The 72,089-nt window shown below is 42.1% G+C and overlaps 2 protein-coding genes and 1 pseudogene across 2 annotated transcripts; all 3 read right to left on the bottom strand.

Annotated features, from left to right (window-relative positions):
• Positions 1-37,239: 37,239 nt before the first annotated feature.
• Positions 37,240-53,210, bottom strand: LOC130849370 (pregnancy-associated glycoprotein 2-like). Its single transcript, XM_057728212.1, has 9 exons — positions 53,149-53,210; positions 51,924-52,074; positions 49,384-49,501; positions 49,171-49,289; positions 47,767-47,960; positions 46,735-46,851; positions 39,053-39,194; positions 38,869-38,961; positions 37,240-37,392 (listed from the first exon to the last, which is right to left on the bottom strand). The coding sequence occupies exons 1-9, from the start codon at positions 53,199-53,201 to the stop codon at positions 37,240-37,242; spliced, it is 1,140 nt and encodes a 379-aa protein (XP_057584195.1). The 5' UTR covers positions 53,202-53,210.
• LOC130849369 (glucose-induced degradation protein 8 homolog) lies at positions 50,195-51,263 on the bottom strand. The gene has a single exon (XM_057728211.1). It carries the CDS (start codon positions 51,110-51,112, stop codon positions 50,426-50,428), a length of 687 nt encoding a protein of 228 aa, XP_057584194.1. The 5' UTR covers positions 51,113-51,263; the 3' UTR covers positions 50,195-50,425.
• A 3,782-nt stretch (positions 53,211-56,992) lies between the features above and the next one.
• On the bottom strand, positions 56,993-57,438 carry LOC130849372 (HIG1 domain family member 1A, mitochondrial-like; annotated as a pseudogene).
• Positions 57,439-72,089: the final 14,651 nt, after the last annotated feature.

Genomic DNA, 72,089 nt, shown 5'->3' with positions numbered 1-72,089 from the left:
CGAAGCGTGGCAGCCTGGCCAGGCTCCAAACACTCACCCTTCTGAAGAGAGCCTGGTCCTCTCCAGCAATGAGAGTGCCCAGAGATACCTTCAGAAACACTGTGCTGGAGGGGTCTGGCCTCCCCATTGTGTAGCCTGCTGTTTTTCAGAAAAGCAGAGGCTGGAAGACACTGAGGGATTGGGTTCAGGCTAACTCAGGATTGGCTTCATGGGCCTGTGACCTGTGCCATCAGTGGGGCACCATTCTCAGGAGAGACCCACGCCTTTGCTCTCCCTGTCTTGAAATTCCTAATACTGTTTGAAGAGGAGGTCCTACATTTTCATTTTGCACTGGCTCCTGTCAATTGTGTAGTTGGTCCTAGGCAGCTGGCAAAATATTAATGCAGAAGTAAAAACTCCAGCCATGCCTCTTCTTCCTTCCATATCAAATAAATCAGCAAATCCTGTTGTCTTTTCCTCCAACATGTATCCTCACACCATCCATTGCTCTCCTTCTTGCCTTCCCACCCAGGACAAAGCTGCTGCCCTTGAGCCCATGAGCATGGTTGTGTCCCAATAAAACTTTATTTGGAGAAACCAGTGGCAAGGCTGGATGTGGCCCTAGGGCCACAGTTATGGTGGGTTAGACAGTCACTCAGGTAACTTCTGGATCAGATGATCTATTATCTTTCATGCAACTGAGAGGATCTCACAGCTGATTTAGAGACAGTGCTTGCTTGTCCAGCTCAGACTTACTTGCTCAAGTAGAAGGAAAAGACATGCTGAGAAATGATGCCTCATGTCTTCAAGTTGTTGAAGACAGCTTTGGTTCTTTTGCAGGCAAGGCTGTGGTAGCCCAACCACAGGATGCCATCAAAGGGTGCATGATCCAACTGTATTTCTTTCTCGATCAGGCCAAATTTCTGGCCCAGGATGACAAAGTTCCCGATCTGTGGGAGAGGAGAAGGTTCCCACATAAATGTCTGCAAAGTAGGGGTGGGACTGGTCTGGGCCAGAGATGCCATGATGACTTCAGAGAAAACCTGAGGCCTGGGTGTATCCTGGGTGGACCTCTGATGGAGAGACCAAGCTTGGGCAATAATTCAGGTTCCATTTGTGCAGGGCTGTGGATTTTAACCAATACCTGATCCTCCTGCACACACCCTCTGAAGGGAGTCAAACTGGCCTCATGCTGTTTGTAAAGGTGGGGAAATGGAGACTCAGGACAGGACAAAATGGTTCCCACTTGAGGACAAAATGAGTAGAGAGCAGGGTACGCTTGTCGTTGGCATCACTATGATCAGATGACAGAAATGGAATGAATTCATTACAATACATTGTAATGATTCTGCAGCTGCCCAGGAACACAGAAGCCCAATATACAATGTTTCTCCCAGAGTTCTTATGGAAAATCTACATGGAAAACATGTTTTTTTTGGGTCGCATGTGCCTGAGAGAGAGAGGGAGACAGAGAGACACAGAGAGACACAGAGAGATGGAGAGAGAGTGTACTCAGATCCTTTGGTGCAGGCAGGCCATAGATTTTATTGATTTCTCAAGAGCCCCCTAGAGTGAGAACCAATTTATCAGGCCCCTCCCCTGGCCCCTGCTTTCCCTGCGCAGATGCCTGAAGACCTTGGCTGCCCCCAGGAGCCCAAGATCAGTTTTATTCTGCCCTCCAAATACCCCAAACCTGCATGAATCTTAAGTGGCCAGCCCAGCTCCACCACTAACCACATACCTGACCTTGAGTAGGTCCTGGCTCTCTGCACCTCAGTTCCCTCCTCTATATAATGGAGCTAATCATAGTCTTGTTCTGTGGGGCTGTTGCAGGATTAAGCATGGTATTTCCATGAAAGCGCCCAGTAAAGTCTGAGAACAGAAATGTGGGTGCTTTTATCCCCTCTCTCACTGCTACTAGCAAAATGAATGTTGAGTTGCTCATGGGCAAAGGAGCTGCAATTTCCACCGCAAGCCAGTCTAGGGGTTAGGCATTCTGGGAGTCGGGGGTACTGTCTCCCTAGGGGCAAGTTTTGCAATACAGGGGCCAGCCTCTAGGGGACATTTGGAAAGACAGGGCCTCCAAGTTGGTCCTGCATGTGTTTTGTAAGGTGAGGTGGCTCCCAGGGTCAGTCCTGACTCAGCCTCTGGTTTCCAGTTACCTGAATTGTGTCATAGACAAGAGATCCAACAATCCTCCAAGTGTGGTATTTGAGGTGGAAGAGGCAGCTTGTAAACTGGAAGTTTCTGGATAAGTGAGGGTTATAGAGCTTGTTTGCACCTGCAGACACAAGAGATAAGTGTCCCTCCGTGCCAAGGATGTGTGGGTGGAAGAGTGAGTATAAGATATGTGGGGGTGGGGATTGGCTGCAGGTACTCACAGCAGGGGTGACTGGAGCAGATGATGGAGGGCCCCCACAAGTCAGATGAGCCAGTGGCAAAGACAACCCTGAACTGAGGGGGTGTTTCAATGGTGATATTTCCTAAGTAGACCAGCTATGGGGACCAGGGAGGGGTCGTTAGGACAGATCTGGCTGTCCAGGCCATGGTCAATTCTCAGAATTCTACCTCTGCCCAGGTATCCCATATTTCCTGAAATCAATTTCCAACCACCCCCCCCCCCCGCCCCTCACAGCCTCTGCTCATACCAGTGCCTTCATTTGATTTTTTTTTCCCATGTGTGATCTTACTTCCCCAACCTGTGATTGGACATGTGTCAGTGCAGTTTTAGCACAGAGTCTTAACCACTGAACAGCCAGGGAAGTCCAGGTGTCTTCATCTGAGAAGCTCTACAGTCTAATGTTCAAGGACCAGCCTCAGTGTTTCCTTCTCTAGGTGACCCTCCTTGGTCACCCAGGACACTTCCTCTAAATTTGGACCATGTCCTATAAACACCACGCAGTTGGCCCTTTTGTTGTACATGTGTTTACTCTTTGCCTATCAGTCAGGCTGGCCTATGCATTCTTGAAGAATAGAATAGACCCTTTTAAAAATCAATAAAAATAACCATAGTGTTAAGCTTTTATGGCATCACAGGTCATAGGGCTTAGTAATATTTTCTGTGTCCTTGGATCTGTGGAGACTGAGCTTCTTCTGCCTGGGGTTTCAAACTTGATGTGCAGTTGGCTTTATCTTTTGATCAGATCTGCCTCAGCTTTCACCTATAACTCTGGCCTCAGTTCAGAAAGAACAACCTCCCACAAACTAATGTCATATCTTTGACACAGAAATGGATATTTACCTGCCACCTGGTCATTATTGGGCCCAGTCACCACAGACCCAGAGCTCAAGATGAGAGTTCCTTCTCCTCTGAGTCCTTGTTCCAAAGTGGTTCTGCTTCTTGCAGGAACCCCATCCCAACATCCAGCCTGGCCCCTCCAGTTGAACCCCAGTGCTAGGTCTGAGCACCAGGGGGTGCTGGGGAGCAGCATCCTCCAAAGACACTCACATTCAGGTGGTTCCTAGGAGGTGAAGAGAAATTTTTGGGTCATCAGTGGCATTCTGGGACCTGTCATCAGTGTTTTTCTGCAGGAAATTTGTCAACAGTGTTTTCTGCCTGATGGTTTCTCACAAGAACTTGATCTTCATTAAGGGGATACTTTCACCAAGCATTGGGTAAAGGAAAGAAAGAAAGGGCAGCAATCAGCTGTCCTTGTTATTGCATGACTGTCATACTTTTCATCATAATGTATTTTCCCAGCATTTTTATGTGTGTCATGTTATTATCAGGCTGTACGGCAAAGAGCAGGGCAAAGACCTCGGTTTGAAAGACCAGGTTCTGTTGTGTAATCTTGGGTTAGACATATGACCATTTGGAGTCCCAGTTTCTCCATCAGTAAAAAGATGGAATGTAATAAACCTGAACTCCACATGGAATGTTGTGGGTATTAAGTGAGATGATGGATATAATGTACATGATATGTAGGAAGTCCCAATAATGACAGTCATTACCATTGGTATTGACATCCCACTGTATCTTTTTCAAAGAAGCTCTGGGAAGGAGGTATAAGGAGGTTCATTATCTTCTTTTTACAGGGGAGGAAATGGAAATGCAGGAATTTGTGACTTGGCTGTGGTCACCCTGCTTGTTAGAGGTAAAACAGTGTAGAAGCAGCCTTCCTGATCTTTCTCCAGGGCACAAGCAGAAGAGAGGGGTGAGAGAGGAAGCCAGGAGATGTGGTCTAAATAAGGAAATGAAGAGGTTAGAGAAGCAAGGAAGAGTCAAAAGAGGAAGAGAAAACTCAGCTTTCTGCATGCAGAGAGACGGCCAAAGAGATGGAGAGATAAAAGAGAGAGATACAGAGATGAAGACACAGACACATTCACACAGAAACAGAGAGAAAGCAGAGAGAAGACCTAGAAGCAAATACAGGAGAAGTGCTCTTCCATTGGACCACACTTACAGTTGCAGCAGCACTGACAACACCAGCAGCACTGACAACACAACAGCACTGACAATTCCAAGGAGTGCCATTTTCACATAGGTAGTGAAGTGATTGCAACCTCAGAGTGCTGCAACTGTGCAGGCCCACCCCAAGACCCTTTGGCCCTTCAGTGCCCATGGCAAGGTACTCATTAATAAGTGTGAGTTGAACTTGAAGACTGTCAGGGAATGATTACATTTCCTTCTAACTCTGATGGATAGAATAATAAGAGCACAAGAATAAATCACAGAAAGTGAGATGATGCCACGTACAGTCCCCATACTTACATGACTAGGCACTCTGAGAAGGCCACCAGCACAAGGATCCCAAGCCACTTCATATTTCTTTCCTGGCTGCAGTTATTTTGAAAAGAACATGCTGTGGTGACCAAGAGCTCCTAGATATATATGCTCTGACCTGCCCTAATTGCCCCCTTTTGGCCACCAATGGATCTGAAAAGAAATATGAACCTGTCGATAAAATCTTTACATCCATTTGTGTCCTAGGGGGGTGGAGGTAGAAAATTCTCAGAATACAGAGATTTCTACTGTAATCTCTCCCTTGGGGATTTGGTGCAAAACCAAACTGAACCACATGGATTAACTAAGAGTGGGAAGAATCTTGCTAATTTGAAGATAAGATGCAAGTAGTAAATAACTGGATAAAATTAAATGCTAGGGGCCATGCATGATATTTCTGATCTCATGTGGTCTTCCTAGCAAATTCATGAGGTGTGCATTGCTGTCCTCAGGTTGACAAGAGATGCTAGAAGGAAAAGAGGTCAAATGGCAAAGTGAAGTCTTGAGGTGCAGCCCAGTGACCTATGAGTGAGTGGCTTTAGGTATTGGGACAGATGGAACATATCGGGGGCACTTATGATATCAATCTGCATCAAATATCTAGGCTATAGAGTAGTGTTACAATTGCAGAATTACACTACGGGAAGAAATGTTATGCATGCACCCACAAGATACTTCATATCATCCACCAAACATTTGCAAAGCACCCTGTGTGCTGGGGTCTGCGTTAGATGCTGGAAAGTTAATGTCGAGTAAATCACAGGTGGTCCTTATCTTCAGGGAGATAACAGTCTAGGGCAGTTCTCACAAACTCGTGGCCCAAGAGGCAATATAAATGAATGGAAGGGATGGAAGGTAATCATGGACATGGGGCAGACAGCACTTGCCCTACCAGTGAGGCAGCCAATGCTTAGTTGCAACCAGTGACTGCCATGCTAGAAAGCAGTTTGGGTGGCCACATTTGCAAGATAAGTCAGAAGCCTGGATATTTATGTAAAATCCCCTGATTTTAAATGTTATTATGTATTTTTTTCTTTCTCACAAAATGTAGTGTGAGCCAAACCTGAAATAAGTGTGTGCTGGATTCAGCCTGCAGGCTGTGCAGGTTTTTACTCCTGCCCTAGAGGTAGGAGTAGAGAGGGGACAAAGAGGGTCCTATTCATGTTGGTCGAATTAATAAGAGACTGAATGCAACTTAAGCATGTGAATTTCCCTCCCATTTGAAAAGAAAAATCACCAGGGTCATATAAACCAATGAATTGAATAATGTTAACTTGCTGAACATCTGATATAATTCCCCAATAAGATCCATGCCTTGAAATATTTTGCCTACCAATCCAAATACAGAGAGAAATAATTATTCAGTGTCTTATCTCTCAAAAGAGATAGAGAAAAACCACTCAGAGATTCTGCTCACCCTGAGATGAACAAGCTACCTCTTAAAGTGTTATTCCAGCCAATGTAAAGACTATGGAGTTTTATGGCTCCTTCCAGGATTTCCATGTCTGGGGTGATCCTTGTTGTGGCCTATCCAGGCCTGTCCCTTGTGTACAACAACGGGAACATGACCTGGTCACCAGGTAGGTGATAGTTGGGGTGCTGCATCTTCCTACTCATTTTTGCACATTGTTACTGTTTGGTTTTGGTGGTTCAATACCTATGGGGGGGATATGACAGCACCTAGTAAATGACACACACAAAAAGCATTTAGCTCAGCCATTCTACTTCTAGGGATTTTTTCCAAAGATACACTAGCAAAAATACAAAAAGGCATATGCACAAGCTATTCACTGCAACATTGTTTGTAAAACCCAATGATTATAAGCATACCTGAAGTGCGCATCCACTGGGGAGCTTTGAATAAGGCATAGGACAACTGAAAAAATGGGTATAATGGGATAGAAGGAGGCATGGAATGGGTGAAATCTTCAGGGTACACTGTTTAGTTTTCAAAAAGAGGAACCGGAATGGTGCTTATAGTTTGTTGCTTTTCCATATACATATATGTTTATTTTCAATAAGAAAGAGTGGAAGAATAAGTCAAAAGCTAATAAAAAGTGTAATTTATGGGGTAGGGACAGGGACAGAGGTGAGATTCTCCTTGTTTTATAATATGATTTTGTAACAATGTAAACATGTTATAGAATCAAAAAATAGATAAATAAGCACATCTGTGGAACTTGAGAACTAAGACAAATGAACCTAATTCTATCAAGTTTGTGATGTAGCTGCACAAAACAAAACATTACTTAAGTGGCTTTAAATTGCAGAATTTTGACTCTACATTCTGAGTGGTATATCGTCTAAGGACAAAGACAAACAAAGAAACAAAACATCCTCCCTCAAAAACAAAACCAAAAGAAAAATCCAAAGAAATCTGAAACAGTATCTGACACTTTATTGTTATTGATATTGCTGCTGCTGTTTTGAAAATATCACAAATATGTGCATACAAGTTATAGAAAGTATTTAACCCTCATGTTGTTATGAAGCAAGACTTTCATTGGAAGAGACAAAAGAGATTTAAGCATACAACTGAAAAGCTTAAGTAAATCCCTGTGGTCTTAAAACCTGAACTGGAATTATAAGTTTGTACTTGAATTCTTTTTCTTTCCTTTTCTTTTTTTTTTTTTTTTTTTTTTTAAAGAAAATATGTAGTTGTTGGCTCCAATTAGTAAAAGCCTAGAAGCAATGGCAACTTGATAACAGTGAGTATTCTGAGGCCAGGCTTGTGGCCTCTGAATGCCATTTCCCACCAGATTATCCAGAGATTCTTAGTGATGTCTGAATTCAGGGCTGGGTCAAGAAATGCATAATAGAAGCCTGGGAATCTTGAAGGACCAGAAAGTCGAGGCCTTTCAAAGACCACTGGGGGCCAGACAAAAATTTAGGAATCCATATGAAGAGGCCAAAAGTAGGACCAGTTTGAAACAGGAGGAAAGAGGCCAGGGTACAACCTTAGAAAGAATGACATAGCCTGAGGACATTACAAAAATTGAGTAGAATGAAATGAGTTCAAGATGGTAGACAAGTTGACTTCCACTAGAACTTGGGCCTCAGTAATGCAAGCATAAGGATCAAAGAGTGGGCTGTGACCCTATCTTGGACATACCAGATCTGTACTGAAATAGCTGGAATGCTCCTCCCACTCATTAGCCTATGAAAGCAACTACCCCTGTAAAAACTGACAACTCCATACCGTGGTGCCTTTCTCACCTTCTGAGACGGCCCACTGTCTGTCTGTGGAGTGTGTTTTTGTCTAAATATATCCACTTCTTAACTATCAGTTTGTCTCTCACTGAATTCTTTCTGAGATGAGACATCAAGAATCTGAGCTTCCTTAGTGTTGAAACCAGGTGTGTGATCTCAGTTGGACCACTGGGTTTTGGCCGGGTTTAAGTCCTGGCCACATGGGTTCAAGTTCCAATCAGGGTTTTGGCTTAGCTTGTGTCCTGGCATGTGGGTTCAAGTTCCAATCTGATGAGTAGAGTTTTATTTGAGGTCCATGAGTGACAGTGATTAGATAAGAGAATGTTGAGAATCTGGTCTTGGTCTTAAAGAAGCTTGTGGTACTGATCTCAGAGAGGTAGCAGTGAGTGGTGTGTGAAGCAAAGTGTTAATTCCCTGCCCAGCATTTGAACCTGCATAGTCTGGATGTAAACCAGGAGTCCTGGCCACCACACAAGCAAGGCTAGAGGCTAGAAGCTACTTTTCCCTGTCTCTTGCCGATCAGTGAAAAATGTATTTCTCACAGAGGCTAAAATTATAAAAGCAGGTACAAAATTTATTTTTAGAGACATAGCATAAAAGCAGATGGGAGAGCACACAGAGAAACAATTTGTTGAGAGAGAAGCAAGACAGAGATGCACACCAGGAGAGAAAGTGTATGGGCATCATTCCTAATGAGAAGGAGTCCAGTAAAGAGGTGGTTAAGGCATTTATACAGGGCAGTTCTTCCAGGTTATTGTTTACTTTTGGCCGGTTATCTGCTTTCTTTTTTTCAATATATTTATATACTGGCAGCTTGGGGTCTTCATTGCTGCATGCAGGGCTTCTCTAGTTGCAGCACTGGGGCTACTCTTCATTGTGGTGTGTGGGCTCCTCATTGTGGTGACTTCTCTTACTTTGGTGCACAGTCTCTAGGCACATGGGCTTCAGTAATTGTGTCACACTGGCTCAATAGTTTTGGCTCACAGGCTCTAGAGTGCAGGGTCAATTAATGTGGCACACCAGCTTTGTTGGTCCTCAGTAGTGGGATCTTACTGGAGCAGGGATTGAATCTGTTTCCCCCACATTGGGAGGTAAATTCTTAAGCACTGTACCACGAGAGACATCCCCAATTATCTGGTTTCTTTCTTCGCACCTAACCTATCCCAGGTCCTTCCCTACCATGCGTGCACAATGTTTTTCCAAGATGGATTTCAACCCAGAGGCCTATGGGAAAACCTTTCCATGACATATTATGGGGTGGTGTCCCCTCCTTTTTGACCTCCAAGGAGCCTTTCTGTGCATGTGTGTTTCACTTGTCCCAAGGATGGGGAGTGTATGACCTCTTGATATCTTAACAGGATTTAGCCCATCCCTGTCCCTGCCATAAAAGTGTCACATGTTCAGTTATTTACCCTATTCCTGTTGCTTTTTTTTTATATTGAAGTGCAGATATTGAAATATAGACAGGAGTCCAGTCATCAGTATGTAGTCCTGGAGTCCATTTGTCTCTTGCCTCAGGGCATGTAAAGTAGGGACTGGTAATGAATGTCCAACCTGGAGCTCATCTTCTTCTCTGCCATATGAAATGTAAGTGGCAGGCCAGTTCTAAACACATTGCATGTAGCCCATCTATGTCTTACCTTAAATTCCCCCTGAGAGATGAGAACCCAAATAAATCTTTATTGAGACAATGAAGGGTGAATGTCTGTCTTCTGCAGCTTCTTCATGCTGGCATGGGGCTTGTAGACCCTACCTAATTGTAGTTACAGATCTGTCATCCTGTCTCATTATCAGGCCCAGGGTAACTTCTGTTGTTTTCTCAGAAGGATCTGTTCCAAGGAGTGGCTCGAATCTCTGCATCACCATCATCTTCTCTGGGAAATCGTTGTGTTCTTAGAAAGAACGAACTAGAGACTTGGATTAAGACGGCAGAGGCCAGAGATCAGTAAAAAAAAAAAAAAAAAAAAAATGTTGTAACCAGGGGTCCAAGCAGGAGTAGTAAAGGTTGGGTTACCTTATCCAAAATGAATGGAGCCATTTGGCATAGTCATATACATTTTTGATGTCCTCTTCTATTAGCCCAGAATAATTGATGTAGGTATAACAGACCCAGTTACAAGTAGTTGGAGGACTGACACCTGAACATTAATAGAAAAATAGATCTCATATTTTTAGGATAATAAGCCTGAAACCTAGTGTGGACCTGACACTTTGGGGAAACTTGTAGCAAGGTAGCCAGTTGTTTAGTTTCATCTAAGTATGTTTTAACCTTTAGTGTGGTATTAACACATAGATACAAAGTGCTATTGGTCTGAAAATTTTCTCATTAATAGCCAAAGCAGACATTACTGTTAACAATGCTAGTGTTTTTGTAGATATGAGAAAATGCAAGAATTTTAGCTCATAAAATCTTTTTCTGAACATATCTAACTATCCAGAGACCTGTTCTGCCAGTTTTTTCCAGAGCATAGTGTGCCTCCTTTGGATTTTTACACTGAACACCTATCAGCATGTGTAAAGGTCAGCATCTGCAGTGGGCATGATTTAGTCCTTGTAGATGTGGATGGCAAGTGTCAGTTTCCTGTTGGCAGGGCCCCTTCATGGTCACTAGTTTAATCATGGTTTGGGGGACATTTCATGACCATTTCATCCCATAGTGCTAGGAAGTCTCATTCCTAGGTTTGGTGAGATTTCGTTGAAGGCCACTCAATGTACTATTCCTGGACTAGGATCTGCTAACAGGAGCTGAAAACCTCTGGACCACCTGTCTAGTCTTTTATGGTCCAGGAAAATATTCCCTCTTGTTGCTTCTTTCCATATCTAGAGTTACACTCTTCCCATCGCTAATCTCACATGGAACTTTATATCATCACTTTATTAGAGGCTCAATCACACATTTGGTAATGCAAGAAACAACAATTCTTGAAACAAGTGGTATAGAAAATAATATAGCTAGCAGTATTATTGAGGTCATAAGTAAGAATTTAAGTCAAGATCTTCCATTTGGTGCAGCCTAGTATATACCCAGGTTATCTGACTTAGTATGGTCTGTACTAATCCTTATTTATCAGGGAAATTATATATTGGCAATGTTGATTATGTATTTAGCCCAATTTTCTAGTGTAACTAGACTGATGATCCTTAGTATGATTAAATTGGTCCCAGCACAGAGGAGCTCCTAATGCTGCTGAGAATTTAAGAGGTTTCAATCTCAGGAGGGAGCAGTTAGAGAGATAATTTAATATTTTAATTTTACCCACCAGTGTAAAATACCATCCTGTTGTAAACCACAAGTATCTTGAGGAGAAGAACATCTTTATATCTGAAAAAAAAAGATGAAAAGCCAGCAAAATGTCAAACAAAATTCATAAAAATTATCTCATATTTAGTGGTTCACTTAATGCCATGTAACTTTTGTTCTGCTTGAGTCCAGTGAAGTGGATACCTTGATCACTGGAGATTGTAAAAGGCCTACCCCAAGTGCAAAACACAATTTTAACCTTTTTTGTTTTCATTATGAGGGCATCAGCACTGCAGCCAGAAAAGTCTTTAACCCATGAAAATTTAAAAAAAATGAGGTTTGTCAGGGAGCTGGGAAAAGCCAACAGCCGTCTTGGGATTCCCATAGTCCTGACTATTTTACAGCCTTTGGTGACCCATTTTAAATTCCTTGATTTAGGAGTAGATCATTGTCATGCTTTAAGAACATCAGGAGGGTGAAATCTGACAACAGGGGGTTCATTTTTGTATAAGAATGAACTTTGTCTACAAGTGCCATAGTCTTCACAGTTCATTGTGAAATACTACTGATTCACTCAACGCAAGTAACAAAATGTCTCAAAAGCAAATATAAATCACTTAAAGCTAAGGTAATTCACACAGTCTATTATCAAAAGCAACATTTCAAGATAACCTTCTTTCTTAACAGAAAAAAGAAACCAAATTCCATCTGGTACCAGCTTACAGTTAATAACATATTTATTTACCTAATTTTAATTCAATCTTAGAAAGTCCTTTTAATGTCTTGAAGAGGCGGTATGAATGCAAAGGCTTCAGAGTGAAACCATGGCTGTCTATAATGACAAAAGTCTTAAGAAAGCATGTTTAAAATCTGATTATAATCCAATTGATAAAGTAACTTGGTTATGCTATGACATGCAACATTTTGGGATGATAACTAGAAATGTGACTGAAAATGTTTTACATCTCAGTTTGGCACCAAACACACTTATTAATTGTTTTAAATCTTTTGTTTATCTGTAAAAAGAAGCAAATGTTCAGTAATTAACAAATTATTTTCTTGTTTTATTCCTAAAATTTTACCCAAAGTTCTTTTCTCATTTACACATTTTCCCTAAAATTTCTTTACATTGAATTATTTTCATTGCTGACAAATTTGCAACAGATAGCTGATATTAAACCTAGGCACAATAAAAGTGTTATACTTAATGTCGATGACCTAAAAGGAATGTCTATATTAATTAGATCAACAAACATTAATACCAGGTATTAATTTAATATTCAATATTTCCCAGTTCATGTGAGCCTGAAATTTATTCAGCTTAATTTCCCTTGTTTTTAGAACTGTTTGATTTGTAAGTTGTTACCTTCTCTAAGCCATTTAAATAGAGCTCATTTGCAAATTAACCTCAGCAATATTATCCAAAGACAAAGAGTCATACTGAGACATACACATATACCCAGACAGACAGAGATCTCATAGTTTCTGCTAGAGATTTAAAATGCCTCTTAGGGGAAAAAGATGGCGGTGAAGTAGAGGGATGTGGAATGCATCCCTCTCCACAGACGTGTTGGGAATGCACCAAAAGAAGCAATAATTCCCACCGAGAACCAACTGAACACCAGCAGACAGCCTTGGACACCAGAAAGGACAGCAAGGATCCCGACATAACCAGTAGGGAGGCATCTATGATGGCTCAAAGAGGGTGAAACTGCGGAGCTGTGGCAGATGGGAGGGAGTGAGAAACATATGGAGGGTCCACACCACAGCTCAGTGTTCCTGGACAGAGACATCGATTCACAGCTGAACAGTGGGTCCAGGAGTGGGAGCGTGGGAATTGGAGAGCTGGTTCAGGGTGAGAAAAATTGTTGCCAGAAAGGTGATGGACTGAGAGGACAGGAGGGAAGAGGTCCGCAGTGAGGAGTGCGTTCCCATGAGAGCTGCCTGGCCATGATGGCAACTGGATGCTGCAGGCTCACTGGTGGGGTGAGGAGCTGCAGGCATAGCCTCTCTCTCTATTTTGGTGCCTGCAGCGGGCAGTGGAGTGATGCTCTGTGGGCCACCTAAGGTGCTCAGGGATAAAAAGTACCCTCAGGCCTTCAGGTGGGGCTAGATTAAAACCCCTTGGAATGCTGGCAGCAGGGAGGTTGACAGGACAAAAAAAAAAACAAAAAACAAACAAAAAAAAACCAAGAGAGGCCCAACTCTGAATCTCTCTGTTTACACTGGAGCCACCGGCATCCCTCTGCAAAAGGCACCTCCAAGCCCGACTGAAACAACAGTGTGCCACTGCTCACTCACTCCCAGGGGAAGGAACCTCTATTGTACTCTCTCCCTCCCCACACACCAACTCTTACAGATGAACAATAAAGGAAGCTCTGCTGGTAACAGAATAATATAAAAACCCCAAGGTGAGTAGAAGGACACTTACAGCTGAGACTCTAAGGAAACAGAAATATTAGAATCAATTCTATTGAACTGGTCCATTCTGGGATCAGTTCTGGATTCCCCCCCCCCCTTTTTTTTTTCCTTTCTTAATTATGATCTTAGTCCTAAGGGATCTACAAGTTTTATAACATATTTTTTAATTCTATTTTTTATTCTATTTTTATTTTTTTGCCTTTTTATATACTTCTATTTCTAGTTAAGTTTTTGGTAGTACAGACTATATATCACTCATACCTTCCTTTCATCCCTATCTTTTATACATTTCTATTCCTTTCTTTATATTTACATATTTCCAATCACAGTACGCTCTTCTGTTCCCCTGTCTTCCATCCATTTCTAGTTTATTTTATCTTAACATACTTATAAGCAACACTATCGATCTGCTCAGACTCCTTGCTCTATACTCCTGATGACACACTGCCTTGGTATTTAATATTAGGTTTTTGTCTTTATCTTAGTTCTTAGTGCAATTGTCTAATATCATTCTGAGAATCTCCATTCTGTCTGGTGGTACTCTAGTTCTTTTTTATATTTGATCCTAGCTTACAAAATCTCCCTGGATTAGTGTTTGTATGTGTAAGGTGTTATTTGTTTGTTTGTTGTTTTTGTTTTATTTCTGCTTTGTTCTGTTTTGGTTGTCAATTTCTGTAGGGTTTCTCTTTGAATATCTGATAGCATACTGGGGTTCTTATGTCAGGTCTTTCCAGAGCCTTATGTCCTAATGGATTCAGTAATTGAGTGTCTTATACATGTATATGTTTCCTAGACTTAGTATTTGTTTAACCCAACACTTGGACATTAGTCTGAGGCTTGGACAGTCTTCAATAAACACCTCTATCACTGGGACAAGCAACCCCAAAAGTTTGGACTATCATGAGGAAACAAAAAAACACCATGCAGGCAAAGGAGCAGGAAAAAAACCCACAAGACCAAATAAATGAAGAGGAAATAGAAAAAATGCCTGAAAAAAAATTCAGAGTAATGATAGTAAAAATGATACAAAATCTCAAAAACAAAATAGAGAAAGTAGAAGATACAGTTAATAAGGACACAGAAAAACAAACAGCAATGGATAACAAAATAACTGAAATTAAAAATACTCTAGATGCTATAACCAGCAGAATGACTGAGGCAGAAGAACAAATAGGTGAGTTGGAAGATAGAATGGGGGAAATAACTGCCACAGAGGAGGAAAAAGAAAAAAAGAATAAAAAGAATAGAAGACAGTCTCAGAGACCTCAGTGATAACATTTGAATTATAGGCATCCCAGAAGAAGAAGAAAACAAGAAAGGGTCTGAGAAAATATTTGAAGAGGTTATAGTGGAAAACTTCCCAACATGGCAAAGGAAATAATTAACCAAGTCCAAGAAGCACAGAGAGTCCCATACAGAATAAACCCAAGGAGAAATACACCAAGGTACATATTAATCAAACTAATGACAATTAAACACAGAGAAAAAATATTAAAAGCAGCAAGAGAAAAGCAACAAATAACATATAAGGGAAAACCCATAAGGATAATAGCTGACCTTTCTACAGAAACTCTGCAGGCCAGAAGGGAATGGCAGGATATACTGAAAGTCCTGAAAGAGAGAAACCCTGCAGCCAAGAATACTCTACCTAGCAAGAATCTCATTCAGATTTGAGGGAGAAATCAAAAGCTTTACAGACAAGCAAAAATTAAGAGAATTTAGCACCACCAAACCAGCCTTACAACAATTGCTAAAGGAACTTCTCTAAGTAGGAAACACAAGAGAAGGAAAACACCTACAAATAGAAACTCAAAACAATTAAGAAAATGGGAATTGGAACACACATGTCAATAATCACCTTAAATGTAAATGGATTAAATGCTACAACCAAAGGACACAGATGGCTAAATGGATACAAAAACAAGACCCTTCTATATGCTGCCTACAAGAAACCCACTTCAGACCAAGGGATACATATAGACTGAAAGGAAAGGGATGGAAAGAGATACTCCATGCAAATGGAAGTCAAAAGAAAGCTGGAGTAGCAATACTCATATCAGACAAATTAGACCTTAAAGTAAAGCCTATTACAAGAGACAGGGAAGGACACTACATAATGATCAAGGGATCCATCCAAGAAGAACATATCACAATGGTAAATATCTATGCCCCCAACATAGGAACACCTCAATATATAAGGCAAATGCTAAGCCATAAAAGGGGACATCAACAGTAACACAATAATAGTGGGAGACTTGAAAATGCCACTTACATCAATGGACAGATCATCCAAACAGAAAATAAATAAAGACACACAAGCTTTAAGTGACACATTAGACCATATTGACTTAATTGATATTTAGAGGACATTCCATTCAAAAATGACAGAATACACTTTCTTCTCAAGTGCACATGGAATATTTTCCAGGATAGGTCACATCTTGGGTCACAAATCAAACCTCAGCAAATTCAAGAAAATTGAAATCATATCAAGCATCTTCTCAGATCTCAACGCCATGAGACTAGATATCAATTACAGAAAAAAGACTGCAACAAATACAAACACAGGGAGGCTAAACAATTCACTATTAAATAACCAAGAAATCATTAAATAAATTAAAAGAGAAATTAAAAAAATATCTAGAAACAAACAACAATGAAAACACAACAACCCAAAACCTATGGGACACAGCAAAAGCAGTTCTAAGAGGGAAGTTTATAGCAATACAGTCCTACCTTAAGAAACAAGAAACATATCAAATAAACAATCTTACCTTACACCTAAAACAATTAGAGAAAGAAGACCAAAGACATCCAAAGTGAGCAGAAGGAAAGAAATCATAAAGATCAGAGCAGAAATAAAGAAAAATAAAGGAAGGAAGCAATAGCAAAAATTAAGAAAACTAAAAGCTGGTTCTTTGAGAAAATTAACAAAATTGGTAAACCATAGGCACACTCATGAAGAAAAAAAGGGAGAAGATGCAAATCAACAGAATTAGAAATGAAAAAGGAGAAGTAACAACAGACACCTCAAAAATACAAAACATCATGAGCAACTACTACAAGCAACTATATGCCAATAAATTGGATAACCTGGAAGAAATGGATACATTCTTAGAAAAATACAATCTTCCAAGACTGAACCAGGAAGAAATAGAAACTATGAACAGACCAATCACAAGTATGGAAATTGAGGCAGTGATTAAAACTCTCCCAACAAACAAAAGCCCAGGGCCAGATGGATTCATGGGTGAATTCTATCAAACATTTAGAGAAGAGCTAACACCTATCCTTCTCAACTCTTCCAAAATATTGCAAAAGGAGGAACACTCCCAAACTCATTCTACGAGGGCACCATCACCCTGATACCAAAACCAGACAAAGATGTCACAAAAAAAGAAAATTACAGACCAATATCCCTGATGAATATAGGTGCAAAAATCCTCAACAAAATACTAGGAAACACAGTCCAACAGCACATTAAAAAGATCATACACCATGATCAAGTGGGGTTTATCCCTGGGATGCAAGGATTCTTCAATATATGCAAATCAATCAACGTGATACATCATATCAACAAATTGAAGGATAAAAACCATATGATTATCTCAAAAGATGCAGAAAAAGCTTTTGACAAAATTCAACATCCATTTATGATAAAAGCTCTCCAGAAAATGGGCATAGAAGGAAATTACCTCAACATCATAAAAGCCATACATGAGAAACCAAAAGCCAACATCGTTCTCAGTGGGGAAAAACTGAAAGATTCCCTCTAAGAACAGGAACAAGACAAGGGTGTGCACTCTCACCACTGTTATTCAACATAGTTTTGGAAGTGTTAGCCACAGCAATCAGAGAAGAAAAAGAAATTAAAGGAATCCAAATTGGAAAAGAAGAAGTAAAATTGTCACTCTTTGCAGATGACATGATATTATATATAGAAAACCCTAAAGACTCTACCAGAAAACTGCTAACACTAATTGATGAGTTTAGTAAAGTAGCAGGATACAAAATGAATGCACAGAAATCTGTTGCTTTCCTATACACTAACAACGGAAGAGCAGAAAGAGAAATTAAGGAAACTCTCCCATTCACCACTGCAACAAAAAGAATAAAATACCTAGGAATAAACCTGTGTAAGGAGGCAAAAGATCTGTATGCAGAAAACTTTAAGACACTGATGAAAGAAACCAAAGACGACACAAACAGATGGAGGGACATACCATGTTCCTAGATTGGAAGAATCAACATTGCGAAAATGACTGTACTACCCAAAGCAATTTACAGATTCAATGCAATCCCGATCAAATTACCAATGGCATTTTTCACAGAACTAGAGCAAGAAATCTTATGATTTGTATGGAAACACAAAAGATCCCGAATAGCCAAAGCAATCTTGAGAAGGAAAAATTGAGTTGGTGGAATCAGGCTTCCTGACTTCAAACTATACTACAAGGCCGTAGTGATCAAGACAGAATGGTACTGGCACAAAAATAGAAAGGAAGATCAATGGAATAGAATAGAGAACTCAGAAGTAAGCCCAAACACATATGGGCACCTTATCTTTGACAAAGGAGGCATGAATATACAATGGGAAAAAGACATCCTCTTCAATAAGTGGTGCTGGGAAAATTGGACAGCTACATGTAAAAGAATGAAATTAGAACACTTCCTAACACCATACACAAAAATAAACTCAAAATGCATTAAAGACCTACATGTAAGGCCAGACACTATAAAACTCCTAGAGGAAAACATAGGCAGAACACTCTATGACATCCATCAAAGCAACATCCTTTTTGACCCACCTCCTAGAATCAGGGAAATAAAATCAAGAATAAACAAATGGGACCTCATGAAACTTAAAAGCTTTTGCACAGCAAAATAAACCATAAACAAGACCAGAAGGCAACCCTCAGAATGGGAAAAAAGAGTTGCCTACGAAACAACGGACAAAGGATTAATCTCCAAAATATACAAGCAGCTCCTGCAGCTTAATACCTAAAAAGAAAATAACCCAATCCACTAATGGGTGGAAGACCTAAATAGACATTTCTCCAAAGAAGACATACAGATGGCCAACAAACACATGAAAAGATGCTCAACATCACTAATCATGAGAGAAATGCAAGTCAAAGACACAATGAGGTATCACCTCACACCAGTCAGAATGGCCATCATCACAAATTCTGGAAACAACAAATATTGAATAGGGTGTGGATAAAAGGGAACTCTCTTGCACTGTTGGTGGGAATGTAAGTTGGTACAGCCACTATGGAAAACCGTTTGAAAGTTCCTTAAAAAACTACAAATAGAACTACCATATGATCCAGTAATCCCACTCCTGGGCATCTACCCAAAGAAAACCATAATCCCAAAAGAAACATGTACCATAATGTTTATTGCAGCACTATTTACAATAGCCAGGACATGGAAGCAACCTAAATGTCCATCAACAAATGAATGGATAAAGAAGATGTGGCATATATATACAGTGGAATATTACTCAGCTATAAAAAGGAATGAGATGGAGGAGAAAAAGATGGCGGCGAAGTAGAGAGACGTGGAGTGCATCCCTCTCCACAGATGCATTGGGAATGCACGGAAGGACGCAGTAATTCCCACAGAGAACCAGCTGAACGCCAGCAGACGGCCTCGGACACCAGAAAGGGCTGTGGGGAGCCCGACATAACCGACTGAATATTCGTCTAATCCAATACTTGGACATTAGTCTGAGGCTTGGACAGTCATCTATAAACACCTCTATCACCAGGACAAGCAACCCCAAAAGCTTGGACAACCATGAGGAAACAAAGAAACACCATGCAGGCAAAGGAGCAGGAAAAAAACCCACAAGACCAAATAAATGAGGAGGAAATAGGAAAAATGCCTGAAAAAGAATTTAGAGTAATGATAGTAAAAATGATACAAAATCTCGATACCAAAATAGAGAAAGTACAAGAAACAGTTCATAAGAACTCAGAAAAACAAACAGCAATGGATAACAAAATAACTGAAATTAAAAATACTCTAGATGCTATAACCAGCAGAATGACTGAGGCAGAAGAACGAATAAGTGAGTTGGAAGATAGAATGGGAGAAATAAACGCCACAGAGCAGGAAAAAGAAAAAAAAATAAAAAGACTAGAAGACAGCCTCAGAGACCTCAGTGATAACCTTAAACGTACCAACATTCGAATTATAGGCATCCCAGAAGAAGAAGAAAACAAGAAAGGGTCTGAGAAAATATTTGAAGAGGTTCTAGTGGAAAACTTCCCCAACATGGGAAAGGAAATAATTCACCAAGTCCAAGAAGCACAGAGAGTCCCATACAGAATAAACCCAAGGAGAAATACACCAAGACACATATTAATCAAACTAACGACAATTAAACACAAAGAAAAAATAGTAAAAGCAGCAAGAGAAAAGCAACAAATAACATATAAGGGAAAACCCATCAGGATAACAGCTGACCTTTCTACAGAAACTCTGCAGGCCAGAAGGGAATGGCAGGATATACTGAAAGTCCTGAAAGAGAGAAACCTACAGCCAAGAATACTCTACCCAGCAAGAATCTCATTCAGATTTGAGGGAGAAATCAAAAGCTTTCCAGACAAGCAAAAGTTAAGGGAATTCAGCACCACCAAACCAGCCTTACAACAAGTGCTAAAGGAACTTCTCTAAGTAGGAAACACAAGAAAAGGAAAACACCTACAAATACAAACCCAAAACAATTAAGAAAATGGTAATAGGAACACACATGTCAATAATCACTTTAAATGTAAATGGATTAAATGCTCCAACCAAAAGACACAGACTGGCTGAATGGATACAAAAACAAGACCCTTCTATATGCTGCCTACAAGAAACCCACTTCAGACCAAGGGATACATATAGACTGAAAGTGAAGGGATGGAAAAAGATATTCCATGCAAATGGAAGTCAAAAGAAAGCTGGAGTAGCAATACTCATATCAGACAAACTAGACTTGAAAGTAAAGACTATTAAAAGAGACAAGGAAGGGCACTACATAATGATCAAGGGATCCATCCAAGAAGAACATATCACAATGGTAAATATCTATGCCCCCAATATAGGAGCACCTCAATACATAAGGCAAATGCTAACAGCTATAAAAGGGGACATCGACAGTAACACAATTATAGTGGGAGACTTGAACACCCCACTTACATCAATGGACAGATCATCCAAACAGAAAATAAATAAAGACACACAAGCTTTAAATGACACATTAGACCATCTCGACTTAATTGATATTTATAGGACATTCCATCCAAAAACGACAGACTACACGTTCTTCTCAAGTGCACACGGAACATTTTCCAGGATAGATCACATCTTGGGTCACAAATCAAACCTCAGCAAATTCAAGAAAATTGAAATCATATCAAGCATCTTCTCAGACCACAACGCCATGAGACTAGATATCAATTACAGGAAAAAAACTGCAAAAAATACAAACACATGGAGGCTAAACAATTCACTCTTAAACAACCAAGGAATCACTACAGAAATCAAAGAGGAAATCAAAAAATATCTAGAAACAAATGACAACGAAAACACAACAACCCAAAACCTATGGGATGCAGCAAAAGCAGTTCTAAGAGGGAAGTTTATAGCAATACAGTCCTACCTTAAGAAACAAGAAAATGATCGAATAAACAACCTAACCTTACACCTAAAACAACTAGAGAAAGAAGAACAAAGAAACCCCAAAGTGAGCAGAAGGAAAGAAATCATAAAGATCAGAGCAGAAATAAATGAAAAAGAAAGGAAAGAAACCATAAGAAAAATAAATAAAACTAAAAGCTGGTTCTTTGAGAAGATTAACAAAATTGATAAACCATTAGCCAGACTCCTCAACAAAAAAAGGGATAAGATGCAAATCAACAGAATTAGAAATGAAAAAGGAGAAGTCACAACGGACACCTCAGAAATACAAAAGATCATGAGAGACTACTACAAGCAACTATATGCCAATCAATTGGATAACCTGGAAGAAATGGATACATTCTTAGAAAAATACAATCTTCCAAGACTGAACCAGGAAGAAATAGAAACCATGAACAGACCAATCACAAGTACAGAAATTGAGGCAGTCATTAAAAATCTCCCAACACACAAAAGCCCAGGACCAGATGGATTCACAGGCGAATTCTATCAAACATTTCGAGAAGAGTTAACACCTATCCTTCTCAAACTCTTCCAAAATATTGCAGAAGGCGGAGCACTCCCAAACTCATTCTACGAGGCTACCATCACCCTGATACCAAAATCAGGCAAAGATGTCACAAAAAAAGAAAACTACAGACCAATATCACTGATGAATATAGATGCAAAAATCCTCAACAAAATACTAGCTAACAGACTCCAACAGCACATTAAAAAAATCATACACCACGATCAAGTGGGGTTTATCCCTGGAATGCAAGGATTCTTCAATATACGCAAATCAATCAACGTGATACATCATATCAACAAATTGAAGGATAAAAACCATATGATCATTTCAATAGATGCAGAAAAAGCTTTTGACAAAGTTCAACATCCATTTATAATAAAAGCTCTCCAGAAAATGGGCATAGAAGGAAATTACCTCAACATCATAAAAGCCATATATGACAAACCAAAAGCCAACATTGTTCTCAATGGAGAAAAACTGGAAGAATTCCCTCTAAGAACAGGAACAAGACAAGGGTGTCCACTCTCACCACTGTTATTCAACATAGTTTTGGAAGTGTTAGCCACAGCAATCAGAGAAGAAAAAGAAATTAAAGGAATCCAAATTGGAAAAGAAGAAGTAAAATTGTCACTCTTTGCAGATGACATGATATTATATATAGAAAACCCTAAAGACTCTACCAGAAAACTGCTAGCACTCATTGATGAGTTTAGTAAAGTAGCAGGATACAAAATGAATGCACAGAAATCTCTTGCATTCCTATACACTAACAACGGAAGAGCAGAAAGAGAAATTAAGGAAACTCTCCCATTCACCATTGCAACAAAAAGAATAAAATACCTAGGAATAAACCTGCCGAAGGAGGCAAAAGATCTGTATGCAGAAAACTTTAAGACATTGATGAAAGAAATCCAAGATGACACAAACAGATGGAGGGACATACCATGTTCCTAGATTGGAAGAATCAACATCGTGAAAATGACTGTACTACCCAAAGCAATTTACAGATTTAATGCAATCCCGATCAAATTACCAATGGCATTTTTCACAGAACTAGAGCAAGAAATCTTACAATTTGTATGGAAACGCAAAAGACCCCGAATAGCCAAAGCAATCTTGAGAAGGAAAAATGGAGTTGGTGGAATCAGGCTTCCTGACTTCAAACTATACTACAAGGCCATAGTGTTCAAGACAGTATGGTACTGGCACAAAAATAGAAAGGAAGATCAATGGAATAGAATAGAGAACTCAGAAGTAAGCCCAAACACATATGGGCACCTTATCTTTGACAAAGGAGGCACGAGTATACAATGGAAAAAAGAGAGCCTCTTCAATAAGTGGTGCTGGGAAAATTGGACAGCAACATGTAAAAGAATGAAATTAGAACACTTCCTAACACCATACACAAAAATAAACTCCAAATGGATTAAAGACCTACATGTAAGGCCAGACACTATAAAACTCCTAGAGGAAAACATAGGCAGAACACTCTATGACATCCATCAAAGCAACATCCTTTTTGACCCACCTCCTAGAATCATGGAAATAAAATCAAGAATAAACGAATGGGACCTCATGAAACTTAAAAGCTTTTGCACAGCAAAAGAAACCATAAACAAGACTAAAAGGCAACCCTCAGAATGGAAAAAAATAATTGCCTATGAAACAACGGACAAAGGATTAACCTCCAAAATATACAAGCAGCTCATGCAGCTTCATACCAAAAAAGCAAATAACCCAATCCACAAATGGGCAGAAGACCTAAATAGACATTTCTCCAAAGAAGACATGCAGATGGCCAACAAACACATGAAAAGATGCTCAACATCACTCATCATCAGAGAAATGCAAGTCAAAGCCACAATGAGGTATCACCTCACACCAATCAGAATGGCCATCATCACAAAGTCTGGAAACAACAAATGTTGGAGAGGGTGTGGAGAAAAGGGAACTCTCCTGCACTGTTGGTGGGACTGTAAGTTGGTACAGCCACTATGGAAAACAATTTGGAGGTTCCTTAAAAAACTACAAATAGAACTACCATATGATCCAGTAATCCCACTCCTGGGCATATACCCAAAGAAAACCATAATCCCAAAAGAAACTTGCACCATAATGTTTATTGCAGCACTCTTTACAATAGCCAGGACATGGAAGCAACCTAAATGCCCATCAACAAATGAATGGATAAAGAAGATGTGGCATATATATACAATGGAATATTACTCAGCTATAAAAAGGGATGAGATGGAGCTATATGTAATGAGGTGGATAGAACTACAATCTGTCATACATAGTGAAGTAAGTCAGAAAGAGAAGGACAAATATTGTATGCTAACTCACATATACGGAATCTAAAAATGGTACTGAAGAACTCAATGACAAGAACAAGGAAGCAGATACAGAGAATGGACTGGAGAACTCGAGGTATGGGAGGGGGCGTGGGGTGAAGGGGAAACTGAGAAGAAGCGAGAGAGTAGCACAGACATATATATACTACCAACTGTAAAATAGTCAGTGGGAAGTGGTTGTATAACAAAGGGAGTCCAACTCGAGGATGGAAGATGCCTTAGAGGACTGGGGCAGGGAGGGTGAGGGGGACTCGAGGGGGGGGGCGTCAAGGAAGGGAGTTAATATGGGGATATGTGTATAAAAACAGTTGATTGAACCTGGTGTACCCCCAAAAAAATAAAATAAAATAAAATAAAAAAAAAAAAAAAAAAAAAGGAATGAGATGGAGCTATATGTAATGAGGTGGATAGACCTAGAGTCTGTCATACAGAGTGAAGTAAGTCAGAAAGAGAAAGACAAATATTGTATGCTAACTCATATATACAGAATCTAAAAATGGTACTGATGAACTCAGTGACAAGACAAGAATAAGGACGCAGATGCAGAGAATGGACTGGAGAACTCGAGGATTGGGGGGGCGGGGGTTGAAGGGGAAGCTGAGGCGAAGTGAGAGAGTAGCATAGACATATATATACTACCAACTGTAAAATAGATAGCCAGTGGAAAGTAGCTGTATTACAAAAGCAATTCAACTCAATGATGGATGATGCCTTAGAGGACTGGGACGGGGAGGGTGAGGGGAGCCGAGGGAGGGAGGCAATAAGGGGATATATGTATAAAAGCAGATGATTGAACTTGGTGTACCCCCAAAAATATAATAAATAAATAAATAAATGAATAAAATGAAAAAAAATGCCTCTTGGTCACCTCCCATCCCCCCTTTTCTTTCCCTTGGCTTGAAGTACTACTAATTAACCCAGGGCTGAAGTCTCAGGCAAAGTGAGCTGTGATTGTATCTCAAGGACCTCATAAGAGTTAACATCAATCTTTCTCCTAGGCATATTTTTGTTCTCTCAGGTTCACATTCTGAAAAAGATATTTTAAGAATCCAGCTGTTTTTTATTGCATATGCAAAAAGAACCGGTTATGTCATTTAAAAAAGAAAATTTATATTAGTCAATTTTCTCTGGAACCTAAAGAATATTGTGTGCACACTATCAAAACTCATCCTTCTCTTTCTGTAATCATGGTTTCATTGCTACAATTTAAGCAAGATAGTACTAAAGTTGGCTGTGATAACAGGAGCAGACTGGCTGATAAAATGTTGTCTCAGCAGGGACTGTCTCTCTGGGGAGGTGGGGTCTTTGTTTGATCAGGAGAATCTGAAGGAGTAAGGGAACTTTCATGTGTGAGGGATGCTTGGTTCTCCCTCACTGAGAGTTGGGAGAAATTAGAAGGGGATTCTTTAGAATGATAGGAGAGTTTTTCTGATTCCTCAGGCTTTTGATTATAGGATAAATTCCTGCACAAAAGAGAACCTCAGTCCATTTTCCCATCCTGTGGCAATAAAGATCTAATTGTAAGAGACCCATTTAGGGGCTATTTTTCCATCCCCCAACTTAATTAAAGGTCAGGCACTTCTGCAGTGGAATCTAAGTTGTTTCCTTTTTCTCAGCTCATCCAGGTTAGAAAATGGATCCTCCCATGTTAAGCAACCTGCAACCAAGAATAATACAGAACTCTTAGAATGAAATTCAGAGTCCTAGAATGCTTGCTAGCAGGGTCTTGCCTGAAGGGATTTGGGGCACCCCCTCATTCCCTTTGAATATGGTGTGGGGAGGCGGGGTTAAGTACATTTTCCCAATGACACCTGACCAGACATCTCTGGCTCCCATTGAAGCCCCACACAAGTCACCCAACCCAGCAGGGACTGAAAAGTACTTTTGAACAAGTGCAGATAAGTTGCTAGAAGTTTTCTTAGGAGGGATCCCTTGTCTATAGAGCTTACTATGCTGGAGTGTATTCATGGAGACTGAGCATATATAAAGCCTAGGGAGTAGGCTGTTTGGAAGCGGCCAGCCCAATAGGGAGTCTGTTACAGCCTATGGGCTGCTAAGGCCTGAAGTGAAGGGGGAATTCCTGGAGAAGCTGGAGTTGACTACAATGGAAAGTGCCACAGGGGTCAATACCTGAGGGCTGAGAAATGGGAATATTCCCATAGGGGATCTTTGGACACAGAGTAAGGTGGGAGATTAATCAGCCAAGGAACCCAGAGTCTATTACCCTGTTTGCTTGGCATCTAAAATGACATTGATGGAGATATAAGGCTTAGGTGAAAAAGAAACCTTGTTTCCTGAGTAGAGTAGGTTAGAAAATTGCAAGAAAAAAAAAAGAGAAGGGCAGGGTGGGTTCATGGCATGGTGTTTGGGGAGAAAAACATTGGAAGGCAGTGGTACTCATGGGAGGTAATTTTTCTTCCCCAAGAAATAAAGTGTGGCACACAGCAGGGCATAATTTTTAGGAGAAAGAGACAGGTGCTGAGTTTGGGCTCCCCTTACATTGCTTGCAAGTTTGATGAAGAACTGCTTGAGTGTGGAACATGCTGGGAGTAGTACTTTAGGCAGAGCAAGTGAGAGAGAGGGAGGGGAGAGAGAGAGAGAGAAGGAGATAGGAGAGTTAGAGTAAAAGAAAAAGAGAGGGAGTGACAGTGAGAGAGAGAGAGAGAGAGAGAGACCCCTTGGGCTCCTGAACTGAGAGAGCTGAGATTAAGCACTGTAGATCTTGGAAAGAGAACAAAGCAGAGAGCTGAGAGCAAGGAAGTTCTCATGGGAAAGAGATTGAAAGTCAGAAGTCTCCAGTCAGCAGATTAGGAGAGACCTGCAGTTTACCTTGAATTCCTGGGATTCAGCACCACCTGATCCCAGAGAGGCAGCAGTGAGCAGTGGGGTGAAGTGAGATATTAATTCCCTGCCCAGGAATTGAACCTAGGTAGGCTGCATGAAAACTAGGCATCCTAGGAACCAGACCAGCAAGGGCTAGAGGCTAGAAGGTAGTTTTCCCTGGCTCTTGTCCCAAGTGAAAAATGCATTTCTCATGAAAGCTAAAATTGTAAAAGCAGGTATGAAGTTTATTATTGGAAACATAACATAGCAACAAGTGGAAGAGCACACAGAGAAACTATTTGTTTAGTTAAGATAGAAGAAAGGCAGAGATGTACATCCAGAGAGAAACAGTGTGGGTGTCCTCCTTGAGGAGGAGTGCAATAAAGAGGCCGTGGGGTCATTAATACAGGGCAGTTTTTCCTGGTCTTTGTTTATCTTTTGCCAATTATCTGGTTTCTTTCTTCACACCTGATCTGTGCCAGACCCTCCCCATCATGCATGCACAATGTTTTTCCCAGATGGATTTCAGCCCAGAGATCTATGGGAAAGCCTTAGCATGACATTATGGGGTGGATCCTTTTTGCCCTCCAAGGAGCCTTTCAGTGTATGTGTACCTTCTCCCTTTACTCAAGGTTGGGGAGTGTATGACCTCTTGATCTGTTAACAGGGTTTAGCTCCTCTCTGCCACCGCCAGAAAAGTGTCCAATATTCAGCTATTTTCCCTATTATTGGTATTGTTATTTATATAGAAGTGCAAATATCATATTACAGACAGGAGTCTGGTCATAAATATGTAGTCCTAGAGCCCGTTTTTCTCTTACCTCAGGACATGTAAACAGGGGGCTGGTAATGAATGTCTGGCCTGGAGTCCATCTTCTTCTCTGCCTCATGAGATGTAAAAAGGAGGCCAGTTGTAAATGCCTAGCCTGGAACCCATCCATTTCCTATCTCAGTATGTCTCATGGCAGGTATGCTGGGGATGATGCTCTGCCAATGTCTGCTTTTTTTGACTGATGTGACAACCCTCTATGCATATACACATTCTACAGCAGGTCCAAGACAACATTGTTAACCTTTATACCTTTCTCCTTGACTCTGAGGTTTTTCTCCTACTTTCTTATTCATTCCTGCTCTATTTCTCTTTCTTTCTTCTGTTAACCTCAGAAGACCTGTGTGACTACCAAGTTGTACTTTTTATTGATTTACTCCTCTCCCTCTGACCCTCACAAGTGCTGACCCTTTATTCCCAACTTACAGCTAGACCAACTCCTGCTCATCGTCAACACCACTGGGGAGGTCTCTTGTGCCATTTTTTTGTTAGAACTTTTTTTGTCATTAACACCTGGTTGGGAGACTTCCTTGGAAGGGATAACATCTAAAATCATAATGCTCCAAACTTGAGCATATTGTGTGGTTAATTGTGAATTAAGAGGGGAATTTTGGATAGCTCAGGAATTAGAGATGTGACTTCAGGCTTATCTGAAGTGGGTCAGGCTGCATCCATTCCAACCAATACCCCTTTCCGATTTGGACAACAGGAGTTAATAGTAAAACACTTAGTAGGTTATGTCATCAGGTTTGGCCACAATATGAGTTAATAAATTTAACATGGAGTGAAGTACCCTATATTCAATTTTTCATGGTCTTGTATCAAGGCAATGGATCCCCATAGAAATTTAAGGCATGTATAGCTGAGAGGGGTAATTACAGGAAGGACACAGATGAGAGTTTAACTGACACACCCTACATGCTATGGATCCTGAGTAATAGGGGATCCCTCCTCCCCTGAGTGTCAGATCCTTTTAGCTATGCATTTCCTAGCCCAGTGTGCCCCAAACCTCAGGCATGAAAGTCAGGAAACAACAGCTGGTCCTCAGACTCTGATGAATGATTTGTTTCAGTTGCCTAATTTGGTTTTCAGCAATAGGTATATGGCGGAAAAGGCTGAATGTACCCATAGAAATATGCAAAAGGCCAAAATGATGGCCATGGCTTTGTCTGCTCAGAGTTCACCTAAAGGGAAGTTGGCTTTTCTGGACCAATGTAGTCCTAGAAGACCACAAGGCCCACAGGTAACCATACAAGGCCAGTGAACTCTGTGTGGACAAAAAGGGGACTGAGGGAGGATTGTCATTGATATGCCCTTAGCAAATAGCCAGAGCTTGGAAGAGGGAATGCCCCAGACACCAGAGAGTGACGGAGGCTCTTTGACCATTGATGGTTTTGTAATGAGGAGCCTGTGGGGGCTAAAGGCCAAAAGTGGCTCTGCCTAGAAATACTATGTATATAACTAATGTCTAGCCTCCAGTGGTCATTGTTGTGGTGGGTCACTTGATAGAATATCTCATAAACATTGGTTCAAACTTCTCAGTCTTAACTCAAAGGATTGGAAACCTTAGCTGTCATAAGGAAAACATAATGTGGTTGTCAGTGAAGAGACAGGAGACACTTTAATGGAACTTCTTTTAAGCAAGATCATTGGCCAGCTGTTTTAACATTCCTTTCTCTTTGTGCCTCACTGTCCCATCCTTTAATGGGAAGAGATTTATTAACTAAGTTAGGGGCCACTCTGTTTCTTGAGGGGCAAGGGTATCAACCTTATCACCAAGTGGTTCCAATAAAAAGCAAAATGGAACAGATAAAATCTTAAGCTAAAATAGAAGCCTTAGTAAAAACACTGGAATGTGGAATACGAAGGTTCTGGGCTTGCCCAAAGATATCCAGCCAGTGATTATTAAGTAAAAAGGGTTATATAGTGTGTAAATGTAATGAACAGATTTCTTAAACCTAGGGAAGACCCTCAAAAATATTTGTAAATAGATTACCAATATAAGAGGACACTCGTCTGACTAAGCTGACCATATCTGATATTCAGGGCATGACAGGAATTTTGGAAGAGGCCTTCTCCCCAGAGATAAATGAGGAAAAGTAAGTGTTCCAACATAGGTGAATGGGTATGTAAAGCTTTCAAAATCATTGAGGAAACCCTGCAATTCTTTGGAAAAAAACCCAAAACTGTCCGTGTTTTGCTAATGTAGTCCTTACAGGACTAGATGTGTGGCTGCAAAAGTTATCCAGCCCTACAATCCTGTGACCACTCCCCAAACCTTCTGAATTCATCTTGAGGCTTGTAAGTAATTTTGCTTTAATAAATACATTTATTTACTTATTTGCTGCATTAGGTCTCTGTTGCTATGCACTGGCTTTGTCTAGTTTTGACAAGCTGGGGCTACTATTAGTTGTGGTGCTTGGTCTTAGTGCAGTGGCTTCTCTTGCTGTAGAGAATGTGCACTAGGTGGGTGGGCTTCAGTAGTTGCAGCAGGTGGGCTCAGTAGTTGTGGATCACAGTCTGAAAAGCACAAGCTCAGTAGTTGTGGTGCATGGACTTAGTTGCTGCACTGCATGTAGGATCTTACTGGACTGGGGCTCAAACCTCTGTCCCCTGCATTAGCAGGCAGATTCTTAACCACTGCATCACCAGGGAATTCAAGAGGCTTGTAAGTTTTAAACGAAGGGGAAACAGAGTCAAACTAGGAGGAACTGGGTTGTACCTTTGAGATGAAAATGTCCCATTAGATCTTCTCAGGAACACTTATGTCTGCCATCTTTTTAAATGCAAATTTTAAAAAAGAGGGTAAAATAATTTAGAACTTGACTTGTCAAGGAAAAATAGAAATCCTAAGTGTCTTTTCTGTAAACACTAGTAAAAAGGGTTTAACCATCTAGATAGGTGACCTTAATTTGTTCCATCTGTCAGAAGCCCAATTTGAATCCAACTTCTTCTAACTGAGAGCTTTTATGTTGTACCTGACTCAGAACTGAAATTTTGAAATGGGAACTCTGAGGCCTCAGTGTTTGTTTGTATGGACCTATGCATGTGTTTTAGATGTATGGTATTGCCAAAAAATAATTGATAAAAAAGCTCTATTTAATTGACTTCAAGGAAATTAAGTGCTTATATAAATACTCAGAAATAGAAACTACTCTGGTTAGATGTATTTCAACAGCCACTATGGAGAACAGTATGGCAGCTCCTTGAAAAACTAAAAATAGAGTTACCGTATGACCCAGCAATCACACAGCTAGGCATATACCCAGAGAACACCTTAATTAAAAAAGATACATGCATTCCAATGTTCATTGCAGCACTATTTACAATAGCCAGGCCATGAAAGCCAGGCCAATGTCAATAGACAGACAAATGGATAAAAATGATGTGGTACATATATACAACGGAATATTACACAGATATAAAAAGGAATGAAGTTGGGACAATTGTAGAGACATGCATGAACCTAGAGATTGTCATACAGAGTGAAGTGAGTCAGAAAGAGAAAAACAAATATCGTATATTAACACATATATGTGGAATATAGAAAAATGGAACAAATCAACTGGTTTGCAAGGCAGAAATAGAGACACAGATGGAGAGAACACACATGAACACCAAGTGGGGAAAGCAGGTAGGGTTGGGGGGGAAGAATTGGGAGATTGGGATTGCCATATATATACTACTAATAAGAAAAAAATATCAAATTGTGCACCTTAAATACATGCAGTTTATTGTATGTCAACTGTATCTCAATAAAAGCTCTTAAAATAACAATAGAAAAAAATGGAATGTATTTCAGATTCATGTCATCTGGAAAATATTCAGTGTTAAAATGATATATGGTATTGAAGGTGGCTTAAACTTGTTGGTTTGATTCATATGGACGTGTCTTTAGAGACATCCATGTTGAGTAAAATACTTTTGTGGTACCTACGTATACTAGAAGTCAAACAACACCTTATTCTGTTATAAATTTGTCAACCAGAAAAGTAACTCTATGTGGGGAAAAACAAAAACAAAAACAAAAACAAACAAACAAACAACAACGATAACAACAAAACTTTTAAGGAAAGTAAGAGGTATGTTTTCAGTGAAAGACGTGTGAGGAATGAGAAAAAATGTACTAAAAATAGTTGTGTGTGGTTAGGATTTTGTAAGATTGGAATAAATTTAGTTGGGTAAATTGATTTTGTGGGGAGTGGGCTGGGCCAAGACAGAATTTGGTTTCTCCCTCCAAAATTTTCTTGAAATGCTTCTTTTAATAACAGATAGTATGAATTTCTTTGCCTTTAAGTGATCTGTGTTTGCTTTGAGATCTTTTGTAACTTTGATTAAGGAATAAGTATTTTCTCACAGTTACCTATGATCATATTTGACCAATTGTTTTAAAAGCTTCTGGCAATCTTCACAGATATCAAGTTTAATTAAGTTTTTTTGATTTCTAGCTAACTGTGGGGTGCTTCAGAGGGCCCCTGATGCATTTTAAAGAGACATATTATAACTAGGATTATTCGGTATGTTAAGTGTAATCATTCATAATTCTGGTTATTGTAAACATGTTTATTGATCATACTGTAATGGGATGTTTAACCATGCCTTTTAAGTCTTCTGTCATTTATAGATATTTTTATACTCTCATGCTGGTAGAAAAAGTGCTTCTTTATCAAGGAGATTCATAGGCTATGAAAGCAATTACAATAGTTCCACACCAAGATGATGGGTATGCGAGGGTTCCAGTGTATACTGACTTACAACAAGGAGCAGTCCTGCCTTGGGGGGCCCCTAGACCAGACACACAGAGATTTATACTGCCTGACAGTCAGGGTCAATGCCCCTATTCAGCCTTGAAGCAGTTACAGGGGGTAGACCATTGCCCTTCTGCTTCCCATAAGAATATGGGTGTAGGGACTTCCCTCATGGCCCAGAGATTAAGAATCTACCTGCCAATGCAGGAAACACAAGTACAATCCCTGGTCCAGGAAGATTCCACATGCCATAGAGCAACCAGCCCGTGAGTCACAACTACTGAGCCATTTGCCAAAACTATTGAAGCCTGTGCACCTATAGCCCGTGCTCGGCAGCAAGGGAAACCACTGTAATGCGTGACCTATGTACCACATCGAAGAGTAGCCTCTGCTCACTGCAACTAGAGAAAGCCCACATGAACCAACAGAGATGCAACAAATGCATTCAAAGAAAAAAAAAAAAGAATATGGGAGTAACATCTCTGAGGGAGGAATGAAGCAGGAGGGAAGGATGTAGGGCAAAACCTTTCAAAGAATGACATAGCCCGGGCACTTGACATAAACTGAGGAGAGCCAAATGGGTCCAAGATTGTGGACAAGCTGATTTCCATTAGGACTTAGGCCTCAGTAATAAAACCATAAGGATCAAAAAGTGGGGGTGTTCCAATTCCTGGAAATCCCCACCCCTTCCTGAAATATCTGGAATCCTCATTAGCCTATGAAATTCCCTACCCCTATATAAACTGACAACCCCATACCCTGGTTCCTTTCTTACCTTCTGAGATAGCCCACAGACTGCCTGTGGTGTGTGTTTCTGTGTAAATAAATCCACTTCTTACCTATCAGTTTGTCTCTCCCTGAATTCTTTCTGTGATGAAATATTAAGAACCAGAACTTAAGTAAGTCCTGAAACCAGGTAAGTGATCTCAGTTGGAAGGCCTTGGGTTTGGGCTGGGTTTGAGTCCCAGCTGCCTGGGTTCAAGCCTCATCTGAGGTGCACAATTTCAATTTTAGCATCACAGAAAATTGATTGAAAGGAATTAAATATATAAACAGCCATGATTGGGACTTTCTTGGCAGAGTGGAGAGGACTCCATGTTCCCAATGCAGGGGGGGCTGGGTTCAATCCCTGGGCAGGGAAGTAGATCCCACATGTCACAACTAATAGTTCACATGCCACAACTAAATATCCTGCCTGCAGAAACTGAAGACCCCATGTGGTGCAACTATGACCTGTCAAAGACAAATAAATATATTATTTTTTCCTTAAAAATGCCTGAATGACATTCCTATATCTTGGCTATTGTGAATGATGCTGCAATGTACATGACAGAACAAATATCCCTTTGAGATCATGATTTTAAATTTTTGCAATACATATCCACAAGTGGGATTGCTGGATTAAATATGAATTTTCCTTTTAATTTTTGAGGAATCTCCATTATGTTCTTCAGTGGCTACACCATTTTACATCCCCACTAACAGTGTACAGGGTTCCACATCCTTGTCAACAATTGTTATCTTTTGTTTTTAGATAATGAGCATCCTTATGGATGTGAGATGGTGCCTTACTGTCATTTGATTTGCATTTTCCTAATGAGTCGTGAGGGATGAAAGCTCCTTATCTCAAGTTTACAGAATAGGAAACTGATGTCCAGAAGTGAACTTATGAAGGTCATATGACTGGTAGATGTCAGAGGTGGGATTTGAACCTAGGCAGAAAAGCTCCAGGATGTACATGCCTGTCAAGAACGCAGCAGTGTCTTCCATGTGCTTAGCAAACCTGGGATCATGCTGTTTTTTATTCTGTTCTTTTCTCTCAATGTCATATTGGAATGATTTCTCCTCACATTAAATATTCTCCTAAAACACAATTTGAAGGTGGTTGTTTGCATGATGACCTATCTATGCTGCGGACACTTTATGTTTAATGGGCCTTGGGATGTATCAGATTTTCCCTTTTTTAAGAGACTCTGATGACTATTATATCCTTGCTTATTTATGTCTTTGGTGGCTTCTGATCATCGCTTTAGCACAAATCGTAGGAGCAAAATTGCTGGGACAAAGACCAAACATATTTTAAGAACAAGTCATCTCCAAAAAGATTGTACCAGTTTACACTCTTTCAAGAAGTGTTGTGATCTTTTCCCTCTTTTTCTTTTTCTTTTTTTCCTCCTTTTTTTCTCACCAGTTGCTATCTATGTCTCTGGTCTGCAATGGGTATAAGATAAAAGTGGAAGGTGGGGGAAGATTGTTGCTTTGAAGATCAGGCCTTGGGGCTTCCCTAATGGTCCAGTAGTTAAGACTTTGCACTTTGAGTGATCAGGAAATGGGTTTGACCCCTGGTCAGGTAAATAAGATTCCACATAGCATGTGCTGTGGCCAAAATAAAATATAAAAAAAAATTGCTGAAGACCAGAATTTATCCTATGTTGGTAGCACCAGATACAAATATAGAGTCTCAGGAACAGTGGGCTCATTAATAGCTCTAGCCCCGGCCTTAGACTCATCTAGGGAAGTAAACCCAGAATTTTTCTGGTTGGTATTATGGGAGTAAGCCCTGCTGGCACCATATGTTTCCCCAGAGGGATGCAGCAGTGTGTTCTAGTAGAAGCATCTATGAATTCATCCATTCAATTATTCAACGTGTATTTATTGAGGGCCTGCTATGTTCTTGTCACCAGTCCTAGGGCCAGAAAATTGGTGGAGACTTCCTCCATCTGTATAAGGGGGTCAGGCCCTGCAGGGGGTCATGTGGAGAAAGTGAAATTTCATATGTAATTAACCTGAGCTATTACTCTCACTCTTATTGGTGGTTTCTTATCAATAGAGACACATTGCTTATGGTTCCATGAAGAGTGCTTGGAAAATGAGTTTAAGAAACTGTCTATATGAGTTTCCATTAAGCCCAGATCTTGATATTTACTATTAAAAAAATACTTGTTCTGCTCTCACCTTTCCTCCCTTTATCAGCGCTGCAACTGGTCCTCGTTCTCTCCCCTCAAGCCAATCATAATCCAGTGTCATCCCAAAGTGACCAGGTATAAGTAACCCTGGACATACGGCAGGCCTGAACACACATGGGAACTGCAGGGCTTAGGGGTGTGTTTCAGAAGTCAATGACCCTCTCGCCCTACCCCAGCCTTTCCCTGGCTCCTGGAAGAGAAAGCCCCTCATTCCTCTGGCCTCCTACCCACATATTTGTTTTTTCCTCCATCTGGCCCTTCCCATTGAGGGTTGTCTCTATTTTTCTCCATGAACTGGTGGTTAGTTCCTACCACAGCCCTCTATGCCTGGGGACTACCACACCCCATGCACACATTAGGTGCTCATTAAATTTGTGCTGATTGAAAATAAGAGGATGGAAGGGAGACATCTCTTTTGCTGATGTTGGTTTTGCCTGAGTAAAGGCACAAACTATGGATTGAGTTGGGATGTGTTTTCCACCTTATTTACTCTTTCCTGCTCCTTCTTTCATATGGGTCTCCCTCCACCTCTGACCCTTCCTATCCCCAGCCTAGGCTCCTGGATTCCTGGGAAGAAGTGATGCTTCCACTCCAAATGTGCCAAACGATGGCAGCTTAAACCAAATGGTTTGTAGGTCTGCTCCTAGAGGAACCTCAGAGAGGCTGAAGACTTTGTGCACCCTGGGTCCCCCTTTACATGAGTGATATCCTCCCCAACAGCATTGGAGGCCAAGGGAAGGGACATCATGGGCCCTGGCAGGGTGGGACTTGCTCAGGGATTCACTGGTCTATCACTTGGGAAGTGGGACTGGAAAGGACACTGCAGGTGTGGGTAGCAAAGAGATGGTCACTGGGGTGTGGGGACAAGGGGAATCATCTCAGGTTGAAGGGCCTCACCCATAATCCCCTGGAGGAGAAGGCCACTGCCAAAGATCCTCTGAGATAGGAAGAACAGAATCTATTTTTATTACCCCTTATTATCCCTGTGAGTGAGGAGGTGATGGAGTTGGTAGTGCCATCATCATGTCTTCCATGGTGTAACACATTCTCCTTCCCCTTCCTTTGGGGCTGTCTCTCCCTAGTTCCAGTCTTGTGATGCTGAAGGAAACTGTCAATCATGTTGGCAGGGACAAGTAATCAAGTAAAACCAATGACAATACTCCATGCCCCCAGTCAGGATGGTTTGTCTAGGGCTGAACACATGATCTGAGATGGATCATTCAGAGCCCTCTGTGGTACCCTGATGTTTTCTGAGCTTCTTTCCTTATGGATTAGACCCCTTGGGGATATAAATGTAGAAGCCTGAGGGAAGAAAGCTGAGGCTAAGAGAATCAAAGGTGAGAGAAGGGAAAGAGCAAGGGAGAGAAAGAGTGAGCTGATGGCTTTTGATTTATTGGGTCCAGTGAGTGAAATGTTTGGATCTGCTCTGGTTTCTCTGTCCCAGATCCCCAGTATCCTTCCAATAAGTCTCCTATTTCCTTGAAGCCAGTTGGAGTTGGGGCCCTCTCACTACTGGTTCACTTGAAGTTCTAGATCCTGCAGGATTATGAAGCATTTCCTTGACCCAAAGAGAAGCACCCACTTGTATTAGCACCATTGGGAATGGAATCCTTTATTCTTATTGAGAATAGGGCTTTTCAGAGCACAAAACACAGTCCACCACCATCCTTGTGTGGGATTGTCCTCCATGTGAGTGAGTGTGTGTTTGGAGTGTGCCTGATTGATTCCTGAAGCAGCCCCAGAATTTACACTGCAGGAGCCAAGCCAATCCTGTTGTTTCCCAGATCATAAACCAGGAAATACAGTCTCAGGGAGACATTACCCAGGACCCAGGCCTCTGGCTGCTTCGAGTGCTCTCTGCCACCTTGAAAGCCACTGAGGCAGTGGCCCTGAGGACTCTGGGGGAGACATAAATACACCCCAGTCAGCCTTAGGCCTTACCTGCCATCCTCCTCAGTATCCAGAGTTGGCAACTTCCTGGTTTTATGTCCCTTCTTTAGTAAGAGCCACGTGGCTGTCTTAGCAGCTCAGGAAGGGGGGTCCCCTTCCAAGAACAAGAATGACCAAGACATGTGGTTGCCTTGAAGGGGGCAGGTGGGGGAGGGAAGGACTGGAGTTTGGGATTAGCAAATGCAAGCTACTATATAGAGGATGGATAAACAACAAAGTCCTCCTGTATAGCACAGGGAACTATATTAAATATCCATTGACAAACCATAATGGAAAAGAATAGGAAAAAAAATGTATATATATATATGACTCAGATATATATCTGAGTCATTTCACTGTACAGCAGAAAGTAACTCAGCATTGCAAATCAAATATACTTCAATACAATAAAAAAAATGTACAAGCGTAGCTTCTCGTTCCCCTATTCTTTCCTTCTGACCCATGCTTGCTATTTTCCCTGAAGAGAATGCCTTTTCTTCTCCTTCTTCCCCACAAACTCTTCTTTAAGACTGTGTTCAGCCCCTGTAGGAAGACATCCTGGACCCACACTCACCCTCCCCGGCCACTCTAGGCTGAGTTGGGTGACTTACCCTGGTGCTCCCTGTGTCTGTATTCTCATTACCCCTAATCTGGACCTGGCACCACTTGGCACAGCCTCTGGGGTGCTATTTGCATGTAGTGCAGTGTAGATATGTCTCAATGCAAGCATACCTCCTCATGCCTCCATGATGCTGGCAGTTTTGAATTACTGAAATTCCCTGTCTTCCTCAAAGCCTTCTTTGAGCCCATCAGCCTCCTCTAAACTCCCATAGGGAGCTGATATTGTGTCTGGGCTGTGCAGTCACTGTGCACCCAATACTCACATGAGCATCCAACCACCTCACAGAAGGGTCTGGCAGCCCAGCTCACAGAGGCAGAACTGGAGCTTAGCAAGGTGAAGTTCCAGCTGAGGAATAAGGGAACCATATAATTGATCATCCAACCAGGACACTTTCAAGATGGGAAGGGAGAATGATAATCATGATAGTGGGACAACACACTGAGACTGTCCCTAGCCAGCCCCACTTGTCACTTGGCCTATGTCAGGGATTACTAGAGCTGAATTTCCCTGTTCATCCATCTGAGGGCTCTGGTGGACCTGAAGCTCTTTGAGGGCAGAGACCTTTAGTGTTCCCCTCTCCTTGTGCCTCACACCATGCTGGCACAGGGTGGTGTCTCCATTTATTCCAGGATGATGGATGTCCCAGACTGCCCACTCCTCTCAAAAGCTTGGTTTTGTGGGGGGCACTGGCTCAACCTCAGGGGCTCAGCAGCATCAGCAGGGGTGTGACTTCACCTGCAGAGGGTCCCTTGCTCCCAGCAGCAGTCCAAGTTATCCTGTGAGTCCCAGCTTTGAAAGCCAGCCCCCAAGGATGGCCTCTCACCTTCCAGATGTAGGCTTGAGTGGGCACTGGGTAGTGCTTGCCATCGATGGTGAAGAAGATAGTAGGCAGTTGACTGATGGAGCTACATGGAACCTCATACAGTTAGGGAAAGAGAGAGAGGTTGGCTCAGCAGATCTCTGGTGTGTGGAAAAACCCAGAGTGACCCTGTGGCATGTCCCTTCACCTCCTCACCAAATGGTGTGGCATTGATGAGCTTCTGGATGGTGGTGATCAGTCTAGTTGGGCCAACCAGCATTGAGGTCCCAGTATCCAGAATGGCCTGGCAGCCATTGAAACAACCAACAACCATCTCCTTCATAGTGATGCTGAGAGACAGTGGGACAAAGCGCACATAAGGATCACTCTGAAGTCTCCTCCCACGACTGCCCCCCTTCCTGACTGTCTCCAGAACAGCCCTTCAGCTCCTGCCCTGACTCTGTATTCCTTTGCTCTGGGCATGTAGGCTTCTTTGACTTCCTTTCTATTCTTGAATGCACCAGGCTCTCTTGCGCCTCAAAGCCTTGGCATGTGCTGGTGGCCCTTCCTAGAAAACTCCCATCCCCTTTGTCTAGCTAGTTTCTCCTCCTCTTCCATGTTCCAGATTAAATGTCCCTTTTCCAGGGAAGTCTTTCCCCACACTAGATCTGGTTTCTTTTGGTCACTCTGTCTAGACTCTTCCTCATTTGTAGCAAGTACCAAAAGTGGCAACTCATTATGTGTGTGCCTCATTTCATGTAGGTCTGCCTCACTAAATGTAAGGACAAGTTGTATCCTCAGTGCCTCCCTCAAGTGTCCAGCACACAGTGGATGCACAATGTATGTTTGTTGAGTGAATGAATGAATGAATGAATGAATGCATGGAGTGAGTGAAACAATGCGTGAGGAATAACCAGAAACCTGTGTCTGTTGTCTGACCACTAATGAGTCACCCACACAGTGAAGATGGCGGCTCTCTAGGAAAGCAGATGCTCAGAGTGTTAAGAAGGGAATAACAGGCTGCCCTGGGAGAGGGTGTTTCCCAGCACAGCCCCCTCACTTGGTTCAGTCACTGAGAGAACCGGCCAGAGGATGCCTGAGCTAGCCCCGGGGGGCCTCCAAAGGACCCGGAAGCATTTGTCTGAGGGTATCACACAGAATCCCATGAGTCATTCCCCCTTGTTCTCAGGCCACTCCTCAATCCCAGCTTCCTGGTACTTTCTGTCACAGCCCCTGCCCTACTATGTGCCCAGGATGTAGGGGTGGGTGGCAATGGGTAGGGCAAGTGTCTCTTTGTGTGAGTTGCCTTCAGGTCTCAAGAATATAGCCAACTTCTCTCCATTGCTCGTAAGATTCTCCATCAGGAGACCAGTTTTCCCAGTTTGTCCAGGACTTTCCCTGTTTTCACACTAGCAGTTTTGTGTAATACAAACTCCTTCAGTCCCGGTAGCCCTGGAGAGTTGGTCATCTGATGATAACCCTGTTAATACTGGTGAATTTCTCCCTGATCCTCTTTTCATTGCAGTTTAGGGTCCTCAAACCATGCCACATGCCTCAAAGCACAGGCCTCTCTGGGCTGCACACACCTCTCTGGACCCTGTTCAGGATGCTGGTCAGGGCCCTGAGTGGGAGACCTGGGGCATTTATGAGCCTGTGGGTCATGTGTTTGTGTGTCTGTTTGTGTGTGTGTCTGTATGTGTATCTGTGTGTGCATGCCTGTGTTTCTCTGTCTGTGTCTATGTGTGTCTCTGTGTGTTTGTGTGTGTGTCTGTGTTCCTGTGCATGTTTATCTGTGTGCCACTGTGTTTGTTTATATGTGTCTTTTTTTTTTTATTTTTTTAATTAAAAATTTTTTTTTTATTTATTATTTTTTTGGGGGTACACCAAGTTCAATCAACTGTTTTTATACACATATCCCTGTATTCCCTCTCTTCTTTGACTCCCACCCCTCGAGTTCCCCCCACCCTCCCCGCCCCAATCCTCTAAGGCATCTTCCATCCTCGAGTTGGACTCCCTTTGTTATACAACAACTTCCCACTGGCTATCTGTTTTACAGTTGGTAGTATATATATGTCTGTGCTACTCTCTCGCTCAATCTCAGCTTCCCCTTCACCCCCCGCCCCCTCCCAAACCTCGAGTTCTCCAGTCCATTCTCTGCACCTGTGTCCTTGTTCTTGTCACTGAGTTCATCAGTACCACTTTAGATTCCGTATATGTGAGTTAGCATACAATATTTGTCTTTCTCTTTCTGACTTACTTCACTCTGTATGACAGACTGTAGTTCTATCCACCTCATTACATATAACTCCATCTCATCCCCTTTTTTGTTTATTTTATTTATTTATTTATTTATTTATTTATTTATTTTTAATTATTTTTGGGGGGGGGTACACCAGGTTCAATCATCTGCATTTATTTATTTATTTATTTATTTATTTATTTATTTTTATTTTTTGGGGGGTACACCAGGTTCAATCATCTGTTTTTATACACATATCCCCGTATGCCCTCCCTTCCTTGACTCCCCCCACTTGAGTCCCCCCCACCCTCCCCGCCCCAGTCCTCTAAGGCATCTTCCATCCTCGAGTTGGACTCCCTTTGTTATTCAACAACTTCCCACTGACTATTTTACAGTTGGTAGTATATATATGTCTGTGCTACTCTCTCGCTTCGTCTCAGTTTCCCCTTCACCCCCCGCCCCCTCCCATACCTCGAGTTCTGCAGTCCATTCTCTGTATCTGCATCCTTGTTCTTGTCACTGAGTTCATCAGTACCATTTTTAGATTCTGTATATGTGAGTTAGCATACAGTATCTATCTTCCTCTTTCTGACTTACTTCACTCTGTATGACAGATTGTAGTTCTATCCACCTCATTACATATAGCTCCATCTCATCCCTTTTTATAGCTGAGTAATATTGCATTGTATATATATATGCCACATCTTCTGTATCCATTCATTTGTTGATGGGCATTTAGGTTGCTTCCATGTCCTGGCTATTGTAAATAGTGCTGCAATAAACATTATGGTACAAGTTTCTTTTGGGATTATGGTTTTCTTTGGGTATATGCCCAGGAGTGGGATTACTGGATCATATGGTAGTTCTATTTGTAGTTTTTTAAGGAACCTCCAAAGTGTTTTCCATAGTGGCTGTACCAACTTACATTCCCACCAACAGTGCAGGAGACTTCCCTTTTCTCCACACCCTCTCCAACATTTGTGGTTTCCAGATTTTGTGATGATGGCCATTCTGACTGGTGTGAGGTGATACCTCATTGTGGCTTTGACTTGCATTTCTCTGATGATGAGTGATGTTGAGCATCTTTTCATGTGTTTGTTGGCCATCTGCATGTCTTCTTTGGAGAAATGTCTATTTAGGTCTTCTGCCCATTTGTGGATTGGGTTATTTGCTTTTTTGGTATGAAGCTGCATGAGCTGCTTCTATATTTTGGAGGTTAATCCTTTGTCCGTTGTTTCATAGGCAATTATTTTTTCCCACTCTGAGGGTTGCCTTTTAGTCTTGTTTATGGTTTCTTTCACTGTGCAAAAGCTTTTAAGTTTCATGAGGTCCCATTTGTTTATTCTTGATTTTATTTCCATGATTCTAGGAGGTGGGTCAAAAAGGATCTTGCTTTGATGATTGTCATAGAGTGTTCTGCCTATGTTTTCCTCTAGGAGTTTTATAGCGTCTGGCCTTACATGTAGGTCTTTAATCCATTTTGAGCTTCTTTTTGTGTATGGTGTTAGGAAGTGTTCTAATTTCATTCTTTTACATGTTGCTGTCCAATGTTCCCAGCACCACTTATTGAAGAGGCTGTCTTTTTTCCATTGTATACTTGTGCCTCCTTTGTCAAAGATAAGGTGCCCTTATGTGTTTGGGCTTTCTTCTGAGTTCTCTATTCTATTCCATTGATCTTCCTTTCTATTTTTGTGCCAGTACCATACTGTCTTGATCACTATGGCCTTGTAGTATCGTTTGAAGTCAGGAAGCCTGATTCCACCAACTCCATTTTTCCTTCTCAAGATTGCTTTGGCTATTCGGGGTCTTTTGCGTTTCCATACAAATTGTAAGATTTCTTGCTCTAGTTCTGTGAAAAATGCCATTGGTAATTTGATCGGGATTGCATTGAATCTGTAAATTGCTTTGGGTAGTACAGACATTTTCACGATGCTGATTCTTCCAATCCAGGAACATGGTATGTCCCTCCACCTGTTTGTGCCTTCTTTGATTTCTTTCATCAATGTCTTAAAGTTTTCTGCATACAGATCTTTTGCCTCCTTAGGCAGGTTTATTCCTAGGTATGTTATTCTTTTTGTTGCAATGGTGAATGGGAGAGTTTCCTTAATTTCTCTTTCTGCTCTTCCGTTGTTAGTGTATAGGAATGCAAGAGATTTCTGTGCATTAATTTTGTATCCTGCTACTTTACTAAACTCATCAATTAGTGCTAGCAGTTTTCTGGTAAAGTCTTTAGGGTTTTCTATATATAATATCATGTCATCTGCAAAAAGTGACAATTTTACTTCTTCTTTTCCAATTTGCATTCCTTTTATTTCTTTTTCTTCTCTGATTGCTGTGGCTAAAACTTCCAAAACTATGTTGAATAATAATGGTGAGAGTGGACACCCTTGTCTTGTTCCTGTTCTTAGAGGGAATGCTTCCTGTTTTTCCCCATTGAGAACGATGTTGGCTTTTGGTTTCTCATATGTGGTTTTTATTATGTTGAGGTAATTTCCTTCTATGCCCATTTTCTGGAGAGCTTTTATCATAAATGGTTGTTGAACTTTGTCAAAAGCTTTTTCTGCATCTATTGAGATGATCATATGGTTTTTATCCTTCAATTTGTTGATATGATGTATCACGTTGATTGATTTGCATATGTTGAAGAATCCTTGCATCCCAGGGATAAACCCCACTTGATCATGGTGTATGATTTTTTTAATGTGCTGTTGCAGTCTGTTAGCTAGTATTTTGTTGAGGATTTTTGCATGTATATTCATCAGTGATATTGGTCTGTAGTTTTCTTTTTTTGTGACATCTTTGCCTGGTTTTGGTATCAGGGTGATGGTAGCCTCGTAGAATGAGTTTGGGAGTGCTCCGCCTTCTGCGGTATTTTGGAAGAGTTTGAGAAGGATGGGTGTTAGCTCTTCTCTAAATGTTTGATAGAATTTGCCCGTGAACCCATCTGGTCCTGGCCTTTTGTGTGCTGGGAGATTTTTAATCACTGCCTCAATTTCTGTACTTGTGATTGGTCTGTTCATGGTTTCTATTTCTTCCTGATTCAGTCTTGGAAGATTGTATTTTTCTAAGAATTTATCCCTTTCTTCCAGGTTATCCAATTTATTGGCATATAGTTGCTTGTAGTAGTCTCTCATGATCTTTTGTATTTCTGAGGTGTCCGTTGTGACTTCTCCTTTTTCATTTCTAATTCTGTTGATTTGCATCTTCTCCCTTTTTTTCTTGAGGAGTCTGGCTAATGGTTTATCAATTTTGTTAATCTTCTCAAAGAACCAGCTTTTAGATTTATTAATTTTTGCTATGGTTTCCTTCCTTTCTTTTTCATTTCTTTCTGCTCTGATCTTTATGATTTCTTTCCTTATGCTCACCTTGGGGTTTCTTTGTTCTTCTTTCTCTAGTTGTTTGAGGTGTAAGGTTAGGTTGTGTATTCGATAATTTTCTTGTTTCTTAAGGTAGGACTGTATTGCTATAAACTTCCCTCTTAGAACTGCTTTTGCTGTGTCCCATAGGTTTTGGGTTGTTGTGTTTTCATTGTTGTTTGTTTCTAGATATTTTTTGATTTCCTCTTTGATTTCTTTAGTGATTTCTTGATTGTTTAAGAGTGAATTGTTTAGCCTCCATGTGTTTGTATTTTTTGCAGTTTTTTTCCTGTAATTGATATCTAGTCTCATGGCATTGTGGTCTGAGAAGATGCTTGATATGATTTCAATTTTCTTGAATTTGCTGAGGTCTGATTTGTGACCCAAGATGTGATCTGTCTTGGAAAATGTTCTGTGTCCACTCGAGAAGAAAGTGTAGTCTGTCATTTTTGGATGGAATGTCCTATAAATATCAATGAAGTCGAGATGGTCTAATGTGTCATTTAAAGCTTGTGAGTCTTTATTTATTTTCTGTTTGGATGATCTGTTCATTGATGTAAGTGGGGTGTTCAAGTCTCCCTCTATTATTGTGTTCCTGTCGATGTCCCCTTTTATAGCTGTTAGCATTTGCCTTATGTGTTGAGGTGCTCCTATGTTGGTGGCATAGCTATTTACCATTGTGATATGTTCTTCTTGAATGGATCCCTTGATCATTATGTAGTGTTCTTCCTTGTCTCTTGTAATAGTCTATACTTTCAAGTCTAATTTGTCTGACATGAGTATTGCTACTCCAGCTTTCTTTTGACTTCCATTTGCATGGAATATCTCTTTCCATCCCTTTCCTTTCAGTCTATATGTATCCCTTGGTCTGAAGTGGGTTTCTTGTAGGCAGCGTATAGAAGGGTCTTGTTTTTGTATCCATTCAGCCAGTCTGTGTCTTTTGGTTGGAGCATTTAATCCATTTACATTTAAAGTGATTATTGACATGTGTGTTCTAATTCCCATTTTCTGAATTGTTTTGGGTTTGTATTTGTAGGTGTTTTCCTTTTCTTGTGTTTCCTCCTTAGAGAAGTTCCTTTAGCTCTTGTTGTAAGGCTGGTTTGGTGGTGCTGAATTCTCTTAACTTTTGCTTGTCTGTAAAGCTTTTGATTTCTCCATCAAATCTGAATGAGATTCTTGCTGGGTAGAGTATTCTTGACTATAGGTTTCTCTCTTTCAGGACTTTCAGGATATCCTGCCATTCCCTTCTGGCCTGCAGAGTTTCTGTAGAAAGGTCAGCTGTTATCCTTATGGGTTTTCCCTTATATGTTGTTTGTTGCTTTTCTCTTGCTGCTTTTAATATTTTTTCTTTGTGTTTAATTGTCATTAGTTTGATTAATATGTGTCTTGGTGTATTTCTCCTTGGGTTTATTCTGTATGGGACTCTCTGTGCTTCTTGGACTTGGTTAATTATTTCCTTTGCCATGTTGGGAAGTTTTCCACTATAACCTCTTCAAATATTTTCTCAGACCCTTTCTTGTTTTCTTCTTCTTCTGGGATGCCTATAATTCGAATGTTGGTGCGCTTAATGTTATCACTGTGGTCTCTGAGACTGTCTTCTATTCTTTTTATTCTTTTTTCTTTTTCCTGCTCTGTGGTGTTTATTTCCCCCATTCTATCTTCCAACTCACTTATTCATTCTTCTGCCTCAGTCATTCTGCTGGTTATAGCATCTAGAGTATTTTTAATTTCAGTTACTTTGTTATCCATTGCTGTTTGTTTTTCTGAGTTCTTATGAACTGTTTCTTGTTCTTTCTCTATTTTGTTATCGAGATTTTGTATCGTTTTTACTATCATTACTCTAAATTCTTTTTCAGCATTTTTCCTATTTCCTCCTCATTTATTTGGTCTTGTGGGTTTTTTTTCCTGCTCCTTTGCCTGCATGGTGTTTCTTTGTTTCCTCATGGTTGTCCAAACTTTTGGGGTTGCTTGTCCTTTGAGAATCAAGTGCAGGGCAGGTAGTCGGGAACTGTAACTGATGAATTGATAGTGGCTCAGCACTGTCAAGTCTTAAAGTCAAAAATCTCCAGGAAAACCCAGTAACGGGTTTACCACCAGAAGCCCATCCAGATTCCCTCAGAACACAGAGAAAAATGCTGGCATGCTTCCAGCAGAGAGCTATATGTGTGTCTTTGTGGTTGGAGCCTATGTGTCTGTGTGTTTGACTGTGTCTCTGTGTGTATCTGTGTGTGTCTGCATGTGTCCATGTGCACGTGGGAGTGTAACTTGGGGTGGCCCTCAGAGGGAGAGGCTTACCGGTTCATGGTTATCTGCCAGTACTTGGTTTGGGACACTGGGATCCACTTGAGCCTTCCTTTGTGGTAGCTGTGGTCCACCCCACCAAACATCACCACGCTGCCATTCTCCTTCCGGCTGAGGAGAGGAGGAAGAGGGAGGGCTCCTTGTCAGAGAATAATGCCACTCACTGTCTGAGGGCTGTGCTTATCCATCCATCAGAGGCACTAGTATAGCCCGCATTTTACAGATGTGGATATTGAAGCATAGAGGGATTGATTACCTGACCAAGGTCAGTCATCCACTAATGAATGGCACAGAAGAGGTTTGAAGCTGGACAGCCTGGCTGGGATCTGACCATTCACCCTTCTGAAGAGAGCCTGGTCCCCTCCAGTCACCAGGGTGCTCAGAGATACCTTCGGAGTACACGATGCTGGAGGGTTCTGGCCTCCCCTTTGTGTAGCCTGACATTTCGCATAAAAGCCAAGTCCAGAGGGTACTAAGGGCCTGGGTTCATGCTAACTCAGGCTTGGCTTCATGGACCTGTGCCATCCATGTGGCCCCACGCTCAGCAGGTCCTCATGCCTCTGCTCTCCCTGTCTTGAAATTCCTAATAATTTTTGAACAGGAGGTCTCACAATTTTATTTTTCACTGGCTCCTGTCAATTGTGTAGCTGGTCCTGGGCTCCTGGATAAATGTTATTGAGGAAGTAAACATTCCCACCACCCCTCTTCTTCCTTCCATATCAAATTCATCAGCAAATCCTGTTGCCTTTTCCTTCAACCTGTATCCTGACACCTTCCATTGTTCTCCTTCTTGCTTCCCCATTGTGGACCAAGCCTCTGCCCTTAAGCCCATGAGAATGGCTGTGTTCCAATAAAACTTTATTTATAGAAACGAGTGACTGGGCCAGATGTTGCCTTGGGGCCATAGTTATGGTGGGATAGACAGTCTCTCAGGAATCTTCTGGATCACGTGGTCTATAATTTTTCATGCAACTGAGAACATCTTATAGCTGATTTATACAGAGAGCTATTCTATCTCACACTTACCTGCTCAAGTAGAAGGCAAAAACAGGCTGAGAAATGTTGCCTTGTGTCTTCAAGTTGTCGAAGACGGGGGTGGTCCCTTCAAGGGCAAGGCTGGGGTAGCCCAGGCCCAGGATGCCATCAAAGGGTATATTTTCCAACTCAGTCTGCTTCTTCATCAGGACAAATGTCTGGCCCTGGTTTTCAAAGTTCCCGATCTGTGCAAGAGGAGAGGGTTCCCACATAAAGGTTTGGGATGTGGGCCTGTGACTGTGCTGCGATGGAGATGCCATTAGCACCACAGAGAAGACCTGAGGCCTGGCTGTACTCTGGGTTGACTTCAGATGGTTAGACCAAGCCGGGACAGGAATTCCGATTCCTTTTGTGCAGGGCTGTGGATTTTAACCAACACCTGCTCCTCCTGCATGCACCATCTGAAGTGATTCAAATTGGCCTCATGCCTTCTGTAAAGGTGGGGAAACTGAGACTCAGGAGAGGACCAAATGGTTCCCACTTGAGGACAAAATAATTAGAGAGCAGGGTAGTGTTCTCTTTGGCATCACTATGATAAGATTACAGAAATAAACAATTCATTGCAATGCATTGTGGATTCTGTACTTGCCCAAGAACACAGAAGCTCATTTTACAATAGTGTTGTCATAGTTCTTATTAAAATTCTTCTTGGAAAACATGCTTTTGGGGATGTGTGTGCTAAAGAGAGAGAGACAGAGAGAGAGAGAGACAGAGACACAGAGAGACAGAGAGAGTACTCAGACACTTTGGTGGAGGCAAACCATACATTTTATTGGACTCTCAAAAGCCCCCTAGAGTGAGAGTCCTTTTATCAGGCCCCACCCACATCTGTGGTCCCCTGCTTCCTCTGCCGAGATGCCTGAAGACCTCAGCTGCCTGCAGGAGCCCAAGTTCAGGTTTATTGTCTCCCAAATACCCCATACATCCATGAAACTTAGCCCAGCTCCACCACTTACCAGATGCCTGACCTTTATAAGGCTCTGGCTCTCTGCAGCTCAGTTTCCTCCTCTGTATAATGGAGTTAATCATAGTCCTGCTGTGTGGGGTTGTTTGAGGATTAAACATTTTATCACCATGAAAGTGCCCAGAAAAGTCTGAGCATAGAAAAGTGGGTGCTCTCCCCCCACCTCTCTGCTCCCAGCAAAATGAACCTTGAGCTGCTCATGGGCAAAGGAGCTGCAAATACACACCCTAATCTACTCAGGGTTAGCCATTCTGGGAGTTTGTGTGTCAGCAGGGGCACTGTCTCCCCAGGGACTAGTTTTGCAGGGCAGGGACCAGCCACTAGGGGATGTTGGGAAAGAGAGGCCCTCCCACTTGGTCCAGTATATTTTTTCTTTTAAGCAGTGTTAGCTCCCCAGGTCAGGCCTGCCTCAGGTTATGGTTTCCAGTTACCCGAATGGTGTCATAGCCAAGAGATCCAACAATCATCCCAGAACTGTATATGATTTTGACGTGGTAGTTTGTGTCCTGGAAGGTGGTTGACAAGTGAGGGTTGAAGAGCTTGTTTGCACCTGCAGACACAAGAGATGAGTGTCCCTTAGGTGTCAAGGATGAGTGTGTGGGAGAGTTAGTATAAGAATGGTGGGGGGTGGGACAGGTACTCACAGCAGGTGGGACTGGAGCAGTAAATGGAGAACACCCACAAGTTAGATGAGGCAGTGTCAAAGATGACCCTGAGCTCTTGAGGGGGTGTTCCAATTGTGATGTTTCCCAAGTAGACCAGCTATGGGGGCCAGTGAAGGGTGATTAGGGCAGAGCTGGCTGCCCTGGTCACCCTTCATTCCCAGAGTGCTGCCTCCCTCCAGGTGTCCCATGCCTCCTGAAATCACTTTCCAACTACCCTACTTCACAGCTTCTGCTCAGACCAGTGCCTTCATTTGATTTTTTATTTTCCATGTGCAAGCTTAGTTCCCTGACCAGAGATTGAATTTGCATCAGTGCAGTATTAGTGCAGAGTCTTAACCATGTGACCTCCAGGGAAGTCCCATTGGCTTCATTTGAGAAGCTTTCCAGTCTACACTTCAAGGCCCAGCCTGAGTGTTTCCTTCTCCAGGTGGCCCTCCTAGGTCGGCCCAGGCCACTTCCTCTAAACTCAGACAATGTCCTATCAACACCACACAACTGGCCTTTATTGGACACACATTTATTCTTTGCCTATCACTCAGGCTGGCCTATGCATTCTTTTTTTTTGGGGGGGGGGGGGTTTACAAATTTATATAGTCTTTCCTATGAAACGAGAACCAACCAAAAACCAAGGGGGCAGGAAATACTTCTACACAGAGGCCAACCGATGAGGACGCGCTGTCGGCCTAGACGCCAACAGGGCAAGAAGGTCATCAGTGTTCCCCGGACGCTCCACGTGGGGGCCGCCGGGGGGACCAGCGTCCCTAAGACGCGGCACCTTCGGGAACCGAGATGCCCAGAGCACTGAGGTCAGGCTGCGGCACGGTCCTCGCCAGCCTTCCGCAAGAGAGGCGTCTTTCAGTGCGCGTTTTCCAGCGCTTAAAAGGGCCACTTTCCCTTTCAAAAGATGCTGGGTCAAAAAAAAGTAAAAGGGGGAGGAAAGAGTTCTCTGCTGCTGTAAAAATCTTCAGTCCCAGACAGCGCACTGCCAGCCGGGCAGGGAAACAGGGACCCTGCACAGACTCTACTTGGGCTCCTCGATGACACCTTTGCTGAGGTCTGTCATTTTGGGATATTTTACTTTCTTCTGGTCCAGCTCATTCTGAGCCCAAAGGAGTAGTTTCAGTAACTTTGCCAGCTTGGGTGTTGACTCACGATTTTCATAATCTAGGACAGCTTGATTCACTTCACTCCACACCTTCTGCCTCTGCATCATGTTGAGCAGGTCTCCGAAGGGCGAGTCCTCGGGGTTGTCGAAGGCCAGCAGGGCCAGCGTGCGCTCCATCTCGGTCAGGCACTCGCGGCTCTCCTCGCCCTGCTCAGCCAGCTGGGTCTGCGCGAACTCCAGCGCCGCCTCCATCTCCCGCTGGCGGATCAGCTCAATCAGGTGCTGTTGCTGCAGGTGGAAGTAGAGATAGCGGTTCGTGTCCAGCAGCTCCGGGTGGAGGCTGTTGATGAGTGCAATGGCCTCCTGGATCTGTCCCTTCAGGATCATCTCACGGATTTTGATTCGCTCGTCAAGGGTTTCCAGGTCAACACTCGGTTCGATCCCAGATTCCATCCGAAACTTCTCTGCTGCTTCTTTAAAACCCTCTGTGACCAGGTAGTTCATGATGAGACGGTTCATGTCTGCTCGCTGGACATGCAAGTTGTTGAGCTTTTCCATCCACTCATCCTTTGTGATTTCATCGGGCTTTTCTGTATAACTCATTCTGATTTATTTCCGGGGCGCACCCCTCCGAGCCGCGGCCCACCGCGCCCCGCACGGGCCCAGCGCTGGCTCCCGACGACACGGCGGCGCTCGGAAGGCACGGCTCTGGAGCGCCGCCCCGCTGCGCCCGGCGCGGGGAGAGCTCGGCGCGGGCGCGGCCGGCCCGGAGCCCGCGCTCGCCACAGCCACTTCGGGTCTCGGCGGCTCGCTCCCCTCGGACGCGGCTCCGGCGCCCACAGTCCCGCCGCGGGGACCGGCGCCGCCTCGGAACGCGCCGCCTCCCCCCGCGTCCCCGCCGCAACTGGCCTATGCATTCTTGAAGAAGTATGAGACCTTTTTAAAAATCAATAACAATAATCAGAGTGTTAGATTTTTATAGTGTTACAGGCCATAGAACTCAGTTAATTTTTCTGGTGTTCTTGGATATGTGGAGGCTGAAATTCCTCTGCCTGGGGTTTCAAACGTGATGTGCAGTTGGCTTTATCTCCTCATCAGACATGACTCACCTTTCATCTGTAACTCCGTGGCACACTTAGTTCAGAAAGAACAATCTCCCTCACACTAATGATATATCTTTGTCAGAGAAATGAATGTTTACCTGCACTCTGGTCATTGCTGGGCTCAGTCACCACAGACCAAGTGCTGAGGATGAGAGTGCCTTCTCTTCTGGGAATGGGGTCCCTGTTCATCAATGTTTCTGCTTCCTATAGGAACCCCATCCCTATATCCAGCCTGGCCCCTCCTGATGAGTGCAGTGCTAGGCCAGAGCACCAAGGGGCACTGTGGAGCACCATCCTCCCAACACACTCACATCGTGATGGTTCCTCAGGGGGTGACGAGGAATTTTCGGGTCATCAGTTTCATTCTGGGATGTGTCGTCAGTGTCCTCCTCCAGGAAATTTGTCAGTAAGTTTTTCTCTCTGAGGGTTTCTTGCAAGGTCTTGATCTTCATTAAGGGGATTCTTTCATCGAGCATTGGGAAAGGAAACAAAGAAGGGGCAGCAATCAGCTGTGCATGTTATTGTATGAATGTCAGTCTTTGCATCGTAATGTATTTTCCAGCATTTTTATGTGTCATGTTATTATCAGGATGCCATGCAAAGAGTAGGGCAACGACCTCAGTTTGAATACCAGCTCTGTTGTGTAATCTTGAGTAAGTCAAATGAATATTTTGAATTCTCAGTTTCCCCATCAGTAGAAAGGTGGAATATAATAACCCCCATCCCCCAAATAGAATGTGGTGGGTATTAATTGAGATGATGTATATACGGTACCTGGTATGTAGGAAGTCTCAACAATGACAGCCATTACATTGCTATTGCTATCACACTGTATCTTTTTCAAAGAAGCTCTGGGAAGGAGGTAGAAGGGGGGGCATTATCTTTTTTTTACAGGTGAAGAATTTGAAATGTCGGGAGTTTGTAAGTTGGCTGTGGTCACCCTGCTTGCTAGAGTTTAAACAGCCTAGAAGTAGCCTTCCTGATCTTTCTCTAGGGCTCATGCAGACGCGAGAGATGAAAGAGGAAGCCAGGAGATGTGGTATAAACAAGGAAATGAAGAGGCTAGAGAATTAAGGAAGACTCAAAGGAGGTAGAAAAAAACTCAGAGATTTCTGCATACACAGAGACAGCCAAAGAGATGGAGCCATAAAAGAGAGAGATGATGACACAGACATGTTCACATACAAATGGAGAGGGAGCAGAGAGAAGACCTGGAAGCAAATACAGAAGAAGAGTTCTTCCATTGGACCACACTTACAGTTGCAGCTGTTGTGCACTGAACAATTCCAAGGAGTGCCATTTTCACATAGGTCATGATGTTACTGAACCCTCCAGAATTGTGCAACCCTGCAGGCTGACCCCAAGATCCTTGGGGCCCTCGGTGCCTATGGCAAGGTACTCATCAATCAGTGTGAATTGAACTTGAAGACTGTCAAGGAACAATTATATTTCCTTCTAAATCTGACAGTTGGAAGAATAAGAGGACAAGAAAAATCCCAGAAAAAGAGGTGATGTCACTTACAGCCCCATACTTACATAGCTATGCACTCTGTGAGGGCCACCAGCCCAAGGATACCAAGCCACTTCATGTTTCTTTCCCTGTTGCAACTCCTCAAACAAGAGCATACAGTGGTGGCCAAGAGCTCCTATTTATGTATACTCTGCCCTGCCCTAATTGTCCCCTTTTTGCCATCAATGATCTGTTAAGAAATATGAACCTGTTGATAAAATCTTTACCTCCATTATTGTCCTAGGGGCATGCACATAGAAACTTCTCAGAATACAGAGGTTTCTCCTGTAACCCTTTCCTTGGGGCTTTGCTGTAAAACCAAACTGAACCACATGGACTAACTAAGAGTGGGAAGAGTCTTTCCAACCTGAAGATAAGACACTGGTAGTAACATGATAAATGTAATGCTAGGGGCCACGCTTGACATTTGTGATCTCATGAATTTTATTCCTTTTTTTTTTTTTAAAGAAAATGTGTACTTCTTGGCTGTGACCACTGAGAAACCCAGAAACAATGGCAGCTTGATAAGAGTGTCTATCCTGAGGTCTAGCTAGTGACCTCTAAATACCATTTCCCACCAGAGGATCCAGAGATTCTTGATGAGATGGTTGACTTCAGGGCTGGGCCAAGACATGTACAAGATAAGCCTGGGAATCTTGAAGGACCAGAAAGTTGAGGGCCTTCAAAGACTACTGGGGGCAAAACAAAAAGTTTAGGAATCCATATGAAGAGGCCAAAAGTGGGACAATTTTGAAACAGGAGAGAAGGGGACAGGGCACACACTTTGAAAGAATGACATAGCCTGAGGACCTTACATAAACTGAGTAGAACAAAATGGATCCAAAATGGCAGACAAGTTGACTTCCAGTAGACCTTGAGCCTCACCAATACAAGCATAAAGATCAAAAAGTTGGCTGTGGCCCTATTCTTGGAAATCCCCTCCCCTTCCTTAAGTAGCTGGAATACTCCTCCCACTCATTAGCCTATGAAAGTTCCTACCCCTGTAAAAACTGACAACCCCATATCCTGGTGCCTTTCTTACTTTCTGAGTTGGCCAACAGTCTCTCTGTGGAGTGTGTTTTTGTGCAAATAAATGCACTTCTTACCTATCAGTTTATCTCTCACTGAATTCTTTCTGCAATGAGATATCAAGAACCTGAGAATCCTTGAGTTTTGAAACCAAGTGTGTGATCTCAGTTTTACAGCTTTGTGTTTTGGCTAGGTTCAATGCCGGCTGCATGGATTGAACTCACAATCATTGTTTTGCCTAGACTTGTGTCTTGGCACATGGGTTCAAGTTCCAATCTGAGGTGTGCAAGTATAGCTGGTGACCATGAAGTGACAGTGATAAGGTAAGAAAATGTTGAGAGTTAGGTCTTGGTCCTACAGAGGCCTGTGGTACTGATCTCAGAGAGGCAGCAGACAGTGGTGGGGTGAAGCAAGATCTTAATTCCTTGCCCAGGAATTGAACCTGGGTAGCCTGCATGAAAACCTGGAGTCTTAACAACCAAACAAGCAAGGCTAGAGGCTAGAAGGTATTATTCCCTGGCTCTTGCCCCAGTGAAAAATGCATTTCTAATGGAGGCTCAAACTGTAAAAGCAGGTACAAATTTTATTATTAAAGACAGTGTAAAACGTGGAAGAGCACACAGTGAAACAATTTGTTTAGTTAAGACAGAAGCAAGGCAGAGATGCACACCCAAAGAGAAAGGGTGTGGGCACCTTCCCTAATGAGAAGGAGTGAAGTAAAGAGGCAGTTAAGTCATTTACATAGGGCAGTTTTTCCACATCTTTGTTTACTTTTGGCCAATTGTCTGTTTTCTTTTTTTAAATTTATTTATTTATTGGCTGCTTTGGGTCTTCATTGCTGCTTACAGAGTTTCTCTAGTTGTGGCATGGGGACTACACTTCATTGTGGTGCTTGGGCTCCTCATTGTAGTGGCTTCTCTTGTTGCAGAGCACAGGCTCTAGGCACATGGGCTTCAGTAGTTGTGGCACATGGGCTCAGTAGTTGTGGCTCATGGGCTTAGTTTCTCCATGGCATGTGGGATCTTCCCGGACTAGGGCTCAAGCACATGTCCCCTGCATTGGCAGGCAGATTCTTAATGCCTATGCCACCAGGGAAGACCTTGAAATTCTACTAATTAAACCAAGGTTAACACCTCAGGCAAAGTGGGCTGTGATTGTATCTCAAGGGCCTGATATGAGTTAACGTCAAGCTTTCTGCTAGGCATATTTTTGTTATCTCAGGGTCAGAATTCTGAAAAAGATATTTTAACAAGCTACCTGTTTTTAATTGCATATGCCGAAAGAACCAGTTTTGTCATTAAAAAAAAATAGCCTAATGAATTTTCTCCAGAATGTAAAGAATATTGTGGACAGACTATCAAATTCATCTTTCTTTTTCTGTAGTCATGGTTTTATAGCTAACATTTAAGCAAGTTATTACTAAGACTGGCTGTGATAACAGGGGCAGACTGGCCAATAAAATGTTGTCCCAGCAGGGATTGTTCCTCTGGGTCAATTTGTTTGATCAGAAGAATTTGAAGTAGTGAGGGAAAATTCAGGAGTGGGGGAAGTTTGATTTCCGCCCTCCTCCAATGAGACTTGGAAGACATTAGAAGGGGATTCTTTAAAATGTTAGGATAGTTTTTCTGATTCCTCAGGCTTTCGATTATAGGAGAAAGTCCTGAATAAAAGAGAACCTCAGTCCATTTTTCCATACTGTGGCAATAAATGTCTGATTGTAAGATACCCATTTTCAGGCCATTTTTCCATCCCCCAACTTAAAAAAAGGCTAGGCACTACTACAGTGGAATCTAAGATTTTGCTTTTTCTCAGCCCATCTGGCTTAGAAAGGAGATCCTCCCATGTCAAGAAACCTGCAATTGAGAATGGGACAGTGCTCCTAGAATGGAATTTGGTGTCCCAGAAATGCTTACTAGGACGTTGGTACCTGAAGGGATTTGGGTCATCCCCCAAATTCCCTTCAAACCTGGTAGGGGTTTAAGTGTATTTGTCCAAGGAATCCTGACCAGATGTCTCTCTTTTTGTGTGTGTGTGTGTTCACTTACTTTAATATCACTACATTTATCATGTTATCACCATGGAATGTAAGTTCAGGTTAGACAAGAGAATTTCACAAGTACGACAAAGCATTCTGTAGTATACCAAAGTCTGTATAATATCTGACCAAACCAGCTTGCTCATAAATCACTTCCATTATAGGCAACTCATTTAAACATTTATGATTCTTATAGAGAAAATAAACATACTGCACGCGTTTAAAAAGTGTTCTTCATTTATCTTTCCATTAGCACTTAAATATAAACTTCCATTTCAAAATGACATTTAAAAATTACTCTAATGTAACAGCCACAAAATATAATTCTGCAATTACAAAAGAGCTAAACAGGGATCTACAATTAAGTTATTCTCATGTTTACAACTATGATTCTGAAATAAATACTACTTCAAAGCAGCTCTATTACCAGCTTTTTAGGTTTGGTTTAAACACACACACATATTGCCAGGAGGTTTATACTGTTGTATTCCATGCACTGTTCTGAAAGGGTTCCTCGAGAGCCAGCCAGTCCTTAAAACAGTAGTCAGTCCACAAGTCAGTCAGCAAATTAAATTAACTGGGGTAAATAGGATTCCTACATTACATCAAAAGCATATGATATTATGCAGCAACTGGGAGCATTGTCAGGATTGGCATGTTGTCCTATTTAGAACTAATTTCGTAAGAAGGTGGACATTGTACCACTATCAAGTGCATTTAAAAGTGACATGTTTCTTTTGCGCTAATCCAACTCCCCTGAATGACCTAGCTAGTGAACTTGGTCACCAGTAACCTGGTCACCAGGCAAATCAAGCCTGCAAGAAAGGAAGCCAGTATTCAAATTCCCATGTAATTGTCTGACCCAAACAATTTATTTTCAACATAAACATATAACCTCAATGTGAGATGTCTAACTAAAGCAAGCACCACCAACAAGAACAAGACAGCATCTCCTCTTCTAAGGTTTAGGTTTTGCCCAGAATTCTCGATACATGGAATAGCCCATACCAAGAGTCATTGCTCCCACAACAAAGCCTTGGGCTGCTACGTGCATGTGGATCAGGTGAACAGACATTTTAGTATTTCCCCTGTTCTTTAACTTATATTATCCATATGCAATGATTGCTGCAAAACCTGCCATTCCAATGGGGACAAATGGTGCCTCTCTAGCTTTTCGGATAAGTTTAGATCCCTGATCTTCATCATATGAAGAAAGAGAAACATCTGTGTCGCTTGACATAGTGATTGAAGAATTTTCAGACAACGACCAGACGTCTCAGGCTGCGACCGGCTTCTGACCCCGCCTCCCGCACCTGACCAGATGTCTCTTGCCCACACTGAAGCCTTACGCAAGGCACCCAACCCAGCACCACTGGAGAAAGGCTTATGAACCAGTGTAGATCTCTTGACAGGACTTTTCTTAGGAGGGATCCCTTGTCTATAGAGCCTACTATGCTGGAGTGTATTCATGGAGACTGAGCATCTATAAAACCTAGGATGTAGGCTGTTTGGAAGTGGGCAGCCCAATAGGTAGTCTGTTACAGCCTATGGGCTGTTAAGTCCTGGAGTGAAGGGGGAACTCCTGGAGGAGCTGTAGTTGGCTGCAATGGAAAGTGCCACTGGGATCAATATCCGAGGGCTGAGAAATGGAAATATTCCCATAGGGGATCTTTGGACACAGAGTAAGGTGGGAGATTAATCAGCAGAGGAGCCCCAGGTCTATTGGCCTGTTTGTTTGGCATCTAAAGTAAAATTGAAGGAGACATAAAGCTTAGGTGAAAAAGAAATCTTGCTTTCTGAGTAGAGTAGGTTAGAAAACCACAGGGGGGAGAAAAAAGGGTGGGGTTCATGCCTGGTGGGATATTTGGGGAGAAGCAGTTTGGGTGAGACCTGCAGTTTACCTTGAATTCCTGGGTTTAGGCACTGTCTGATACCAGAGAGGCAGCAGTGAGCAGTGAAGGGAGATCTTAACTCCCTGCCCAGGAATTGAAACTGGATGGCCTGCATTAAAAACAAACAAACAAACAAACAAACAAAAAAACCAAAAACAAAAAAAACAGGATTCCTAGCCACCAGATCAACAAGGGCTAGAGGCTATAAGGTATTTTTCCTGGGCTCTCATCCAGAGTGAAAAATGCAATCCTCATGAAAGTTGAAACTATAAAGGCAGGTACAAAGTTTATTATTAGACACGGCATAACAACAAGTGGGAGAGCACCTAGAGAAACAATTTGTTTAGTTAAAACCGAAGCAAGGCAGAGATTCACACCCTGAGAGAAAGGGTGTGGGCATCATCTCTAATGAGGAGGAGTGCAGTAAGGGGCAGTTAAGTGATTTATATTTGGCAGTTCTTCCAGGCCTTTGTTTACCTTTGGACAAATATCTGCTTTTTTTCTTCACTCCTGACCTGTCCCAGGACCCTCCCCATCATGCATGCACAACTTTTTTCCCGAGATGGGTTTCAGCCCAGAGGCCTATGGGAAAGCCTTAGCATGACATATTATGGGGTGGTGCCCCATCCTTTTTGACCTCCAAGGAGCCCTTCTATGCATGTGTACTGTCTCCCTTGTCTCATGGATGGGGAGTGTATGACATCTTGATCTCTTAACAGGGTTTAGCATCTCTGTGTCCCTGCTATAAATGTGTCCAATGTTCAGTTATTTCTCCTATTCATGTTGCTGTTTCATATATTGAAGTGCAGGTAATGAAATATAGACAGGAGTCCAGTCATAAATATGTAGTCCTGTAGTCCGTTTCTCTCTTGCCTCAGGAAATGTAAATATGGGGCTGAAAATGAATGTCCATCCTTGAGCTCATCTTTCTCTGCCATGTGAGATGTAAACTGGAGGCCAGTTGTAAATGCCTGGTCTGGAGCCCATCTATCTCCTACCTCAGTACATGATGTGCTAGGTACGCTGGGGAGGATACTTTGCTGATATTTGCTCATTTTTGACTGTTGGGTCAACCCTCTCTGCTTATATACATTCAACAGCAGGTCCAGGGCAAGGTTGTCAATCTCTGTACTCTTCTCCCCGACTCTGAGATTTTTCTCCTACATTTTTACATTCTTACTCATTCCTGCTCTATTTCTTCCTTCCCTCCTTCCTTCCTTTCTTTCTTTTTCTCTCTCTCTCCCTTTCTTTCTTTCTTTCTTTCTTTTTCTTTCTTTCTTTCTTTCTTTCTTTCTTTCTTTCTTTCTTTCTTTCTTTCTTTCTTTCTTTCTTTCTTTCTTTCTTTCTTTCTTTCTTTCTTTCTTTCTTTCTTTCTTTCTTTTTCTGTTAACCTCAGAAGACATGTATGACCAGCAAGGTGTAGTTTTTATTGCTTTTACTCCCCTCCCTCTTACCCTCGCAAATGCTGACCCTTTATTCCCAACTTATAGCTAGACCAACTCCCACTCATCATCAACACCACTTGGTATGTCTTCTGTGCCATTGCATTGTGAGAACTTTTTGGGCACTAACACCTGGTTGGAAGACTACCTTGGAGGGGTAGTATCTAAAGTTATAAGTGCAAATCTTGACCATGTTGTGTTGTTGACTTTGACTTGAGTGGAATTTTGGATAGCTCAGTACTAGAGATGTCAATTCAGGCTTGTCTAAAGTGGGTCAGGCAGCATCAATCCCAGCAAATACCCCTGTGGGCTATATACTCCGAGATTGGGAAAGATTTGAACAACAGTAATTTAGGAAAATCTTTGTAGGTTACTTCATCAGGTTTGGCCACACTATGAGTTAAGAAATTAAAGATGGAGTGAAGCACCCTATATTCAATTTTTCATGGCCTTGTTTCTAGGCAATAGATCCCAAAAGGGATTTAAGTTATGTGTATCTCAGAGGGATAATTCCAGAAAGGACATTTTAAGTGACATACCCTTCAAGGCCATGGATCCTGAGAAAACATTGATCCCTCCTTCCCCAAGGTTTAGGCCCTTTTGTCTATGCATTTCCTAGCTCAGGCTACTCCAGACAAAAGGCGTACTTTTCCAGAAACAATAGCTGGTCCTCAGACTGTGATGAACGATTTGTTCCAATTGGCTTATTTGGTTTTCAGTAATAGGGATATAGTGGAAAAAGCTGAATGCATCCAGAGAAATATGCAAAAGGCCAAAATGATGGCACAGGCTTTGTCTTCTCAGAGAATACCAAAGGAGACACTGCTTTTTCTAGGTCAATCTGCTCCTGGCAGACCACAAGCCCCATGGGTATCCATACAAAGCCAATGAACCCTTTGTGGACAAAGGGGGCAGGGAGGGAGCACTGTGATCAATGTGCCCTTTGCAAACAGCCAGGCCATAGTGAGATGGAATGCCCCAGACAAGAGAGAGTGATGGAGGCCCCTCAGCCATTGATGGTGTTGCAATCAGAAGTCTGTGGGGGCCCTAGGCTGAAAGTGGCTCTGCTTAAAGGTACTACATATATAACTAAAGTGGAGTCACTGGTGGTCATTGATGTGGTAGGCCACTTGATATAATTTCTAATAGACACTGGTGCAACCTTCTCAGTATTAACCTAAAGGACTGGAAACCTTAGCAGTCATAAGTAATACATAAGAAGTTTACAGGGAAATGACAGGGACACACATTCCTGAAAGCCATTTTGTGCCTCATCAATGACCAGCTTTTTTCACATTCCTTTCTGTTTGTGCCTGAGGGTCAAATCCCTTTAATGGGAAGTGATTTATTAACTAAGTTAGGGCCACTCTGCTTCTTGAGGGGCAAGGGGATCACCCTCACCACCAAATGGTTCTAACAAAAAGCAAAAGCCACAGATAATATCTGAAGCAAACATGGAAGTCTTAGTAAAGACGCTGTAATGTGGAATATCAAGTTTCCGGGGTTGGCCAAAGATATCCAGCCAGTGATTATTAAGTTAAATGTTATATAGTGTCTAAACATAAGTTACAACATCCTTAAATCTAGGTAAGATTCTCAAAAATGTTTGTAAATAGATTACCATAATAGGAGGCCACTGGTCTTACAAAACTGCCTATAGCTGATATTCAGGGCCTGATAGGAACTTTGGTAGAGGCCTTCTCCCTTAAGCTAAATGAGGAAAAGTAAAACTTTCCAACATCGGTGAATGGGTATGTAAGCCTTCAATAGCATTGAGGTAACCACACAATTCTTTGAAACAGAAAACAAAACTGTCCTTATTTTCCAAATTTAGTCTTTACAGGTCCAGAGCTGTGGTTCCAAAAGTAATCCAAAGTCCACCAATCCTTTGACCACTCCCCAAACATTCTGTATTTATCTTAAGAGGCTTGTAAGTATTTTTTTTAATTTTTTAATTTATTTATTATTTTTTGGGGGGTACAGCAAGTTCAATCATCTGTTTTTATACACATATCCCCATATTCCCTCCCTTCCTTTACTCCCCCCCCCGAGTCCCCCCCACCCTCCCCGCCCCAGTCCTCTAAGGCATCTTCCATCCTCGAGTTGGACTCCCTTTGTTATTCAACAACTTCCCACTGACTATCTATTTTACAGTTGGTAGTATATATATGTCTGTGCTACTCTTTCGCTTCGTCTCAGTTTCCCCTTCACCCCCCGCCCCCTCCCAAACCTCGAGTTCTCCAGTCCATTCTCTGCACCTGCATCCTTGTTCTTGTCACTGAGTTCATCAGTACCATTTTTAGATTCCGTATATGTGAGTTAGCATACAATATTTGTCTTTCTCTTTCTGACTTACTTCACTCTGTATGACAGACTCTAGGTCTATACACCTCATTACATATAACTCCATCTCACCCCTTTTTATAGCTGAGTAATATTCCATTGTATATATATGCCACATCTTCTTTATCCATTCATTTGTTGATGGGCATTTAGGTTGCTTCCATGTCCTGGCTATTGTAAATAGTGCTGCAATAAACATTATGGTACAAGTTTCTTTTGGGATTATGGTTTTCTTTGGGTATATGCCCAGGAGTGGGATTACTGGATCATATGGTAGTTCTATTTGTAGTTGTTTAAGGAACCTCCAAATTGTTTTCCATAGTGGCTGTACCAACTTACATTCCCACCAACAGTGCAGGAGAGTTCCCTTTTCTCCACACCCTCTCCATCATTTGTTGTTTCCAGATTTTGTGATGATGGCCATTCTGATGGGTGTGAGGTGATACCTCATTGTGGCTTTGACTTGCATTTCTCTCATGATGAGTGATGTTGAGCATCTTTTCATGTGTTTGTTGGCCATCTGGATGTCTTCTTTGGAGAAATGTCTATGTAGATCTTCTGCCCATTTGTGGATTGGGTTATTTGGTTTTTTGGTATTAAGCTTCATGAGCTGCTTGTATATTTTGGAGATTAATCCTTTGTCTGTTGTTTCATAGGCAATTATTTTTTCCCATTCTGAGGGTTGCCTTTTAGTCTTGTTTATGGTTTCTTTCTAGGCTTGTAAGTATTTTTTAAATATTTTTTTTTTCATTTATTTATTGGCTGTGTTGGGTCTCTGTTGCTGCGCATGTGCTGTCTCTACTTGTGGTGATCAGGGGCTACTCTCCATTGTGGTGTGTGGGCTTCTCAGTGTGGTGGCTTCTCTTATTGTGGAGCATGAGCTCTAGGTAGACGGGGTCCAGTAGTTGTGTCATGTGGGCTCAGTAGTTTCCACTCATAGGCTGTAGAGCACAGGCTCAGTAGTTGTGGCATACAGGCTTAGGTGCTTCTCAGCATGTGGGATCTTCTTGGACCAGGGCTTGAACCCATGTTCCGTGCATTGGCAGGTGGATTCTTTACAACTATGTCACCAGGGAAGCCAAGAGGGATGTAAGTATTAAACAAAGGGGGAACAAATTCAAACTAGGATAAACTGGCCTGTAATTTTGAGATGCAAATGTTCTGTAAGCTCTTCTCAGCATCCCTTATCTCTGCAATCCTTTTAAATGCAAACTTTAAAAAAGAGGGTAAAGTAACTTAGAACTTGACTTCTCAAGGAAAAATAGAAATCCTAAGTGTATTTCCCATCAACGCTATTAAAAAAGTTTGAACTATCTAGATTGTTGACCTTGATTTGTTCCATCTGCTAGAAACACAATTTGAATCACACCTCTTGTACTGATAGGTTTTATGCTATACCTGACTCAGGAGTGAAATTTTGGAATGGGAACTCTGAAGCCTCAGTGTTTGTCTGTGTTTGTGTGTTCATATGTACCTATGTGTGTGTCATAGATGTATGATATTGCCAAATATTAATTGGTAAAAGAGCTCTATTTAACTGACTTGAAGAAATTAAGTGCTTATATAAATACTCAGAAATAGAAGATAATATGGTCAGAATATACCTCAGGTTCATGTCATCTGGAAAGTATTCAGTACTAAAGTGCTATCTGGTAGTGAAGGTGGCTTAAACTAGTTGGTTTGAGTAATAGAGACATGTCTTTAGAGTCATCCATGTGGAGTATAAAACTTCTATTCTACCTAGGTTTAGTAGAGGTCAACTAAAAGCTTATTCTGTGATAAATTTGTCAATCAGGAAAGTAACTCTATATGGGAAAAAAATCTTTTAAGGAAGGTAAAATATATGTTTTCAGCAAAAGAAAGTGGGAGGAATGAGAAAAGAAAAACACTGAAAAGAGTTGTGCATGATCAGGACCTTCTAAGATTGGAGTAATTTAGTTGGGTACATGGATTTTGTTGTGAGGGGGCTGGGCCAAGACTCAATTTGTTTTCTTCCTACAAAGTTTTCTTGAAATGCTACTTTTAATAACAGATAGTATGATTTTCTTTGCCTTTAAATGATCTGTATTTTCTTCTGAGATCTTGTAAGTGTGATTGAGGAATTAAGTATTGTCTCACAGTGATCTATGATCTTATTTGAGCAAGTGTTTTAAAACTTTTTGACAATCTTCCCAAATATCAAATTTTAATTAAGTTTCTGTTGGCTTCCAGGTAACTGTGGGGTGCTTTAGAGGGCCCCTGAGGTATCTTATAGAGAAATATTTAACTAGAATTATTTGGTATATTAAATTGTGTCATCATTCATAATTATGGTTATTGTAAACAAGTTCATTGATCATATTGTAATGAGATGTTCAACCATGCCTTTTAAGTCTTCTGTCAGTTATAGATATTTTTGTACTCTGAGGCTGGTACAAACCTTGATTCTTCAATAAGGAGATTCATAGAAAGTTTATGGAAGTAATTATATTTCCACACCAAGATGATGTCTATTTGAGTATTCCAATGTATAGTGACTTAAAAGAAGAAGCTGTCATGCCCTGTGGCCCACTAGATCAGACAACCAGAGATTTTTACTCACTAACAGGAAGGGTTGACACCATTACTTTGCCTTGAAGCAGTTACAGGAGATGGACCACTGTCCTTCCACTTCCATGAGAATATGGGAGTAAAATCTCTGAACGGGGAGTAAAACAGAAGGAAAGGGAGCAGGGCACAACCTTTGAAAGAATGACATAACCCAAGGATATGACATAAACTGAGTAGAGCCAAATGGGTCTTAGATTGCAGACAAGTCAACTTTCACTACACTTTGAGCCTTAGTAATACAAACATAAGAATCAAAAATTGGGCAGTGGCCCAGTTCCTGGAAATCCTCACCCCTTCCTGAAATAGCTGGAATATTCATTCCACTCATTAGATTGTGAAATTACCCACCTCTATAAAAACTGACAACATCATACCCTGGTGCCTTTCTTACCTTCTGAGATGGCCTGTAGTCTCTCTGTGGAGAGTGTTTCTGTATAAATAAATCCATTTCCTACTTATCAGTTTGTCTCTCCCTGAATTCTTTCTGCAATTAGATATGAAGAACCCTAGCTTCCTTAAGCCCTGCAACCAGGTGTGTGATCTCATTTGGAAGAAGTTGGGTTTAGGCTGGTTTGAGTCCCAGCTTCCTTGGTTCAAATCTGAATCTGAAGTTCATGGTGTCAATTTTAGCATCACAGAAAATTGATTGAAAGAAATTAAATACATAAACAGCCATGACTGGGACTTCCCTGGTGACACAGTGAAGACTCTACACTACCAATGCAGGGGGCATGGTTTAAATTCCTGGTCAGGGAACTAGATCACACATTCCACAATTAAAGATCCTGCATACTACAACTGAAGATTCCACGTGGTGTCACTAAGACCTGGCATAGGCATATACATGAATAAATATATATTTTTAAAAGCCCAGTGTTATTTCATGTATGTCCCCACCACTTTTTCTTTATCCATTCAACTATTGATAGATCTAAGTTTATTCTATACCTTGACTATTGTGAATGATGCTGTAACCTACATGACAGGACAAGTATCCCTTTGAGGACATGGTTTTAGATTCTTGGGATAAAAAAACAGAAGTGGGATTGTTGGATGAAATAGGATTTTTTTTTTAATTTTTTGATGAATCTCCATTATGTTTTCAAGCAGCTATACCATTTTACATCCCCATTAACTGTGTACAGGGTTCCACATCCTCATCAACATTTTTTTTTTTTGGGTGGGGGAATGACTGTGCTAATAGATGTCAGATGGTATATTATTGTCATTTGATTTGTATTTTCCTGATGATTAGTGAGGGAGGAACCGTCCTTATCCCAAATTTACAGAATAGGAAACTGATGTCTAGAAATAAACTTATCAAGGTCACATGACTAGTAGGTGTCAGAGGTGGGATATGAGCCTAGGCAGGAAAGCTCCAGGATGTACATGCCTGGTGAGTACTCTGCACCATCTCCCACGTGCTTAGCAAACCTGGGATCATGTTGCTTTGTATGCTGTTCTTTTCTCTCAGTGTCATATTGGAACAATTTCTCCTAACATTATATATTCTCCTAAAATACAATTTGAAGGTGTTTGTTTGCATGATGTCCTATCTATGCTGTGGACATTTTATATTTAAAGGGTCTTAGAATGTTGCATATTTTCCCTTTTGTAAGAGACTCTGAGGACTACGTCTTATTTAAGTTTTTGGGTGCTTTTGATCATCACTTTAGCACAAACATTAGAAGCAAAATTTCTGGGACAAAGACTATACATATTTTAAGAAGAAGTCATCTCTCAAAAGATTGTACAAATATACAGTCTTTTAGGAAGTGTTCAAGATCTTTTTCTTGTTTGTTTGTTTGTTTCCCTACCATTTCTCTTCTTACTGGTGGCTATAAACCTATCTGGTCTTCAATGGATAAATGATAATAGTGGATAATGGGAGAAATTGTTGCTTTGAAGATCAGACTTTCAGAATACACTGACAGTCCAGTCATTAAGACCCTGCATTTTCAATGCAGGAGATGTGGGATTTGATGGCTGGTTGGAGAACTAAGTTTCCTCATACTGTGTTTTCACGAAAAAATAAAATAAAATTGATGAAGATCAGTATTAATCCTCATTTGTAGCATAGGCTACAAATATAAAGCCTGAAGAATAGTCGGCTCATTAACTTACACAGCTCCAGCCCCAGCCGTAGACTCCTGAAAGGAAGCAAAGCCTTTTTCTGGTTGATGTTATGGTAGTAACCTATGCTGACACCATGTGTCTCCCAACATGGATGCAGCAGTGTGTGCTAGTGGAAGCATCTACCAATTCATCCATTCATTTATTCAACATGTATTTATTGAGGGTCTACTATGTGCCTGTCACCAGTACTGGGGCCAGAAGATTGGAGGGGACTTCATCTGTGCAATGGGAATCATGCCCTGTATGGGCTCATGGGGCAACAGTGAAGTGGCATACGTGGTTAACGAAACATATTATTCCTTTTGTATTTTAATCCAGTATTTATTTCTTTGATGGCTTTGCATGGGAAACACAATCTACCTTCAATTCGTGTTTGGTGTGACCATATTTTTAAAGTAAACAAACAGCAGCAATGAAAAATATTCTACTCTCATCCCAAACACCGTGTAGTTTGTTCCAGCATAGAATGACAGGTACTCATGCTGAAGTTGGAAAATCTGTTTTTTGTTTCTTTGATTTTTTTAAATGTTTATTGGGGTACAATAGCTGTATATTGTTGTGCCAGTTTCCACTGCACAACAAAGTAAATCAGATGCATTTATACATATATATCCATATCCTCTCACTCTGGAGCCTCCTTCCCAAGCCTCCCTCCCACCTTCCTTATCCCACCCCTCTAGGTCATCAGCAATCATCAAGTTGATCTCCCTGTGTTAGGCGGTTGCTTCCCAATAGCTATCTATTTTATATTTGTTAGTATTTAAATGTCAATGCTATCCTCTCACGTTGTTCCAGCTTCTCCTTCCCCACCTCCCCATATCCTCAAGTCTGTTCTTTACACCTGCATCTTTATTATTCCTCTACCACTGAGTTCATCGATACCATTGTGTTTTTTTGTTTTTTTTTTTGTTTTGTTTTGTCTTTTTTAGATTCCATATATATGTGTTAGCATATGGTATTTGTTCTTGTCTTTCTGATTTACCTCATTCTGTATGACAGACTCTAGGTCCATCCACCTCGCTACAAATAACTCAATTTCATTCCTTTTTATTGCTGAGTAATATTCCACTGTATATATGTGCCACATCTTCTTTATCCATTCAGCTGATGATGGACATTTAGGTTGCTTCTATGTCCTGGCTACTGTAAATAATGCTGCAATGAAGATTGTGGTACATGTGTCTTTTTGAATTATAGGTTTTCTCTGGGTATATGCCCTGTAGTAGGATTGATGGGTCATATGGTACTTTCAGTTTTGGTTTTTCAAGGAATCTCCATACTGTATTCCATAGTGGCTATACCAATTTACATTCCCACCAACAGTGCAGGAGGGTTCCCTTTTCTCCACCCCTCTCTGGCATTTATTGTTTATTGATTTTTTGATGATGGCCATTCTGACCAGTGTGAGGTGATACCTCATTGAGGCTTTGACTTACTTGCATTTCTCTAATGATTAGTGATGTTGACCATCTTCTTATTCTTATTGGTGGTTTCTCACCAACAGAGACACACGGCTTATGGTTCCATGAAGAGCACTTGGAAAATGAGTTTCAGAAACTGTTCACATGAGTTTTCATTAAGCCCAGATGATGATATTTACTATTAAAAAAAAGCCAGTCTGCTCTCACCTCTCTCCCTATTATCAGCTCTGCAAATGCTCCTCTTTAAATCCCCTCAAGTCAATCATAATCCAGGGCCATCCCACAGGGACCAGGCAAATGTAACCATGGACATACAACAGAACTGCACACACATGGTAACTGCAGGGCTTAGGGGTTTGCAAGACTGAAGTCAATGCCCTCCCCTTGCCCTATCCCAGCCTTTCCCTGGTTCCCTGAAGAGAAAGCCCCTCACTCCCCTGGCCTCCTACCCACACTTCTGTTGTTTACTCCATCTGGCCCATCCTACTGGGGGTTGCCTCTATCTGTGTACATGAACTGGTGGTCGGTTCCTAAACTAGCCCTCTATCCCTGGGGTCCAACACAGCACCTGGCACAAAGTAAGAGTAGAGTGAATTTTTACTGAATGACAAGATGAGGAAGGAAGTGTGATGTCCCTTTTGCTGATGTTTGTCTTGCCTGAGTAAAGGCCATACTATGCATTTTGTTCGGGGGTGTTTTCCATCTTATTTATTCTTTCCTGTTCCTTCTCTCATCTGGGTCTCCATCCACCTCTGATCCCTACTATCCCCAGCCTGGGACTCTGCATATGGTCTCCAGGTGGGGAGAAGTGATGCTTCTACTCCAAATGTGCAAAACCATGGCAGCTTGAATCAAATGGTTTGCAGCTCTGCCCTTGGAGGAAGATCAGAAAGGCTGAAGGCTTTGTGCACCCTGGGCCCACCTTTACATGAGTGACACCCTCCCCAAAAAACTGTGGAGGCCACCGGAAGGAACATGTTGGGCCTTGGAGGGGTGAGTCTGGCTCAGGGATCCACATGGCCTGTCACTTGGGAAGTGGGACTGGAAATGGCACTTCAGGTTTGAGTGGCAGGAAGCTGGTAACTTCGGTGGGGGGACAAAGGGAACCCACCACAGCTTGAAGTGACTCACCCAGAAGCCTCCTGGAACATAAGGCCACTGGCCAATGATCCTCTGAGATGGGAAGAATAGAGTCTATTTTTATTACCCCTTGTCATCCCTCTGAATGAGGAGGTGGTGGCATTGACTGTGCCATCACCAACTCTCCCATATTCTAGAACACCACACTGCCACTTCCTTTGGGGCTGCCGCACCCCAGATTGAGTCATGTGGTTCTGGAGAAACTGTTAATCACATTGGACAGGGCCTCATCACCAAGTAAAGCCAATCATAGTACCCTGAGCCCCTGCCAGGATTGATGACCCAGGGCTCAACACAGGATTAGAGGTGGACCAATCAAGGCCCTCCTGGTACGTGGATGTTTCCTGAATCTGTTTCTTTATGGGTTAGACACCTTGGGGAAATAAGTGTTGAAGCTGAGGAAAGAAAGCTGCCTGGATAAGAGAATGAAAGTTAAGATAAGGGAAACAGTGAGGGAGAAAAATAATGAGCTGATGGCTTCTGATTTCTTGAGTCCTTTCAGTGAGATGGTTGGATCTGCTCTGGTTCCTGTGTCCTGGATCCCCAGTATCCTTCTAATAAGTCTCCCCTTTCCTTGAGGCTACTTGGAGTTGGCTCCTCTCACTTGTGGTCCAGATGAAGTTCTAGATCCTGCCAGATTATGATGTACCCCCCCAGCCCAAAGAGAGGCACCCATTCTATTAGGAATGGAATCCTTTATTCTGCAGAGAATAGGGTTTTGCAGAGCACCAAACACAGTCTACCACCATCCTTCAGTGGGTGTGCCCTATGTGTGAGTGAGTGTGTGCTTGGAGTGGGCCTGTTTGGTTCCTGAGGCAGCCCCAGCATTTACACCGCAGGAGCCAGGCCAATCTGATTGTTTCCCTGATTGTAAACTGAGAAATACTGAGTCAGGAAGATATGACCCAGGATCCAGATCTCCGTCCAGGTCCAGGTCTCTGTGCCCCCCCGAAACTTGATGAAACAGTTGTCATTAGGACTCTGGGGGGACAGAAATACAGCCTTGTTAGCATGATCCCTGATTTGCCACCCTCCTCAATATCAAGAGCCAGCGGCTTCTTGGTTTTATTTCCCCCCTTTAGTAAAAACCAAGTGTCTCTCTCAGCAGCTGTGGAAGTGGGGTGCCCATCCAAGAACAAGAATGGCCAAGAGATGTGGTTGCCCTCTGGGAGAGGATTGCAGGAGGGAAGGATTGGGGTTTGGGATTAGCAGATGGAAACTACTATACAGAGGATGGATAAACAACCATGTCTTCCTGTATAGCACAAGGAACTATATTCAGTATCCCGTGACAAACCGTAGTGGAAAAGAATAGGAAGAAGAATATATATACATATGCGTAACTGAGTCACTTTGCTGTACAGCAGAATTTACCACAACATTGAAAATCAAGTATACTTCAATACAATGAAAAAAAATAGATCAAGAATGGCCCGTAGTTCCCCTCTTCTTTCCTTCTGACCCACGCTCACTGTTTTCTCTGCAGATAATGGCTTTTCTTCTCCCTCTTCCTTACAATCTATTTAAGACTGTGCTCAGCCCCTCTAGGAAGCCTTCCTGGACCCAGGCTCACCCTCCCTGGCCACTCCATGCTCGGTTGGTTTATTTACCCTGGGCCTCCCCTTGTCTATAGCACTCATCACCCCTAATCTGGCCAGGCACCACTTGGCACAGCCCTTGGACGTGGCATTTGCACGGAGTCCAGTGTTTTTGGCTCAACCCCAGCAGGCCTCCTCATGCCTCTATGAGGCTGGAGGTTTTGAGTTACTGAAATTTCCTGTCTTCCTCAAAGCCTTGTTTGAGCCCATCAGCCTCCTCTGATTCCCATAGGAAGTTGACATTAAGCCTCAACCCTGTCCTGGGGCTGTGCAGTCACTGTGCACCCTTTACTCACATGAGCAGCTAACCTCTTCACTGAGGGGTCTGGTAGCCCAGCTCAGAGAGGGGGAACTGGGACTTAGGAAAGGGAACTTGCATCTGAAGACTTGGGGAACCATGTAATTGATCATCCAACCAGGAACTTTTGAGATGGGATGAGAGACAATTAATCATTATGGTGGTACGACACACTGAGACTGTCCTCAGGCAACCCCACTGGTCACTGGGCCTATTTCAGGGATTGCTAGAGCTGACTTTCCATGTTCATCCCTCTGAGGGCTGTTGTGGAACTGAAGCTCTTTAAGGGCAGAGGCCCTCAGTGTTCCCCTCTCCTTGTGCCTCACACCATGCTGGCACGGGGTGGTGTCTGATTTATTCCAGGATGATGGATGTCCCAGACTGCCCTCTCCTCTCAAGTGGTTAGTTTTGTGGGAGCCACTGGCCCAGCCTCAGGGGCTCAGCAGCACCTGCAGTGGTGTGGCTTGGCCTGCAGGGGGGCCCCTCCTCCCAGCAACAGCCCAAGGGTGCCTGCAAGGCCCAGATTTGAAAACCAGCCCCCAAGGTTGGCTCCTCACCTTCCAGATGTAGGCTTTAGAGGGCACTGGGTCGTGATTGCCATTAATGGTGAAGATGAGAATAGGCAGTCTTGTGATGTTGCTGCATGGAACCGCGTACTGTGAGAGAAAGAGGAGAGAGTTTGGCCCAGCCGATCCCTTCTGTGTGGAGAGCCCCAGAGTGACCTTGTGGCATGTCACTTTACCTGTTTCTCGACCGGCCTGGCCCTGATGAGCTTCAGGATGGTTTTGACCAGTGCAGTTGGGCCAACCAGAAAGGAAGTCCTGGTATCCACAATGGCCTGGCAGCCATTGAAACAACCAACAACAACCCGATCCATGGCAATTCTGAGAGAAAGTGGGAGAAAGTGGGCACCAGGATCACTCTCAAATCTCCCCCCATGACTGAACCCCTCTGTAACTGCCTCCAGAACAGCCCTTTAGCTCATGCCCTGACTCTTTTCCTTTGCTCTGGTCACATAACCTTCTTTGACTTCCTTTTAATTCT

The sequence above is a fragment of the Hippopotamus amphibius genome, chromosome 3, assembly GCF_030028045.1.
Source record: "Hippopotamus amphibius kiboko isolate mHipAmp2 chromosome 3, mHipAmp2.hap2, whole genome shotgun sequence".
In the NCBI taxonomy this organism is placed as follows: Eukaryota; Metazoa; Chordata; class Mammalia; order Artiodactyla; family Hippopotamidae; genus Hippopotamus; species Hippopotamus amphibius.
The sequence above is the reverse complement of the archived record's forward strand: the minus strand, read 5'-3'. Positions and strand labels throughout refer to the sequence as shown.

What these genes read in the sequence shown, in the direction of transcription:
- LOC130849370 (XM_057728212.1), bottom strand. Translation starts at nt 53,201, where the DNA reads ATGAAGTGGCTTGGTATCCTTGGGCTGGTGGCCCTCACAGAGTGCATA. An exon ending in CTCACAGAGTGCATAGCTAT is followed by an intron (nt 52,075 to 53,148) that starts GTAAGTATGGGG and finishes GCTCGATGAAAG; the next exon opens with AATCCCCTTAATGAAGATCA. An exon ending in CTCAAGCCTACATCTGGAAG is followed by an intron (nt 37,393 to 38,868) that starts GTGAGAGGCCAT and finishes TGTCTCCCCCAG; the next exon opens with AGTCCTCAGGGCCACTGCCT.
- LOC130849369 (XM_057728211.1), bottom strand. Translation starts at nt 51,112, where the DNA reads ATGAGTTATACAGAAAAGCCCGATGAAATCACAAAGGATGAGTGGATG.